Here is a 70955-nt window from a genome sequence, read left to right on the forward strand (position 1 = left end):
TAAGGTTCTTATTGCTTCAGTTGCTTGGATCATCTGGAAAAATAGATGCAACCTGATTTTTAAAAATAGCCCGATCAATTTCAACTCAATTGTGGCCAAGGTGTGATCTATGTGCCTTGATTTCAATAGATCATTTATCAGCGAGTTACCCAAACCTTCTCTTTCTAATAATTCCATCACAATTTTCACTAATGTTTCTTGGTGTTCTAATCCTATCTCTTCAGGGCTAGGATTCATCATCTTAGCTAATATGAAGCATATTCTACTTGCAGGAGCCATGGGTGCTACAACTTCTTCACCCATTATGGCCGAGTTTGCAGCTATTAACCTTGCTTTGCAGTTTTGTATCTCTAATGGCTGGACTCCTAACTACATCTTTTGTGATTGTCTAGGAGTTGCTCAACATTTGAAGAATATCATAAGCTAAAGAAGAATCTGGCCAGCTTTCCTCATTCATGCGTCAAAACTATTTCTCGAAAGGACAATGAAATTGCTGACACTCTTGCCACTTTCGCAGAATTAACACTCAACTTTCTCTTTTCTTCCAAGGATTAGATCGGCCCTCTTGGCTTGAAGACATCTGCTCCAGAAGACATTTTGTTTTTTAGTTTTTTGCTGAGCTCTTTTGCTCTTCATTCAGAATTACATGAGTGTCAAGCCTGTGTATCGAAGTCTTTTTCAACAGAGGCAAAGATTTGATCTTCAACATAAACTGAAAGATAATGATTCGTTATAAAAATAAGAAATCTATACTTCATAGACCTACTCACAATTCGTATAAGGAACAAAAACACAATAAAAAAACCAAAAACCAGAATTTTCTAATGAACTGATAAGCACAAGAGACTAATTGTAATGGTAGATCTAGGTAAGTCATGTTACTATCACATGTCAAATGGAAAAGATCAATACAAAGTTGGGGGAGAACATCCTGTCTATATAACTTTATTTTGCAAAATCCATAATAATTGTATACAATAAGAATACTAAACAGAATGCTTCCATGAACATACCACTAATTATTTGACCATTTGTAGGCAATCCACATGAGAAATGGGCATGCAACCTTATTATTCGCTTTAGCCCAAATTGCAAGATTGAATCCAAATTCTTCTTATAAGTTTTATGCACACAAACTGAATTGTGAAGGATATAGAAATTTTAACAAGTCATAAAGTGCACTCGAAACATAAGAAAACTTAGTCCAACTGTTTTACCTGGCACTTCATCAGCTGACAAGATGGGTTGTAATAAGCTCTCAAAGCTGATCATCTACAAAGATATGTAGCAAAATTTTCAAGATATAAAAGTGAAAGATAAAGAACAAAATCTTAAATTCACTTAGAGCGAGAACTAATTCCTGAAGGTGAAATGCCTAATCAAATTTAAAAGCAAACAAATGCAGATCAGTAAAACCTCCACCAAAAAATATTCTCTATCTATCAATGAAATAAGAAATTATTATACCAAAACCAACTAGGTAAATTTTCATATACAAAATGTCTGATCTAAACAAACCAGGCTTTCCTATTTATCAGAGATCCTCTGATAATTAACCACTCTTTACTTCACAATATTCAACCATTGCTATGAAACAACAAAGAACCAACCAATATTCAACCACACTCTTTACTTGTTTATGAATGTATTGTTGGAATAATACCCAAATTGTTCCCTCTACTTTTCTTTCTCTTCCCTTTTGATCCCTCTACTTAGAAATGCACCCCACTAATCCCTCTACTCTTGAAAATGACCTAGCTTAGTCCCTTTATCCTTAATCTCTTCCCATCTAATCTCTATACTCTTGAAAATACAGCCACTAATTGTCCCATTTTAGAGTAGAAGGAACTAAATAGAACTATTTTTAAGAGTAGAGGGATTAGTGGGGCACATTTCTGAGTAGAGGGACCAAAAAGGGAAGAGAGAGAAAAGTAGAGGGATCAATTCCGGTATTATACTTTTCCTTTTTTGGTTTCATTCTATGTATGCTTGATTGCCATGGATTGCATGAGAACTCTGTGATTCATTTTGTCAATTGTACTTGAATGCGCGAGAACGCCCTTGTATTAAATCCACATAGTTTGAAGGGGGACTCAGTGTACCGGTATACCAAGAGATTGAGTCCTGGTAGCTCCCCGCTAGCTGCCCGCTAGCTGTAGGGATTGTTCTAGCCTATAATGCAGTAGAACTTCCTTAACTAAGGCTCCCTGTTCGCAAAGACATCATAGGGGGTATCCCCTAATGGAGAAACTCGTACTGGATAAGGGTTACTTCACGGAGATTTCCGGGGTAGTCGACTTTTGAGTCTATGCAGACCAACTCTAGCCAACTTAGCACCTAATTGCTTATCTCATCCTTGCTTGTTCTTCTCCCGAGGGGATCCTTATCCGGGGGTCTCACACTTTAATTGTCATTTGTTTTTTCAATATGCTTATGTGGTGTGCCTTAGTCCATGTGTTTATAGTTATTTCTTTTGTTAATTTTCTTATTTTGTTTTAAACCTATCTTTGGTAAACTAGTTAGTGCCGTTTAGGGTGAAGTAATATCGGCGCTTAAGACCCTAGGGAATATGACCCTCTTGTGATTGCGTGAGAAGTTAATTATTTAATGACCTATGCGATTACAGATCTCGTAAATAGGGTTGAGAGAGAAACCAAGAAAGAATTTAAATATTTGGGCTGGGGATGGTGCAAAAACTCTATTAAATTTATAGAATTAATGCATATTTTTAAAAAATTAATTTTTAACATATGAGTAAATAAAAACATTTCATATATATATATATATGTATATATTAATATTTTTTTTACGCATATTAAAAATAATTAATTACACGTGTTATAAGGCGTGGTTCCAACATGCTAACAAAAGAAATCTGTGACCCTGGAGACACTTTTTAAAATTCTTTAATTTAAAAATTCAAATATTAAAGAATATTGAAAATAATTATCTAAGCAAATTTTCTTGTTCCACCTCAGGGTTTTTTTTATTATTATAATTTTGATGATCGAAAATCCCTGAATTATGATGTAACTCATTCATAAATCTTTTCTTCTTACAGTAATAATGATTTTTGTTTTTTTTAACTTTGAGTAAAGGTGCCCAATGCTTATTTTATTGAAAAACAGGAATCTCAAATAGCTCAAAGATCAACAAGTAAAACTATTGAAGATACATACAACTCAAAAAACAAGATGCAAAACTAGAAAAAGAAAGGAAAAATTGCTGAACAAGAAAAAAGGACCAACTAGAATTTAAAACTCGATAGATGAGAAACTTTTCAAGTAATAATGTTGTTCAACATTATCAAGAAAGAGCTCTGATGCTGAGTGGAATGAATGAAAAATAATGAATATAAATAATACTCACACTATTTCTAAATATATGTCTGGATATTGTACATGAATTAAATATAACATTAAATTATCTAAAATTTAATATAAAAATTAATAAAATTACTAAACTACCTCACTCTTGAAATCATGTATTTTTTTTGGATTATAAATATTACTCTTTTTATTTATATAACTTAAGAAATTGAAGATGGATAAAATTGAAAAAAAAAAGAATAAATATTACTTTGATATTGTAACAGGACAATTATTTTAGAATAATTTTTTTTTTAAACTATATATATTTTGAAATGGAAGAGTATCACCCAACTTGGGGAAATAGGAAGATGTGATATAAAATATAGAATGACATTACAAGCAACCTTAAAAAACTTCTCCCATTATAACCACATAATAATTTATTATTATAGAAGAGACCATCATTAAAAGAGTAAGAAACAAAAGCAAAGAAGTTAAACCATCATAGTTGTTGTCCTTTGCTAAGAATTAATCTAATTTTTAGGTTGGCACAGCTAGTTTTAGGGGTTACCATTAGGAAAGAACACATTAACATAACCTTGAAAGTCAAGCATAAACAAATTTTCAGCCAGATCAACATCATACTACAAATAAATGATAAGTTGCTTCTGCAAAATAATCTGACTTGCTAACAGAATACTTAGCTAAACTCACTCACCAGGGAACATGGCATATTCTTACCCTTAAATCTAGATAAGCAATGCTCTATTCTAAATAAATCTAAATAAATCTAGATAATTTAAATAGTACAAAATTTGAGAAGTCAATTCTGATAAACTAAAGAAACAACTTCACCTTTATCACTTCTCCACTAAACACTCACAGTAATTTTCTTACCCTTGTTGGGAATTTCACCACCAGTCTTGAACTGTTTGGTAGTATTACCAATAAGAGCCATATCATGTGACTAAATATGTTTCATAAAACAGAAAGCAAAATCTGAAGGACAAAACAATTGCTAAGATTCATGACATTTCTCCTGGTTATAGATATCATAATAATAACAAACAAACCCCAGAGCTATAGTAACTGCACATATCACATGTAGAAACCAAAACAGTTACTTCCAGGAAATATGGAATATCTACAAGTGGTTAATAGTAAACAAAAAAGAATTGGAGTAAATTTCTCAAAGAAGCTACTAGGCCTGAAGCTTAGAGAGATTTGTGAGTAAATATTTACAATAACAATTGATAATTTCCTAATTAAGATGTAGCCATGTAGGTAAATATAGGTTGAAAGATGTTTAGGCTGCGAGATAACCATAACTCACTAGCAAAATCCTTATTTTCCTGTTAAAATATTTCTTTGCAATTCCATGATTGCAGCTCATAAAATCAATCTGAAACAACCAAAAAAAATAAATCATGTCGAATTGAAAGGAACAAATACTTCAAGAACAGTTTAGGGGTAAGTTTATTAATTGTACAACTGTCCTGCGCTTTAATTTTACTTAAGGTTGATCCTACAAAATTCATTTATAGATTGCTAACTAGCACTAGAAGTCTCCAGGAAAAATTCAGTAACACTTCATATAACAATGACTTAACAACATTAATGTATTATGTATCAAAGCTAGTTTAATGGATTAGTTAACTTATATTCTCAATAACACTTGACACCATAAGGGGTGCATCAGTGCATGAGCATTTCATTCACACAAAAGTCATCATAATACACATGTATACCATCATTTTTGGCTTGTTTGCAACAAATGCAAGATGTGCAAACACACAACTGAACAAACTGAGTTCTTGTGAATTTCTGGTTCAAGCCAAGATAATAATTAAATCTAGAGGTGCAAGTATTGAAGAGTTCATATCTTGATAAATAAGCTCAATTAGTTTACCCATGACATTAGAAACAGAATTGTACAATAACAGAAGATGGACCTTATGATTCCAACAGTTAACTATGATGAGATGATGGTTAATAGTGAGGAATAAATAGATAGTGGACAACTGACAAAGATAACATTCATTTTATAGAAATTATTCACAATTACAGTCATTATCAGGCGTCTAGCTAGAAATTTAAGAGATATTTAAACAAATTTCAAAACACTGGATCTCTATAGTTAGTTGGCCACAATTGATCTTGTATTTCATCTTCACATAAAAATGTGAGAGGATTTTAAAAATAAAAAGACACTAATGTAATAAATACCACTTGTAATACAACTAATGAGAGCTTGTCATTAGTAATTTCATTAATTAATGAATGATTGTTTTATTTTATTTGAAAAGATGTCTTATTAATGAAATAGTGTCTCATTAGTAAAGTGGTGTGTCAATTTAATGAAGTGGTGTGTCTCATTAATGAAATAATATGTCTCATTATTGAAGTGGTATATTGAAAGTGATGTGTTTTTTAAATGACACTCATTATTGAAGTGATGTGTCTCTTTACCAAACACCACTTCATTCCTAGAAAAATAATCTCCTATCATCATTCAAGTCAATTGCATGAAAAACAAACTCTTCACAAGTTCATTTGCTTTGTTCTTTGAGTGTACAAAAGATGGAAGCAAACTTTCACTTTGTAAAAGCCATTGTTATCTTTGCTTGAGTTTGGAGTGCAAACCATACTCAAAGGTCTTTATTGTATTTTAAAAGAAATTCGTCATTCAATTCATTTTGCATCCAAGGTTTGAAATTAGGTGGAGGCGAATTAAGCCTAAAGGAAAGTGTTTTCCACTCCTTAAAGACTTGTGCACTATTTTTTTTCTTCTACTCTCTTCTTCTTTATTCCTTTAAGAACCATCCCCATCAACAAAAAATTGATGAAACATGAGCTACTCAATCACTATTCCATAGATTCTCAACTCTGTCCACAACCAATAAAGGAAATAATGAGCTAACACAGGCAGCATATATAGAGGAAAGTTGTTGTTGAGCCAAGGAAACAGTAAACAAGTTTATTCAAGACTAATAGAGATTAAGCTTCAGTGCAACTAGTGTGAACCTTTGGGCTAGTTTGGTAAGAGAGAAAGTTGTTACTTTGCAGGGAAAGTAACAGATGTGAATCATTTTCATCCGTTTGGTTTATAAACTAAATGCATAAAGTAATGGTCAAAATGTAATTACTTTCTTTGACCAGTAAAAGTGATTCATAAGGGAGGGGGTGTGAAAAAGATTACATCGTGGGATGTAATCTTGTGACATTTGTTAAATGACCAAATTACCCAAATGAAGTTCTCTTTTTCTATAAAAAAGAATTTTCTTTCCATAATAAAAAATTAATGAAATAAAAAAAATTAAATTATGTTAAAGGTTAGTTTTTTAATTAAAAATTGTTTTCCATAACAAGATTTTTAAGATAATAAATTAATTTGATATTAAAATTTTAAAAGAAAGCATTATTTTTTAATTAATCTTTAAATTTATTTTTAGATAACAAATTCAAATATTAATTAAATAATCATTAATATAAATAATTTTTAAAATAATTAAATAGTTGACCGCATACATATGACTTTATTGACATAAAATGGAAAGAAATAAAAAAAATTATGGGCTTTGTCTTACTAAAATAACTAATAAGGGCAAAATTGACAATAACCATAACTTTGCCTAGAAAGCCTCCTTATACCAAACAGATGAATTAACTTTGCATGCGTTTAGATTACAATTTTTTGGAAACATAGAAAACTTGTAATGTAACTTTACAATGAAACATGGAAAGACTTTACGGGGAAAAGATTTTACTGGAAAAATATATCCCTACAAAGCACCAAACGGTGAGTATTCTGTTGTTAGTTGCATTCTTCTGATTTACAAGAATCAGGTAATATTTGACCACTACTTATAGCCTTCTCACTTCATGCTTATAATGAAACACACTAATGAAAGACTAGTGTTCTTTGCCCAGCTGCCGACTTGTGTAAAAAAAATAATTTTTTTTAAATTATAAATTTTAAAAGAAATAAAAAAAATTAACAAAACTCACAATGAGTTATCAAGAAAACTCACATTAAATTTAAAATCATTAAAAAAAATCATCAGCCACGTCAGTTGTGTGGCTGGTTCGTGTGATTGCTTCACTCTATATAGCATTACTCTTTTGTTTATATTTTAGTATGTTTTGTTATATTGTTAAATTTTCTTGTTTCTCAAAACATTTACAATGTATTTTGGTTATGTTTTAGTATGTTTTATTATGTTGTTGTTAAGTTTTCTTATTTCTCAAAGCATTTACTTGATGTATTTTTTAATTTGGTTTGTTATTATATTGTTGTTGTTGTTAGGTTTACTTGTTTCTCAAAACATTTATTGGAACATATATTTTTTTCATATGCTTGCTTATTATGTTGTTGATGTTATGTTTTGTTATGTTTATGTTGGAATAGGAAACCAAAAGTTCAAACAATACTATTGTTCTTGTATGTTAATATAATACTCCCTCTGTTCCTTTTTATCTGTCATAAACCCAAGTTCCTTTTTATCTGTCATTTTTTAACATCAAGAAGCATTTTTTCCCCAAAATTACCCTAACACTATATTCAATTCTTTTTTTGAAATTTAATATGAGAGAGAAATGTGAAGATATAAATTAGGGGTAATTTTGGAAAGATAACTAATTTTTTTTAATAAATTATGTGAAATAACCAATTTTATTGGTATGTGAGATTCGGTTATTCACGAAAGATAAAAAAGAACGGAGGGAGTATATGACATCATCCAGTCTGACTGAAATGGGTCATCCGGTCAGACTGACTGACCCGTGACCCAAATATAAGACTGGTTCGCTCCCTGGTCCGGTTTTAAAAACATTGAGTGCTAGGATTACAAGTAGCGAGTCACAGTGTTCAAATAAGAATAAAAGAACAACGCCAAGGGCCAGCAACCACCTACGTAAAATATTTCTTGCGACGGGGATGAAGGAGGTGATGAGGGAGGTGATGATGTGTCAGCCATCGGCTATGGTGAGGGTGGAGAAGGAGGTGGTGAGGGAGGAGATGATGTGTCCGCCGCGGACGATGGTGAGGGTGGGCGAGCGGCCGTGTCTGATGTTGAAGAAGGTTGCTCATGGGAAGGTCTAGACCTCTCCATTGGCTCAGTGATCTAGCTTAAGATTCAAAAATAGGGATGTGTGATGACTGAAGAGAGAGATATGAAGAGAATGGCCAAGAAAGAAATTTATAGACTTGGGAAGTGGTGGCTCGTGATTAACCGAATCTCACATACCAAAATACAAAAAAAAAAAATTAGTTATTTCACAAAATTTTATAAAAATTAGTTATTTTTTCAAAATTGCTTCTAATTTATATCTTTACAATTTTTTTATATTTAATTTTAATAAGAGAGCTAAATAAAATATTAAAAGTAATTTTGAAAAAAAAATAATAAATATTTTTTGATGTTAGAAAATGACAAATAAAAAAAACATGAATTTGTGACATATAAAAAAGAACAAAAAGAGTAATTTTTTATGTATGAGTAAATAAATAGATTATATATTGATATATTTTTATGTGCTACTTTCTCCGTTCTTTTTTTATCTGTCGTGGTTAATCGAATCTTTATATACCAAGAAACTTAGTTATTTCATAAAATTTTATAAAAAAATAATTATTTTTCAAAATTACTCTTAATTTATGACAGATAAAAAAAACGAAAGAAATAACATAATAAACGTGTAACACTCGAGAGCTTTTTTCTAATACTTTAATTTTTAAAAAATATTGAAAATAATTATCTTGGTTGTGCCCACAACCAAGTAACCAAGAGTTACTGCAGTAGAACTATATATATATATATATATATAAATAAATAAATAAAAACCTTTCCGTTGTAACAGTTTAAATACAGCAATGAATGACATGCTAATGTGCACTCTATTGAAAGCATATACAAATCCATACGAGCTTTTTTGGTTTATGTCGCCTTGAGTTTAATAGTTCAAAGGTCTCACCCTGTCTCTTTTCCCTTCATCTCTCTCTCCCAAGATTCATAACCATTTGGATAGAGAGAATGAGAAAGAGAAAGAGAAAGAAAGAAACATGAGAACCTCTCATGGCATTATAACCATCACCTTCATTCTCTCACCTCTCCTCACCATAATCTTCATCTCTATTTCATCAACCTCTGATGTTCATGTTCCACAGCCAAAATGATGACAATAAACTTGTCAGAAGCTCTTCTTTCATTTCATCGTCGCCTGCATGGAAACTACAACCTCATTATTGGTGCATGTGCAAAGAATCAAATTATGGATCAATTACCGGGAGCATGCTTCTTCATCATGAACAATTAAAACATCAGAAATGCTCTTCTTAAATCTCTCAAGTGATGCACAAGTGATTAACTATCCATAAAACGATAGTTACTAATAAAACCATGTGATTTTTGCCGTTGCGATACTTCACTGCATCAAAGCACATGCACACAATTTCATTATAACAAGTCAATAAGCTTAGTATAGAGCAAATGTTTAAAAATTTGTACTCCAAGAACTCCACTTTCAAATAAGACATCATATTAAATTATAATCAATGGATGTCTCCAATGAATACGATATTGAAGGCAACAGCATCAAATATCTTAATAAATAGGCATTGACATCTGATTCAATATGCCTAGAAATTCACACATTGGTGCATCATTGTAATATAACTTAAAATGTACGTTTTAACATAAGTTATTTTCTGAAAATCTATAACATAAAAGAAATTTATTAAACTCAATACAGTTCAAGCAATCTAAGATGACAACATATATAGAGCTTACTTTCACTTATCTTAGTAGTCAACCCCTCCACTGTTGTGATAATGCTGCCTAATATGCCCACTCACAAGCTCCCAATTCAACCTCAGGAACTTTGACAGAAGCAGTATAAGCCTGGAAATATAGAAAAGGATAACAGATCAGATGGTAAATCTAGATATCCTGAAAAATGATCTATAAAATCTGTAATAAAACAAGTAAGAACGATCCCATTTAAAATCAAAATAAGTTCATGCAAACAATCAGCACATTAAATACCAAGACCTTCTTGTTGAAATTACAGATATCTGTAATACGAGCAACTTGGTACCTATTATAGAAAACCTATAATGGGAATCACATATAGGTATAGAAACATCAGCATTTATTGGTCATATCCATATATATGCTGACAACAACAGGTCAGGTTATTCTAATATAAATTTATTTAGGAAAAAGAAAAACAGAACCAATCATGCCTTTTGCTCACAAAGTTATAATAAAGAGTTTCAGCAACCAATTCCATGTTAATCCATAGGATTTGTCAATTCCGTGGTTGAAGCCTCCTCAACAGTGGCTGGTTCAGTAAGAAACCCAAATGATTCAAGTTGTTCATGAGTCCATTCATAAAAATGGATGGAAAGCAATGGATCCTTGGATGCAGCATAAATGTAAACAGCAGATGAGATTTAAAAAAATCACATGAAAATATTCAAGACTCCAACAATAGATCACATCACTGTCAAAAATTATACCAACAAAATCAACAAGACCATGCCTTGAAACCCACCACCAACACTCGGCTGAGATAAAAGTATTATTAAAATAATCTTTGAATAAAGGAACAACGATTGCCTCATTTTTTTTTGCGTACTGCTTAGGCTAGCCATAATATACTAAACAAGCATACTCAACATTTATGCTGTATGATGTTAATCTGATAAAGTGCTCTATGTATTATGTATCAGAGCTTGTATAATGGATCAGTTAACTTTTTATTCTCAATAACACTTGACACCAAAAGATGTGCACAAGCATTTCATTCACACAAAAGACATCATAATTCGCATGTATACCACAATTTTTGGCTTATTTGCAACAAATGCGAGATGTGCAAACATGCTAATAAACAAACTGAGTTCTTATGAATTTCTGGCTCAAGCCAAAATATTAATTAGATCCAGAGGTGCAAGTATTGAAGAGTTCATATCTTGATGAATAAGCTCAATTAGCTTACCCATGAAATTAGAAACAGAATTGTACAATAACAGAGGATGGCCCTTATGGTCCTAGAAATTAATTATGAAGAGATTATGGTCAATAGTGAGGAAACATATAGTGGACACAGACTGTTTTTATAATTACCAATATTCTGGCTTAATCAGTGTTCAGTAAAAATGGATTTGCTAGATAATACAATGACTCTCAATCAAATTGACATTAAAATCATCTACACAATGCACAATTACCCCTCCTATTGAACTCCATATGGAGAACAAAGCTTAAAAGTTCCATATATCTTGGCAGAACAAAGAAAATTTCTAATATATTTTAACGAAACAATCTTACTTCAAATTTGCACAGCAGATTGAACACGACTATTGATCATAAGAAAGAAACACACAGAAAGCAGACTAGTCAAGAAAATAATATAAAAAATAAATGATAGTATCCAATCAAAATAAATTAATATAATAAACAAAATGTAAACCTAATTTCAACCAATCTAACATTTAATGATTATGAGATTATAATGTTGTAAAATGCTAATATTTGAAATTCTCATAGAAGTAACAATTTACTGGATTATAAGTCAAAACTGATTTCTATCCAGAAACAAATAAATGAACCATGGACATAGAACAAATAATTTACATGCAAAAATTTAAATCCCATCTAGCCAATATGCATAATACATATATAAAAAATACTGTGATTTTGATATATTCATGAACTAAAACAAATTAAATCTTTATAATTTTTTAATTCATGTCATGGAAGCAGATAAACAGGCAGTTAAGATATAAAAATCAGAATATAATACAGATTTTGAATTTCATAATTAACCATGTGGTGTAGTATAATTGCATTTATTTACTTCTTAAACATGTCATGGAAGCAGATAAACGGCAGTTATGATATCTTCACGAAGGCATTGGGTCGTGATCGTTTCCACTTTTTTCTCCGCAAGTTGGGCATTCAGGATCTTCATGCTCCAACTTGAGGGGGAGTATCAAGGAATGAATTCATCATTATATCAATTAATCAATTAGTTGTAATTGATTGTAATAATGTTGTCATTTGTACCATAGTAGGAGATATCATAATTCCAAGCTTGATATTGGGGAGTAAATTAGGGAATTGATTTTTGTCTCTCTTCTATTTATTCCCTCATTGTACTCTAATTGAGATATGAGAAATATTCTTTAATCTCTTTTCATAATAAGGGAATAAAACATGGTGGTGGTGGGAGAATAATACGAAGGACACCATTTATCTTCAAATATCTGCTTAACCCTTTAGAAACTGCTGCTGATTTTGCTGAGACTTTCACTCGCAGAGTCCTTTCCAATCTTCGCTTCCACTACTTGTCCTCCAATGATCATAATCTTGATTATCATGGCGGATGTGATTAGCTTGTTGAGTCTTTTGAGCAAGCTTTGAGTAAAAGTTGTTTTGCTCGTGAACTTGTTAAGAGATATAATTGCATTGGTTTGGATAATGCTGGTGTTCCACCTCTAGTGACAAGGTTCACTGACTTTGAAAAGAGAGTATTGAGAAGATTTTACTTTAAACCAGATGATGATGAGTGGGTAGAGCCTATGAACAATTGGTGTAATTGGTATATCAAGACCATCCATGAAAGGATCTTTCCATCACAAGATTATCAACTGTTTAAAGCCACCGTCAAATACCTCCTTTTCTCCTTCTTGCATGACAGTGCGGCTCCCTTTACAAGTTTGTTGGCTTTGCTTGGCATCAAAACTATTTCTTCTTAGATTTATGACAACTACAATGGTTTTTGTTTATTTTTTATCGTATTGCCTTTTCTCTTCAAACTCTTTTTTATTTGTACTTATACCAAGCATTTTATGATATTTACAGTATATATATTATATAATTACTTTATTTCTATCTGTATATAATCAAGGAACCATGGGTTGGCTCAATGGTAACTACCCATGGTTGTGATCGAAAGTTTTCGAGCTCGAATCTCTCATATTACAATTCATGTTCAGTTCTCCCCTCTAGGGTTGCATAACGAGGGTTATCCCTACGAGACCAGTAAAACCATCACTAGTGCATCTATATACCTGTTTGTTTTTTTTTTTGTTGTCGCTTGTCGATTTTCTATTAACAAATAATTATAAGAGGTTTTTGATGGGTGGAATTGGTGATATGTGGTTTTTTTAAAACGCTGATGTTGCTTTTAAAAAATCCAATACAGAGAATATAATTATTTATTAATTATTACAATGGATAACTTTGAGGCATTTATTTATTATCCATATCGCAGGGCTTGCAACATGAGCTTAAGGATCTCTTCCCTTCTCTAGGAGAACATGTGTCTATTTTGTGTGTTTTTTTTATCTATTATATTCCACTTCTATTGAACTATGTACTTTTGCTATGTTGTTTGTTTTTTTTTTTGAAATAAATGTGGATAAACCACAGATTTATTGAATAGGAAAAGACAGTACAAAGTAGGAAACTCCTCTCACCAGGGGTGAGGAGGAACAGAATACAGCAAAAGGAAGTAAAAAGACGAGAAAAAAAATCTAAGTAGGCGGAAGACACCGTCTGGCATCTCAGGCCTTCCTAGAAAGACATCATGAGCAACTACTCCTGAGCAGCATCAGGGTTGGAGTCCCCTGCGGGGTTTGGGCCTCTGGCGATGAGGAAGTTGAGAGAGCGCTTGATCTTCTGAGAAGCTTCATTGAGAGATTGCTGGTGGCTATCAGTAGCTGTTGAGAACCAAGAGAGAAGCATATTAGCACTTTAAACACAATGTTGTAAGGCGGTAACACATTCAAGTGAAAAATACGCGTATTTTGTTCAATCCAAATGTTCCACAAGATTGCACGGGAGATAAGGTCCCAGAGGATACGGTGCTCAGGGGTGAAGGTTGGTATCCAAGTGTTCCACAGTAGAGTAATTGATTGAGGTGATGAATTTAAATCTAAAGCCTGAGAATAAAATGCCCAAATACGCTTAGAATAATCACAGTTGAGAAAGAGGTGATTCAGGCTTTCAGAGGCATTATGACAAAGGACACATGTATCTGAGGAATATAGAGTATTGCACCTTTTCTTGAAAAGATTTGTGAGAGTAAGAATTTTGTCTTCCCTAGCAAGCCAACATAAAAGGGTAATTTTTCTAGGGCAACGAATTTTCCAAATGAGAGAGTGATGCGAGCTGCGCAAGCCACCATCAATAAGAAATTTGTAAAAAGATTTGACCGTGAAATTGCCATTTTTTTTCTAGAGCCCAAGTAGGAGTGTCGCCCTGATTAGGGGAGCAATCAGGGATAATTTCCAGAAGAGGAGATAACATGTCACGTGAGACTGAAGGAAATAACGTCTCAGGATTATTTAGATGTTGAGAAAATTGTCGAATGGTTATCCCAGGAAAAGTACATTGCGAGAAGAGAGTTGGCCAGATATCTTTAAGAACAAGCCCAGCGTGCCAACAATCAAACCAAAGGAATGTGTTAGAACCACTTCTGATAGTTTTGTTTAGGCAAGAGCGGAAGGGAATTAAAGTGGATGTCACTCCGGCCCAAAAAAAGGATTTATTTCTAGGAGGAGTGTGGTACAACAAACCGTTTGCATTGTTGAAGGAGTAGTTAGATTGAATGATTTTAGCCCACCCACAGTTAGGGTTGCAAGATAATTTCCACCACCACTTCCCAAGTAAAGCTTTATTAAATTCCTGAAGGTTGAGAACTCCCCAGCCTCCCATGTCGCGTGGTCTATTGATCCTATTCTAGGCGATCAGCCGGATTCCTTTAGGGCCCAGATCAGGGCCCTTCCAAAGGAAATCTCTTCGGATTTGATCAATATCTTTGATCACCCAAATAGGGAGCTTAAAGACAGACATCCAGTAAACTGGAATGGTGAAAAGTACAGAGTTCACAAGGGTTAGACGTCCACCCAGAGATAAGTAATTTGCTTTCCAAGAAGTAAGTCTAGAGCGAACCATGCCAGTGAGTTTTGCCCAGTCAATACGCCTTGGTCTTCGACCAGAAAGAGGAATCCCTAAATAAGTAATTGGCAGACAATTTCTGGAGCAGTTTAGGATTCTGGCAGAAGAGTGGTGTGGTTGGAATCCGTAGTTTGTAGAGTGCAAGCAACTTTTTGAGTAATTTATGGATAAGCCTGAAGATCCCTCAAAAAGATAAAGAATTGGCTGATTTATCTGAATGCAGTACTTGTTCTAATGGAAACAAAAGATAAGTAATTGTTCTTACGTTTGTTTTTTCTCAGTTATTTGTGTAACAATTGGCTGATTTATCTGAATGCAGTACTTTTGCCCTTTTGTCTTTGTTGTAATTTTTTTAATAAATTTAATTAATCTACTTTGTTAAAAAAAAATAAATTCTATAGTTAAATCAGTTTATATTAAATCCTTTCTTATTTTTTAATTTTTTTTTTTAAGTTTTTGGTTTAAAAAATATTTAACATTATTTATTTGGTATTACATTAAATATTAAAAATACAAATATATATAGGAGACTAATAGATAATATTATTATATTAAATAAGATCTTCTAATGGAAACAAATGATAATTTGGAGAGGGTTTTAAGAAAGATTTTTAAACTCTTTTTTAAAGAATTTTCTCTATTGCATTATGAACATAAGATTTAATGGAATTGATTTCATCATGGGCATTTAAGTTTGGTTTATATTAAACATTTAATAAGACCTACTAATAGAAACGGATGGCCTTTGAAAATTGAAAATCTTTTGCTAAATTTATATAGAATTATTTGTTTAAAAAAAATAAACAACATTTATTTGGTGTTACATAAAATATGAAAAATAAAAAAAATAGTGTGTTATCAATAAAAAATTATAATTAAATGAATAAAAAAAATTTACAACATTTATTTGGTATTACATTAAATTACAACATGGGCTTTATTTTTTTTAAAAAAAATTACCAATAGTTTCATATTTATTAAATGATATAGATTGGGTTTATGGGAAGATGAATAGACAATTGTAGAAGAAGATGAAAAATCTAAAATAAAAGAAATTAAATGATGGTATTAATATATATATTGCCCATATTCTAATGAAGATGAATAACAATGCCTTTTCTTGGTATATGTTTGTTTTTCACATAAGTGTCTATAATAGACCTGTCCATGGGTCGGGCCGGGCCGGATTTGGGCCGGGCTTGAATCAAAATTACTAAAGTTCAACCTTGCCCAAGCCCGGCCCGGCCCGAAAATTCGGGCCTTAATCCTTATCCAAGCCCGCTCAAATTTAATGACCTCTACCCAAGGCCCACCCAAGCCCGCCCAAATAGTTTTTATTAAATAATATATAAATTATAAAAAAAATTTAACAATATTATTAATATGTGGATATGACCAAATATTATTCTACAAAATATTTAAAAGTTAAAATACCAAATATAAATCTTTATTTAATTAAAACAACTAAAATTCAAATCATTATAATTAATGGCAATCAAATATATAATCAAATATATATATATATATATATATATATATATTGTATAAGTATATACCAACCTAATTAATAAATATATTTATAATATGGGCTGGGCCGGGCCAGGTCGGGCTTTAAACAACAAAACCCAAACCCGGCCCATTTTTTAAACGGGCTTCTTTTTTTGTCCAAGGCCCGGACATCGGGCCTTATATATTTGTCCAAACCCGCCCAAATTTCGGGCGGGCCTTCGGGTTTGGGCGGGTAGCCCGGCCCTTGGACAGGTCTAGTCTATAATGTTACTATTTAGTTTATCATAGTTTTATTATTATTATTTTTTTTAATTTGATTGTTCAATCATTTTTTGTTAGGTTGTGTTCTTTTTATTCCAAATATCACAATTGTTTGATATGTTCTAATTTGGATTAATTCGCATGTTGTGAAAAGCCAAGTTAGTGTTTTGCTAAAAGTTTTTAAATCTATTTTTTCAAATTATCTATACATACTATTAAAGTAGATATATAATCTGTTCCTTGTTCAAGGAACAAATTAAATTTTTTTTATTATATTTAAGTTTTTATTTATATTACTTATGATATTAATAATTGAAAATTTTTAATTGCACTTATTTATTTATACTATGAGTTGTTTAATTATATTATTTTTATAATATACTCCCAGAGTATTTGAAGGAATAAATTTAAATTTTTAATTATATTTAAGTATTTATATATATTATTTATGATATTAATAATAGAAAAAACTTTAATTGTACTTATTTATTTATGCAATAAATATCCATAAAACCTTTAAAATCTGAAGTATACAAAATCCTTGTATGAGTTGTTTAATTATATTATTTTTATAATCTGCTCCTGTTTCAAAGAACAAATTTAAAATTTTTAATTATATTTAAGTTTTTTTTATATTACTTATGATATTAATAATTAAAAAAATTTTAATTGTACTTATTTATTTATGCAAAACTCAGGAAGAATGTCTAGTATCTATTTGAGTTAACATGATAAATTACTATTATAAAATTGCATATATATATATATATATCCTCAAAAGTATTAAATTTGCCAATTGGGGTATTCACATAAATACAATGTATTAAACTTGAACCAAAATGTTTCACATTTACAGCAATGACAAACTTGGAAATACTAATATACACCACCACTTATATGAGAATAATTCAAGAATACACAAACGTATATACATGAGTAATATATATATATATATATATACTAATCTCCAAGTGAAGCTAATGACATTCAAGAACCATAGGAGATGAGGCAATTTGAATCTATAACCTTTGGTTTTAATTTATTATTTTTCCTACTTTTATGTTACATAAAAAATCTTCATCAAATCTGAGCATTTCTTGGTTTCAGTTTTTGTACTTCTTCCTGCAAACAAATATACCTACATCGCACAACGAAGTGAATTTAAATTATCATTATAAATTTATATGTTACTCGCTTAATATCATACTGTTTCAGAAAAGAATAAAATGATGAAAAGTGAGTTAATTTCATTCATTATATGTAGCTACCTCAGTTGCAGAGCTGTAAGCTCTTGAATTAAATCTTTCTCCCTTTCATTTTCCAGCTGCAATAAACATGCATGCAAATGGATTAGTAAAATGTTTGGACATTTGCAAAAAAAAATGTTAATTTCTAGATTGATGTAGAGATTATTTCTAAGTTCATAGATTTCAAAAAAATTAAAAAGAAAAGCAAAAAGCAAATAGGAGTATATCATAATTACATTGTGAAGTAACAAAGTTATGTAATTTGAGATAAACTTATGCAACAAGAGATACATATGTTGTTAACTTACTGATAATTTATCTGTCACAGCACCAGCACCAGGTGATACTAGACATGATCCTTCAGTTGATTGGTTGGCTGCACAAATTGTTAGTTTATTCAGTTTTCGTTTTTGTTTTGTGGTGGGGATGGTGGTTCAGAATTAAAAATATCGAATGAGGTATGAGTAAACTCGAGTAATACCCGAAGAGTCACCGGCACACAATTGCTTCATCAAACCAAGAATATTATCCTGTTAAAAGAACCACAGTAAATAAAGAAAATAGTGATAATCTAACTGGCATTAGTTGATATATTTTCATACCCTTTGCTGAATATTTGCCTGCAAAATAGAATTCAACTGCAGAAAAAGTGAGTAGCTAGGAATATTTGATGTAAGATCAGATGGCGATGATGCACACAGTGTGGGAAGTGGAGAAATCACCTGCATTGCAGGTGACTTCTAAATTAAACATGTATGGAAGAAGCAAACATAATCTTACAAATCTGGTTTTAACTTCTTTCACATGTCAAAATATTAACAATTTAGAAGGGAAATATCAAGAAAACTATGAGTTGAAGCAATGATGTCCAGAAATTACTCAATTTGTTTGCATGAAACACAAAGTGCAATGCAAGCTGATATTACTCATAAGCATAGTGTTAGTCAATGTTTTTCACAGATTATTTCAGCTAGGCTGACAGCATTATGTTTTTGTCTCTGTTTTCACAACTGCGAATAATACTCTCTTCCAGAAGCAACATTAAGAACAGACTGAAGTTTCAAGAAAGGACGAACTATAATATGCTGCTAACCTGCATACTATGACTTTTTGGAAGGCTAAGAGGTGGAAGGGCCTGAAAGGAAAAACACAATCATCAGTTCAAACTCACAATATTTCAGCACTAATTATGTCACAAAGGCCGGTGACATGCCTTGTCCATATCAACACTCTCAGATGTCACTTTGAAACGTCCCTTTTGTTGCACCACTGGAACTTTTGATTTATCTTCAAGGTCTTCCGCACTGGTTACTGCAGCAACATTGCTAATATAAGAACATGGATCATACGACAAAACAGGAGAACGGAAAAGTTATGTAATAAGAAAATATTTGCATAGAATAAAAAGAGAAAAAAAAAGGCTTACCCTTTCCTGGAGGCTTGACTGCTTTGGCTATTGCTTCATGGGGAGAGTCATTCACTCCGAGGGATCCTCCTCCACTGCAGATGCTCTGAACCTGAGTTTGTTGCTTAAAACTGTTGAAGAGAATGAAGTCAAATGCAGCATGTGAAAAAGTTCAAAATAAGTGAAAAAACTAGAGCAAATGAAAAGATAACCTTAACCAGATAACTAAAGGCCGGGGTGAAAAAGGGCCACAGTAGTATTAAACTCAGCCAGCTAAAACTGAAAAATCAAAAATCTTGGAGGAAGTCTAGGGCAAATCTATTAGCATACTATAAGATGAAAATTTGTAGTTGAACTAAATGAAATGAATGCCTCAGCTTCTTACCCACAAAACAGATTACCTTCCTCTAAATATAGGACTAAGGCTTTTAAAACAATGACTAAATGGTTAAATGTACCGCCATTGTAGACATGTACCACTAAATATGACAAATTTGCTCTACTATGAAAGATCATATTACTTTTTTCAAGACAACACTTAAAAAGAAAATAAATCTATGTTCTGAACATCAGTAAGCTATTGATCAATGCCAAAAAGTGAAAAGAAATCTTAAAAAAAATGTATTTTATTGGAAAAGGGACTAAAAATTAGCAAAAGAGTCAAAATCTGATTTTCCATATTCATCATGCAATCAATGAACAAGGTACATCAGATGCAGGTAATTGCAAAACTGTAATCCACGAGAACCAAAACCATGTAAACGAAAATTCTCAGTAGAGGCAAGACAGTCCTGTATGGGCACAATAACAGACTAGATTCAAGCTTGATACATCAGGATCATTTAGGATATTTAACAATTGTCATATATGAGAGGAAGTGGCCAAACCTATCTGCTTTTGATAAGGGAGGAATGCCTGGTGAACAAGAACCCGAAGATGTTCTCCGTTCATGACAAGCATGAGTTGGTGCACATTCAAAAAATTTCTCATTGGCGTCTGGTGATCCAGAGTTGCCATGATTGCTACATGTCTGCAAACTATTTAGAGTTGGATATTGATCACCACCAGAGCTAGATGCCTTGGACTCATTGTCAAACACATCAGAGACAGATCTGGAGAAAGAATCAATTTTTTGTTATGCTAAAGACTATCCATAGTGACTAGAAACAATGAAGAAATGTGATGCAATATTTTGTGAAATCTGCTAAGTAAAAGATAAGCATAAATGACAACATATGCCATGGATCATCACTAATGAATAAAGTCATAGCTAAAAAGCACGAAGGCATGTGCCATAATATTGAACAAAGCATGCCATGTCAGAAATATCTTAAATTTCTATGTTTTAGCAAGATTTCATTATGACAGTCAAAGCAGAGAAGTTGATATGTTTGGCAGTCAGAATAGGGGAGCCATCAAAAACAAAAGGAATAAAGTAATCAAGAGAATCATGAATCAATGCAGGTCAAGTAAGAACTGGCCTCTGATAGCCTCCGGCTTGATCAGGTGATGGAAAAGCCGCAAGCTTATTCGGCATCACCACGTCACTTTCCTGTTAATTGGAAACATCTTCGCATGCAATTCAGAATGCTTTTCTTCAAAAATATATTAAAATAAAAAATCCCAAGACGACAGACGTATTACCATGTCATCACTAATGGAACCACTTCTGGAAAACAATGCATTGTCATCGGGCATATTTTCTTGAACAGAAACAAGCTCAAACATAGAACTTGGACTCCTATCTAGGTATTTACCTGGGAGGCTATCTTCACTGTCAGAAATCTGAAAAAACAAAAAGTTTGAGTTAAGAAGGATGATGACAGATTAAAACGTGAGAATTGAAAATCACTCTTATACCAGTGAAGCTTGTGCCTTTAAATCTTCGATATCAAAGTTCCAGCTGCTGATGCCTCTTTTATATTCATTCTACAGAAAGCATCAAGTGTTAATATTAACTCCAGACCAACCAGTATAAATATGAAACGACCAAATGCTGCTAAATTTTCTGCAAACCACAACTAGTACGAGATAGCCAGTAAGCCTGTAGGTTTTCCAAATCTCCCTTCTAATAACGTAGACACAATTTAAAATTTTCCATTACATAAAAGCAAGCAATGGTAAAGTTGCTCTAAATTTGAGTATTGAGGAAACGCGAGTTTAGGGACAAGGCAATCTACGTTAGTAAACTTATATATCGACCTTTCAACTGTTAGATATATGTATGTACAGTTAGATATATGTATGTACAGATGTATACTTGTGTATGTATGTATATCTAACATCAACAACATCTGCAACCTTGGAATAAACACCATCAGCGTGCCTTAAACATTTCAAACTTGGACCAGGGTTCCAAAACAAACCTGAGATAGTTCTTCCTTCTGCTCATCAGGCATTTTCTTTTGTGCAAGCAATTCCTCCTCCTTGGCCTAACATCAAATATGACAATGAAACATTTGGCCAAACAATGACATGTGAGTAATGGATATAGAGTAAGCTACCCTTAGTGCTTCATAGCGATCACCTAGAGCAGGTAGACCTTCCAAAATTTTTCGGGAGATGTAGTCACTGGATCTGGCTTGCTTGAAAAATGACTGCTTCAATAGCTTTTGGGCAGTAGGCCTTTTTGAAGGATCTTTGACCAAGCACATAGCGATCATGTGCTTGAAGGACTAAAGAAAAAGCAATTTCATAAGAAGAAAAAAACCGAACGAAGATGTTGAGGAGAATTCAGAGAGGCATACCCTCGAGAATCTCTTATTTTTAACTTCCTCAAGGCAAGGTGGAGCATGCTGCAAGGTCATGAGCAACACCTGCAAAGTGAGTAAAGCTAGTTAACTCCCCGCTGAAGCTATAAAGATTAAAGACATGCAAGGTTGTCTTTTCATGTCACATCGAGCAACATCACCCTCCTGAAAACTCCTGATTCAACCATGTTCCCAGTAGTCAACCTCATTGAGTAATATAATCATTTTCATATAGGTCGTGACAAATCCAAAAGAATTCAAGAGGATTCAGAGAAAAGTTTTTAAGAGTTCTGTTGCAAATGACAATAATCTTATCAGATTCCAAACCCCACCTTCATTGGAGGATATTTTGAGAAAGGGGCATGACCATGAGCCAGCTCCAAAGCAGTTATCCCAAAAGACCAAATGTCCGCCCTGCAGAAAATTTAATTTTATACTTGTTTCAGTGAGAGCAAACATGCGTTTAAATTCCCCTTATCTGTAATTAGCTGAATTGAACAAACAAAGAAAATTAGGAGACTAACTTGAAGTCATATCCACGCAGTTGCTCCAGCACCTCTGGCGCCATCCTATAGAGAGAATTAGGCTCTCAACTTCATAACATAATCAATGCATGGGACACAAAGATCTGACTGAACATAAATAAATTATAAGTAGAAATGAAAATTGTTATATACCAGCAAGGTGTTCCAACGAAGGTATTTCTCGTGCGTTGTCGATCCCCTGAGTCATAAAGGGAAGCAGAAACTCCAAAATCTCCAAGCTTTATCCCACCACGTGAATCAACTAATATGTTGCCAGCCTACACAAGAATATGAAATCAAGAGTGATCAGCACTTCATCATGAGAAACAGGAAAATTAAAAGTCAACATGTTGAAACGCAAAATTTAGACGGCCAACAAAAAGATTTATGATGGGAAAATGAATTTATAGAGGCATGTAGCAAAAAAAATTAGTCTTTTGGAAAAAAGAAAATGAAAAAAAACAAAAATTATCTAATGAACTTGAGAACTTATCCATCAAGGAGGCAAACAAACAAATATTCTAACAGAAACCAACAAACTTCGCTAAATATGACTAGGCCACAGATATATCCGAAAAACTACATGATGTCAGCATAAGGAAAAATGAGGGTAAACCATCACATGCATGTGCAAGCGGATGCCTCTAGGTTTTGAATCCATACCTTTATATCTCGATGTATTTCTCCATGTTGATGGAGGTACTCCAGGCCTTTTAATACTTCACGTAGTATGCTTGCGATGATGACTTCCTCAAAACCACTTGAAAATGCAGACTTCATAATGTGAAGGCAAGACCCTCCAGCCATATAGGGCATGACAACCCACAAATCATGGCCATGCACAAAGGAGCAATGTGCCTTAAGAACATTAGGATGGTCAATCAAGATCATAGTTTTTGCTTCACGGGAGATTGTATTCTGTGCAAAACAGAGTAGTTAACAATCTGAAATCTGAGTAACAGGAAAATAAATTGTTTTTTAAGTAAATATTAATACTGATAATCATCAGTATCGAATACATCACAAGCACTAGTTAAATGACATCAAAAAGAAAATAAGCTGAAATTGTAAGAGAGATCAACAAGAATAGAAACCTGTTATATTTTAATCACATAAACTTTCTTCCTAGAAATCATAATCCCTATTTATCTGAAAAGGCAAACAGTATTCCGCATGATGGAAAGTTGGTAAAGCATATGCTTGCTTGTTTGATTAACTGTATAAAATTCTAGATGCACAATTTATATAGTTAGATGTGTACAATCGCCAACACAAAACTTATGTGCTCAGTCTGCCGTCCACACAGTGAATCAGTAAGCCCAAACACAGGTAGTAAATTTCAAATAAAAAGTTGTACATCCAACAGCTTTAGGAGAAAGAAATCTCCTTTCCCTCTTGGCTAATGGACTGCTACATTCAACAGAGGTCGAGCTTCCAACCAATTAATAATAGAACCTCACAATTTTCACATCTCACCCTGAATCAAACAAAAAAAATCCTCCTTCTTCTTTTAACTGTCCCAGAATGACCTATCTGCATGTATAATCCATAAGCAGCAAAAAAAAAATCTAGGATTTTTCTTTCATTTCTTTGGACACATGTAAACATATGCTAAAATTAAGATTCTAACAAGAAAACCCCTCGAAACAAAAAGATCACATAAAAACTCAAATCACAATCTTCACGATCACCACATTAGTAAATCCCTATATATCTCCAACAAACACTCAAAAACAAAATCATCAAATCTCAAAAAACTACAAAAAAACTAAAAAAATCGCAATCTTCACAAACCTCATGATCAGCAAATCCCTACATATCTCCAACAAACACTCACAAACAAAAAATTCACAAAATAACTCGCATCATGATCTCCACCATCACCACAAAAGCTAATCTCTGTAAATCTAACACCCAAAAACAAAAACCCAAACTAAAAAGAAACCAAACCCAAAAAGTATCAATTTTTCAGATAAAAAAGCAGCAGATCAAAAGGGCAAGAGAAGCAACAATGATATCAGATCCAAAAACACACTCACCAAATCACTATTATTCCTCTCAAAATCAAGTATCTTGATGGCCACAACCTCATCAAGCGGAATACAAACCGCCCGATGAACGGTAGCGCTGGCGCCCTTGCCCACCATCTCATGGAGCTGATAATCCTCGGCCCTGATAGGATACTTCCTCCTCTCCATTCCTCCCCAAAGATCCCCCCCTTCCACCGCCCGCCCAAAAATCCTCAATAGGGAAAAACCTAGAAAAACATAGAGAAATGAGAGATAAGGTGTAGGAGATTGAGGAAGAGGAGGAAAGTGGGGAAATCAAAGGAGAGGAGAGGATCACGGGAGACGAGAGGTTGGGAATGGATTGGAGGAAATCCTAGAAGAGATTGGATTGGGATTGGGATTGGGATTCTCGTGAGCCGGGGAAGAGAAGGAGCGGTGCTTTCGCGCTGGTCGTTTGATTCGTAATTGAAAGCGCGCCAGTTGAGGAGCTTAATTCTCAAAGTTAGTTGGGTTCTATATATATATATATATATATATATATATATATATATATCTTATATTTATATGTATATAATAAATAAAATAAAATAAAAAATATATATATATGGGTAAACATCATCTGCGGATGTTGGTTGAACGTCCTCAGGTGAGCACAGTAACTTTAATTGCGCTACAGTGAGTCGAAATTTTGGTTTAGGGATGGGTTGATTAGTTTAGTTTTGATTTAGATTAAAATACTGTGTATCCCACTTCTTATTGTGCTTATAAATAAATAGTGCACAAACAACTGTTGAAATTGTTTCAGTTATTGGGCTGAGATTGATTGCGTGGTTTAAATTAAAATACTGTACATCCCACTCTTTTTACTGTGCTTATAAATAATGCACAGAAATATTGTTGACATAATAGTGCTGAACTGTTCGATTAAAAGAGAGGGCACGTGGGTCGGCGTTGAGCCTTGTTCTTCACACGTACATGTCCCTGATGATTGTCGCTTTTCTAAAACATATATATATATATATAATAAAAAAAATAATAGTAAATCACTTTACTGTTGTTCCCGTGTTATCTTGTAGTTCTCAATAATATTTTTGTGGGTTGTTTTATTTTTTTTTATTATTTATTTTTTTTTGTTTTTCTAGTTGTGTTTTAGTGGACTATTTTGTTATTGTACTTTAACTTTATAAGGTTGTTTTTTAAAACAACTTTATAAGGTTGTTTTTGTACTTTGTTGTTTTATTTAATGAATATGGTTTATTTTTTTTTAAAAAAAAATTGTAATAAATATCGTCCATGCTTTTAATTTTCTAAATGATCCTATAAATTTATCAGATTCTTAAATTATATCTGGTTTTTAAAATTTTTATTTTTAATTTGAATAAAAATAAAATTATATAATTTCCCCTGGTTTTTTGCTTGCCGACCTTGCACTTGTGCCGTTAGGTTCATGCCTAAGCATCACTTAGGCCTGACGTCACTTTATGTTAAGAGGTTTTTCAATATTTTTATTAAAATATTAAAAATATATGATTTTTTTTAAGTAAGGTGATAAACACCAACACCTCCCGGTTATGAAATCGAATTCATGTTTCTCCCAAACGAAAGGACCCGGGATATAATTAGGCCACATGCACTTTGGTAAAAAATGGAAATTGAATAAAATAAATAAATAATTAATTAATAAAGACTAGAATGTAAATAGAAAGTTGGAGGGATTATATCATCCTAATGAAAACATAGAGGAATTATATGATCTTAGCAAATATATATATACATGGAAGGAGTATTCAGTAACTTTCCCTAACAATATTAGTGAGAACATTGAAGATTTTTTCACATATATGTATATCTATTTATCTCTTGCAAAATAATAATTATCATCATAATAATAAATAAAAAGTAAACAACATAAAATATAGTAAATATATTTTTGTCAACTGCTAATTGTCAATTAACACCAGTCCTTTTTGTTTGTTTTAAGGAGGACCATTGAACCCACAGTCCACACTTTAAATGAGGGTACTTACCATACATTCATTATTTTTTTTGTTTAGTTTATATAATCCTCTCAAGTCGATATCATAATAGTAATAGGACAAATATATATATATATATATATAGACGCATATGAAAAGAATTACTACATATAAATCATTTTAAAGCTCAGATTTATATACATAGACTTTGGTCTAATAAATAGTACTAATAATAAGGACTAATATGTATAAGGATTGAAAAATGTTCAGAAATGCCATATGCATCGCAGGTTCACTAAATATATATATATATATATATGAGAAAACATTAACGGGCTTAGAAAATTAGTGCTCATATAATGGTGCAAATATGAGAGAAAGACAGAGAGGAACAGGCAACAAATAATATGAATGTTTGTAGAAAATAAGAGTTCATATATTAGTGGCTATGTTTCCCTCTTTTGAGAGATTTTTTTCGTTTTTATATCATGCGGTTTTCCAGCTAACAAACAAGAGTTATAGCTTACATGGCAAGGGCAAAATCATCCAATCACATAAAATATGATTAATGTTATGCGACAAAAAAAATATATATATATATATATATATAATATAACTTCATTTTCTCTTATTGAAAGGTACTCTTTTTTTTTCGCTTTCTTAATCATTCTCGATATCTAAATCTTTAAGTACAAATTTCTTTAATAGACAATGTTAAACTTCCACATTGGTTTGTTTCCATCCGGCCCTTCAATTATCAGTGACCTAAATTTCAAGTGACACCTCGCAAAAACACAAGAATCTATTGAATCAAGAATACCCACCCTTTGGATGTTGCAAATGTGGATCACTTTGGGTAGAGCCCAAGTACACATGGGTGTTAGAATAACCCGCACACAACCATTACTCACACTCCCAGAAATGTATCCTCACCCATGATTCGAACTCTCATCACTTGTGAAGGATTCTAATGAGGACCCGACTACCAATAGACATATTGATCATTGGTAAACATCTTCTTTATGTTTGCAAGTATTGATGAATGCTCAAACTCTGAGCTCTTATATGACTCTTTTGGTTTTCTTATCACTACAAAGTGCATAAGCTTTAAAAGTATGAGAAAATTCATCAAATGATGGGGGCCATATCACTGATATTGCCGTCACAGTGGCCGGCGTTGTTGTTCAAGGACATGGCCGGAATATTGACATGAGGAAGCTGAAGATGCATTGGAGGTGGTTTAATTAGTAGTTTATTGTTTCAGCATTTGAGAAGACCTTGGAATAAATCACAAATAGCTTTGGTGACTTTGCTCTCGCCACGTAAGCAGCGGTTAACGCATTAACAATTTTTTTCTTTTTTTACTAGTTGGAAAAACAACATGATATAAAAATGAAATTATCTCTATCCTTAATCCGCAAAAGTGGGAAACCAGAGGGTTTTTTTTTTTTAATTTTCCAAGTTATATATATAAAATTAAAATGGTAAATTTACAACTCTACAATTAGCAAGGGTAATTATGCAAAGAGAACTCCAATTTTACTCTCCATCAAACTCCCCATCCAACCACTAATAAAATTCAACAGCAGACATTCATTACCCAAAAATTCAATGCATCAGATTAAAACTGAGGAATATCTGGAAAAATAAAGGAAAAAAAATTATTCCATTGTACACCATCACAAAATATATCATATGATTTTATCTTTTGTACCCTCTGATAATAATGCATTCATTTTCAGAGCTTAAAGGGCTTATGATGAAACATACAACTGAGAATTTATAATTGATGGTATAATCAAGATGTTGATTACAAGAAAGAAAAATAAAAATTATGCCATTGTTAGGGCATATCACAAATTTCTTAGGGAAAGCAAAAGTTCAAGAAGTTTTCTCCCGGAGGTTTTGCTTCATGTTGTTCCAAATATTCTCTGCTGTTCATCTCGGTCAATCTGAGAAAAAACAATGAAAATTTGAAGACAATTAGGGCACAAATTGATGCATGGACTTGAGAACAGTCTAATTGGAGAAAATTTCAATTGAATGACTCTATGGCTTTTAGGTTGTCGAGAAATTAAATTAATTACGGTTTCTTTAATCCTTCAAAGAACATAGACGGTATAGATTTGGATAATTAGGGTTCCGTTGTTCGTTCAAAGTAGCAATGATTTTACTAATTTAGCCATTTCTGAAACCATTAACTGTATCGAAAAGCAAGATTAATTATAAGAATTAAAAGAGGCATTAATTAGGCTCCTTCAAGGAAACTTGAAGTGTTGTGACAGTGGATCAGACATCAACTATCTTTGTTTGGTATTGACAAGTATAATGCTAATGATAGAGAAAGAGTATTTGACTCAGATTAAGGTTTCATTGATCCTGAGTAAAAAAAAACAGTTGTCTGTTGTGCAAATTATAGGTCAAAAAAAAATACTTTCTCCCAATTTTTCTTAGAAAGAGTTTGAGGATAATCAAAAGGATACCTGCACAGTGATCGAGATCGTCGCTTTTCAGTGATCTTGAAGTTCTTGGTGAAATTTTCTGAGCATCAGCACTGTGACAATTCTTTCAAATAGCTCAACCGGTGATTCCTCATCAACCTTGACTGATTTCATACATAACTTGTAAACTAGAAAGTTCAATATCACATGCATCTCACCATTTTTTCTTTTTTCTTTTTTTCTGAAAAAAAAAGCATCACTAGTAACTAACTTTCTTGATCAAGTGGTAACATAGTATGCGAAACTTAACAGCAGTAACTGCAAGAATTTACAAAGGAGTTGCAAAGGTAACATTGAATGTTGATAAAACCAATTTGCGTTTTGAATGGTGTTATACTGTATATCAAGTGTCATTCAAATGAAACTAATTGGACCGCCAAAAAGTAAAAACATCAATAAAGGTATTGAGATACTGAGATGTAAGTGTTCCTTTGATCTCAAGGATGGAATAACAGCTAAGTAAACCATCTTGTATATCTATCAAATAATTAGAAAATATATCCATTTCAACGTCAACCTGAAATCATCCATACTGTTGACATCCAAAAAATAAGTGTTTAATTTAAGCATTCACATGCAATACAAACCAGTGAATTCAAGGCAATTGAAAGCTCAAAACTGAATGAAAATGAATGCCTGGTGAACAAGAACCTGAAGAAAGAATCCAAAAAATTGCTTGTTGAAGTCTGGTGATCCAGAGTTGGATATTGATCACCACCACAACTAGAGGCCTTGGACTCATTGTCAAACCCATCAGAGATAGATCTGGAGAAAAAATCAAATTTTTTGTTATGCTAAAGACTAACTATAGTGACTAGAAAACAATGAAGAAATGTGCTGCAACATTTTGCGAAATCTGCTAAGTAAAAGATAAGCATAAATGACAACATATGCCATGGATCATGACTTAAATGAATAAAGTCAAAGCTAAAAAACACCAACGCATGTGCCATACTATTGAACAAAGCATGCCCTGTCAAAAATATCTTAAATTTCTAGGTTTTTGCAAGATTTCATTTCATTATGACAGTCAAAGCAGAGAAGTTGGTATGTTTGGCAGTCAGAATAGGAGAGTCATCAAAAACAAAAGGAATAAGTGATCAAAGAGAATCACGAATCAATGCAGGTCTAGTAAGAACTGACCTCTGATAGCCTCCGGCTTGATCAGGGGATGGAAGAGCCGCAAGCTTATTCGGCATCACCACATCACTTTCCTGTTAATTGGAAACATCTTCGCATGCATTCAGAATGCTTTTTTTCAAAAATATATTAAAAAAAAATTTAAAAAAAAAAGAAAAAAAAAACGACAGACGTATCACCATGTCATCACTAATAGAACCACTTCTGGATGATAGATTGAAACGCGAGAATTGAAATCACGCTTCTATCTGTGAAGCCTGTGCCTTTAAATCTTCGATATCAAAGTTCCAGCAGCTGATGCCTCTTTTATATCCATTCTACAGAAAGCATCAACTGTTAATATTAACTCCAGACCAACCACTACAAATATGAAACAACCAAATGCTACTCAATTTTCTGCAAACCAAAACTAGTACGAAAAAGCCAGTAAGCCTGCAAGTTTTCCAAATCTCCAGTCTAATAACGTCATCACAATTTTAATTTTTCCATTACATAAAAGCAGGCAATGGTAAATTTGCTCTAGATTTGAGTATCAAGGACACGCGAGTAGAGAGACAAGGCAATCTATGTTAGTAAACTTATATATTGACCTTTTAACAACTTCTGCAACCTTGGAATAAAGCATGCCTTAAACATTTCAAACTTGGACAAGGGTTCCAAAACAAACCTGAGATAGTTCTTCCTTCTGCTCGTCAGGCATTTTCTTTTGTGCAAGCAATTCCTCTTCCTTGGCCTAACATCAAATATGACATTGAAACATTTGGACAAAAAATGACATGTAAGTAATGGATATAGAGTAAGTTACCCTTAGTGCTTCATAGCGACCAACTAGAGTGGGTAGACCTTCCAAAATTTTTCGGGAGATGTAGTCACTGGATCTGGCTTGCTTGAAAAATGAATGCTTCAATAGCTTTTGAGCAGTAGGCCTATTTGAAGGATCTTTGACCAAGCACATAGCGATCATGCGCTTGAAGGACTAAAGCAAAAGCAACTTCATAAGAACAAAAAACGAAAGAAGATGTTGAGGAGAATTCAGAGACACATACCCTCGAGAATTTCTTATTTTTAACATCCTCAAGGCAAGGTGGAGCATGCTGCAACGTCATAAGCAACGCCTGCAAAGTAAATATAGCTAGTTAGCTCCCCGCTGAACCTATAAAGGCGTGCAAGTTGTCTTTTCATGTCACTTTGAACCAATAGGAACTTCCCAGTAGTCAACCTCATTGAGTAATATAATCATTTTCATAGAGGTCGTGAAAAATCCAAAAGATGTCAAAGAGGATTCAGAGAAACGTTTTCAAGAGCTCTGGTGCAAATGACAATAATCTTATCAGATTCCAAGTCTCACCTTCATTGCAGGATATTTTGAGAAAGGGGGATGACCATGAGCCAGCTCCAAAGCAGTTATCCCAAAAGACCAAATGTCCGCCCTGCAGAAAATTTAATTTTATCCTTGTTTCAGTTAGAGCAAACATGAGTTTAAATTCCCCTTGTCTGTAATTAGCTGAATTGAGCAAACAAAGAAAATTAGGAGACTAACTTGAAGTCATATCCACGCGATCGCTCCAGCACCTCTGGTGCCATCCTATAGAAAGAATTAGGCTCTCAACTTCATAACATAATCAATGTATGGGAGGACACACAGATATGGCACAACATAAATAAATTCTAAGTAGAAATGAAAATCGTTATATACCAGCAAGGTGTTCCAACGAAGGTATTTCTCGTGCGTTGTCGATCCCCTGAGTCATAAAGGGAAGCAGAAACTCCAAAATCTCCAAGCTTTATCCCACCACGTGAATCAACTAATATGTTGCCAGCCTATCAAGAATACAAAATCAAGAGTGATCAGCACCTCATGATGAGAAACAAGAAAATTAAAAGTGAACATGTTGAAAGGCAAAATTTAATGACAGCCAACAAAGAGATTTATGATGGGAAAATGAATTCATAGAGGGATGTAGCAAAAATAATTAGTCTTTTGGAAAAATAAACTAAAAATAAATAATAAAAAAATCCGATGAACTCGAGAACTTATCCATCAAGGAGGCAAACAAACAAATATCCTAACAGATACCAACAAACTTCGCAAAGGATGACTAGGCCACAGATATATCCGAAAATATACTGGATGTCAGCATAAGAAAAAATGAAGGTAAACCATCACATGCATATGCAAGCCGATGCCACTAGGTTTTGAATCCGTACCTTGATATCTCGATGCATTTCTCCATGTTGATGGAGGTACTCCAGACCTTTTAATACTTCACGTAGTATGCTTGCGATGATGACTTCCTCAAAACCACTTGAAAATGCTGAGTTCATAATGTGATGGCAAGAACCTCCAGCCATATAGGGCATGACAATCCACAAATCATGGCCATGCACAAAGGAGCAATGTGCCTTAAGAACATTAGGATGGTCAATCAAGATCATAGTTTTTGCTTCATGGGAGATTGTATTCTGTACAAAATAGAGATGTTAACAATCTGAAATCGGAGTAACAGGAAAATAAATTGAGTTAAGTAAATATTAATACTGATGTTTATCAAAATCAAATACATCACGAGCACTAGTTAAATGACATCAAAAAGAAAATAAGCTGAAATTGTAAGAGAGATCAACAAGAAAAGAAACCAGGTATATTTTAATCACATAAACTTTCTTCCTAGAAATCAAAATCCCTATTTATCTGAAAAGGGAGACAGTATTCTGCATGATGGAAATTTGGTAAAGCATATTCTTGCTTGTTTGCAATGGAGAAAAACAAATCACATGGACACATACTATAGACTGTATAAAATTTTAGATGCATAATTTATTATATAGTTAGATGTGTACAATCGCCAACACAAAACTTATGTGCTCAGTCTGTAGTCCACACAGTGGATCATTAAGCCCCAAACACAGGTAGCAAATTTCAAGTAAGAACTTGTGCATCCAACAGGTTAAGCAGAAAAAAATCTCCTTTCCCACTTGGCTTAATAATCAATTAATAATAGAACTTAACAATTTTCACATGTCACCCTGAATCAAACAAAAACTTCATTGATCGGTCTCCTAATAAACCTTAACCGTCCCAGAATGACCTATCTGCATGCATAATCCATAAGCAGAAAAAAAAGAAAATCAAGGATTTTTCTTTGATTTTTTGGATACAGGTAATCATATGCTAAAATTAAGATTCTAACAAGAAAATCCCTTGAAACCAAAAGATCACATAAAAACTCAAATCACAATCTTCACGAACACCACATTAGTAAATCCCTATATATCTCCTACAAACACTCAAAAACAAAATCATCAAATCCCAAACAAAAAATTCACAAAATAACTCGCATCATGATCTCCTCCATCACCACATAAGCTAATCTCTGTAAATCTAACACCCGAAAACAAAAACCACAAACTAAAATGAAATCAAACCCAAAAAGTAACAATTTTTCAGATCAAAAGGGCAAGAGAAGCAAAAAAGTGATCAGATCCGAAAACACACTCACCAAATCACTATATATCTCCTACAAACACTCAAAAATAAAATCATAAAATCCCAAACAAAAAATTCACAAAAGAACTCGCATTATAATCTCCACCATCACCACATAAGCTAATATCTGTAAATCTAACACCCAAAAACAAAAACCCTAACTAAAATTAAATCAAACCCAAAAAGTAACAATTTTTCAGATCAAAAAGTAAGAGATCAAATGACAAGAGAAGAAGGATCAGATCCGAAAACACACTCACCAAATAATCATAAAATCCCAAACAAAAAATTCACAAAAGAACTCGCATTATAATCTCCACCATCACCACATAAGCTAATATCTGTAAATCTAACACCCGAAAACAAAAACCACAAACTAAAATTAAATCAAACCCAAAAAGTAACAATTTTTCAGATCAAAAAGCAGCATATCAAAAGGGCAAGAGAAGAAGAAAAAAAGAAATCAGATCCGAAAACACACTCACCAAATCACTATTATTCCTCTCAAAATCAAGTATCTTGATGGCCACAACCTCATCAAGCGGAATACAAACCGCCCGATGAACGGTAGCGCTGCCGCCCTTGCCCACCATCTCACAAAGCCGATAATCCTCGGCCCTGATAGGATACTTCCTCCTCTCCATTCCTCCCCAAAGATCCCTCCCTTCCACCGCCCGCCCAAAAACTCCTCAATCAAAACAAAGGGAAGGAGAAGAAGCTCTGCTTTCGCGCTAATTTCTTTGGTTCGTAATATATATATATATATATATATATATATATATGTTTAAATAGAGCTTTTTAAAATTTCAAGTTTTATTTGGTTCCAAACAGAAGTAGAGGATAAGTAAAAATAAATTTAATTTGATTTGATTTAAAAAAGAGAGAGAATATATATAAAGATCTTTTTTAATTTAAAAAAACAAAAAAATTGATTTAAAAATTTTTTTAAAAAAAGAAAGTATGTATGTTTAAATAGGCTTTTTTTTTTTTAATTTCGAGTTTTATTTGGTTCCAAACAGAAGTAGAGGATAAGTGAAAATAAAATAAAATAAGTTAAATTAAAAAAAAAAGTGAGAATATATATAAAGATCTTTTTTAATTTAAAAACAAAAAATTGATTTAAAATAGTTTTTTTTTTTAAAAAGAAAGTATGTATGTTTAAATAGGCTTTTTTTTAATTTCTAGTTTTATTTGGTTCCAAACAGAAGTAGAGGATAAGTGAAAATAAAATAAAATAAGTTAAATTAAAAAAAGAGATAATATATATATAAAGATCTTTTTTAATTTAAAAACAAAAAATTGATTTAAAATATTTTTTTAAAAGAAAGTATATATGTTTAAATAGGCTTTTTTGTTTTAATTTCTAGTTTTATTTGGTTCCAAACAGAAGTAGAGGATAAGTGAAAATAAAATAAAATAAATTAAATTAAAAAAAAAGAGAGAATATATAAAAAGATTTTTTAAATTTAAAAACAAAAAATTGATTAAAAATATTTTTAAAAAAAGTTTGAAATTTTTTTTTTAAAAAAAAAGAAAGTTTGAAATTCAAAAATAAAAAATTGGAAATTTTTAAAAAAAAATCTCGCAATTAATGGCGGCGGGGGTAAAAAAAAATGAGAATGAAGAGGAGCAGAGAAGACAGGGTTTAGAGAGCGGGAGGAGAAGAAGTGTGGGGCTTTTTTAAAAAAACATATTTTTTTAATTAATTACTAAAATAGTTATTTTTTATAATTTTTTTAACCAAAATAGGTATATTTTATTTTTTTAATTAAATTTTAATTTTAAAAAAAAATTGTGACTTCCACTATTTTTTTTTTAATATTAAAATTTCATTTTTTTAAAAAAACTTGCAAGTCCCACTAATTTTTAATATTAAATATTTTTTTAAAAAACCGTGGTGGGTCCTATTAGTTTTTTTAAGTAAAAAACAATTTTAAACAAAAGCCTTTATAATTTTATAAAATTTTTTATAACTATTTTTATTCTCATTTCTAATCTCTTATTTTCTACTTTCACTGATTCTAATTGATAAAAATTATGGGTAATGTTCGGTCAAAATTTTAAAAGATGAAAATTATTGTAATTAAAAATTTTTTTATATACATAAAAATTAAAACTATCTCTAAATATTAGAATAGTCAAACATGCAACTGTTAGGGTAAGTGGAAAGCATTATTAGAGGTTGATGGGATGAATTATTGGTGGCAGATGGCACCTACCCCATTAACAAGAGTCATTACATCAAATTGATTATAGTCATATCACAAGAATGAAGTTATTAATCATGTTCAATGTTTTCACCCAAAAATTTTATACATTTATTCTCATTTACATTAAGAAGCAATACATTATCTAATAAAAAAAATACTAATATACTCACTATTATCTCCAACCAATATACAGAATTGCAAACCAAAAAAAAAATAAAAAATCAGAACTTAGTTTAAATCTACTAGCTGCCTTGCCTCCTTGACCTATAAAACATAAGTCTGCTAGCCCATAAGTTTCACACACAACAAGCCCACCAATTCCAATTTCCAAACATAATTGATTTAAATCTGGTGGCTGGATCATAGATCTAATGAAACTTGTACAGAGCACGAAATATTAAATAACATCCAATTCAATGTAACTTGAACATATCACGAGGCATTAAAAATAATACAATCCGATGTAACTTGTACATATGACAAGGCATTAAAAACAATCCAATCTAATAATGATTCCCATGGATTTAAAATTCTCATCTTCGCTAGGGTTTCTTCTTCCTTAATTGCAGCCGACTGACAGTTGAATCTTCTCATCTTGTTAGTGAAGGCCGATGCCTAAACCCGAAAGCATAATTTAAGGAGAGGAGATAAAGAGCCGTCTGAGAGCTTGGCCCTTCAACCTTAGGAAGGGAGGGGTTTCAACCTGCGAGTAAAGGAAAGATGGGTGACCGTCGATGGCAAGGGGGCTGGTTCCGACCAAAATAACTTGATCACCAGTGCCAAGGAGGGAGAGGGAAGAGGGGGCTGAAGCCACTAATAGCCCCCCGCTAGCCCCGCCTTGGTTTCGTCCCTAGGTGGAAGAAACCCTGGTCTTTAACTATGTTACTAGCTCCTTTGTTGTTTAGTTATTTGGTTATTTTGTGACCATGGTATAGGGCTATAAGTATGGAGATAATAAAAAATGCAAAGAGTCTATGCTCAACTAAAAGACCACATATGTGAGAGCTTGGGTTTAGATAAAAGAATGCTATTGATGGAGGCTTTAAAAAACAAGGATTGATTGCCGGCCCCTAAGGTCGCCCTCGCTCAACCATATTATTTTTGTGAGTCCCTTATTTCAAATATGTGTGTGTGTGAGGGATATTTTTTGTAATTTTTGCAAAAAACCTTTCTCTTGGATTTTTTATTTTTATTTTTTTTTTATGAGTACCTCCTTGAAATCTACCATGACGTCTTGACACTCATAGTGGTAGATAGGAGAGTTATTAAAAAAATTTCTTTGAAACTTACCATGAGGTCTTAACATTCATGGGGGTAATAAAAAATTTAATAAAATCTCTTTGAAGCCTACCATGAGATCTTGACACTTATGGGGGTGATAAATTTTTTTTATAAAATCTCTTTGAAACCTACCATGAGGTCTTGACACTCATAGGGTGAAAAAAATTTGTTTAAAAAACTCTTTGAAGCCTACCATGAGGCCTTGACACTCATGGGGATGATAACAATTTTATAAAATCTCTTTGAAGCCTACCATGAGAAATAAAAATTTGTATAAAAAGCTCTTTGAAGCTCACCATGAAGTCTTGACACTCATGGGGGTGAAAAAAATTACTAAAATATCTTTGAAGCCTACCATGAGGTCTTAATACTCATAGGGGTGGAAAAATTTTATGAAAATCTCTTTGAAGCCTACCATGAGATCTTGACACTCATGGGGGTGAAAAATTTATAAAATCTCTTCAATGTCTACCATGAGTTCTTGACACTGATGAGGGGTGGATATATAAAAATTCTTTTTGAAGCCTACCATGAGGTCTTGACACTCATGGGGGTGATAAAAATTTATGATAATTTTATTGAAGCCTACCATGAGGTCTTGACACTCGTGGGGGCGTATATAAAAATTTATGAAAACTCTTTCAAGCCTACCATGAGGTTTTAACACTCATGGGAGTAGATAAAAAATTTATGAAAATCTTGAAACTTACTCTGAGGTATTTCGTGTGATATTTCAGTCTTTCTCTATTGTGTTAACTTAAAACTTGGTTGAGTTTTTCTTATATTTACCTCAATAGGGTTTAGTTTAGTCCGAGAACTTTCTGGCAAAACCTGTGCCACCTCCGGCCTTAAATCCTTTAATTTGTTGGGTTGAAATTCTCATAGTCTGTGTGAAACCACACAACCTATGCAAAACGGCACAATCTATGCTAATTCTAGCCCACAAGCTTTTGTCAAGACTGAAATTGGCACAACTTGTGCCATTCCCAGACACAAGACTTTTTATTCTAGATTGAGTCCAGCACAGCTTGTGCTACGCTTTCCTGCACTATTTCTTCCTTGTTGTTATAAGGGTATTCTTAACAATTTTTATCTCTAAACACTTCGTCCTTCTTCTTCCTTGTTTTCCTTCTCTTCTCCTTAGCTTCTTCTTCCCTTGAATGAGAGATCTTCACTTGGATCCCTCCATCCTCATCCTTGGGAGAAACCCCATTGGTGCTCTCTCCTTCTCCTTTTGGCTTGGCGAGGTAAGGTTATCTTTCTTTCCTTGTTTCACTTCTTGTTCTTCACTCTTAGTGGATTGGGACTAGGATTGTGATTGAGGAGTTTGATTTGATGCTCTATCTTTGTTTGTGAGAGAGTAGGAAGGATCATAGATCCAAACTAGATCATTTCCTACCTTCAACTTCTATATTCATTCCTTGAATCCTAGATCTAGGGTTTTATACTTGTTGAAATTGGTGAGATTTGTGGTTATCATTCTTATTTGTGGATGAAAAGAGCTTAAGTGAAGAGTATGTATTTTATTCCTTTTGTTGAATCCATGAACCTCCATTGTGTTTGGGTTCGGGGATATTGTAGCAATATTGTAGCTTCAATGAACCTTTCTCCTTTCTTGTATTTCCTTGGCTTGGAAGGAAGCCGATCTCCATAGAATTTCTTGGAAATCCTTAAACCCAAGTTTGAGTCAACCCTAGGCCTTTTAAAGGGTTACATGGCATATAACTTTAGGATTTCTTTGTGCATCTCTTCTTCTTGTTTTTCCTTATTGCTCATTCTTCTTGTTGGTTGGGTTTTGTTGTGTGTGTGTGTGCGTGTGTGTGTGTGTGTGTATATGTTTTCGTTAGGGGTAAAAGCTCGGATTGAGGCAAGGTTCCAGCGGAGGAGTAACTTACTCCGGTCTTTTCTGGCCTAAGTTTGTGAGTGCCATCCTTATGCTTTTGGCATTGGTGATTGTGAAAGTGGTTTTCATTCTAAGATCCAGATATTTGTCTTAGACATGGATAGAATGATATGTCACACATGGTTTTATGCCTATATTGTATTAAATTGATATTTTAATTTATTTGAAAGACCATCTATGCTATTGGTTTATATGTGAAATTATAGACATTTAAAGGAAAATGAGGATGATTATATGTATATTATTTGAATCGAATGGCTTTGTCCATGTGATCTTAATTCCTTGGAATCTAGTGTTGATTTTGAGTCGAGAGGAACGAATTCAAATTTGTTGGAGTATATGTTTTGTTGGATATGAGACTTTCTGTTAATTGTTTGAGTGAGCGAAAAAAGAAATATTGCTTATATAACTAGTGTTTAGGCCTAATGATGAGTGAATCTTTAATATGTTGATGTTGGGTGATTTCAATATTTGATAGAACCAAAGATTTAATTATTTGGGTTAAGATCTAGAAGCTTGGATACATTGTAATTATACTCGGGTGACTCGAGCGTGAATAAGAGAAACATTGTGGACGATGGAATCTCCAAGCATAGAAGATGTGTAAATCCATTTCATTCTAGAGATAGAATTGATTCAAGAGCAAATTCAAAGGTATGCTCGATTTAGTTGTAAGGATTGGAAATCTCCTTGGAAGTATACTGAGGGACAACATGTGTCATATATACTAAGTTTTGGGATGAAGTTAGAATGCTAGCTAGAAAATCCTTGTGAATACTCTTGAATTTTTAGGCATAATGCCCTATGAATTTGAGTGACTTTCGGGATCCTTTGTTAATGAATTTGTATTGGGAAAGTAGATATTGGTGTTTTATGAGAAATGACATCATGTTGAGGAAATTGGTTCGACTTAAGTGCATGAAAAATTTGGATAATTATAGACTTGTATAAGGGACTACGTGTTGGTGTATAAGCTGTGTAGGCAAAATGAAAATTTTGAATGCATATTTGGTTAATTTCTTGGTATGCTTAGGTGCATGTGATGATATATATATATATATATACACTTGCATGTTCAGTGTTACTTTAGTATATATAATTTGGTTGATTGGCAATCAACTATTTATGGGTGAGTCGAACTCATAGTTTAATAATCAAGGTTGGCAATGACTTGTGCTTTATTGCAGGTTTATAGTGAATGTCTTTTAAATAAATTGTGAGATGTTGTAAAGGCTATATCAAGTTTGACAGGATTGTAGATAAGGTAGCATTTTCATACCTTCTTGGAAGACTTGAATATTATGCTCGAGCTGTTTTTGGGCTTGCTAGCTCTTCCATTTTAGTGATACTTATTGAATTGTTTAAGAGACAAATTAAATCTAGGATGATTATTATAATAGACTAATTTTTCATTAGGTCAAAAGCCATGTCTATTTGGTGAATTTTACTACATTTCTAAAGTTATGTATGATGTATTCATAATTATATTCAATATTTCTCTTTCGACATTATTGGTGTTTATTGCAGGAATTGGTTTGTGAAACCTTGCTCGCATAATTATGTTTTTGATGCTTTGATTGATTTGGGAAGGGGGTTCCATGCTGTTGAATTATATAGGAAACTCTTGATGTTCTAATGAATGTGTTTATGACTATAATAATATGTTAAAGTTGAAATGAATTATGAGTCTTTGGTTATTCAAACATGCTTCTAGCATTGCTATTTGTGGAAATGACATTTATTATTGATATTTGAATGTTGCCCTAGATATGGACTCTATGATGAGATATGCATGTATTGTATTATTTTGATGGTGACGTCCTGCTATAGTAGGCGATTGCGGTCAGCCTTTTGTGATGGTGTGGAAGACTAGTTGATTTATTAGTCCAATTCAGGTGAGGTGTAGAACCTTGATTGGATGGTCATCGAGAAACCAGAGTCATCACACGGTGGATCGATGGGTCAACATCAAGCGCATGAGTACCTTGACAGCTCTGAACCTAACTGCCGCCATGGCTAGAGTTTAGAGAGGTTTTTAGACCATTACTTGTTTGCTCGAGATGCAAACTTCGTGTTTTTGAAGAAATTATGTTTTCTTGTTAAGTAAATCTTAAGATGTGATCTCGTGTATTATTTGGAAAATAAATTGGTTTGATGACTAGTATTATCTTTTATGATTTCAAAACTCATATTATGTCATTCATGAGTTATGAATGTTGAGGCCCTCAGTTGAGCAAAAGTGTTTCTTATATGCTTTATGTGTTTTCCATGTACTTATGTATGTTGACACATATATGGTAAGATGTTCTAATATATATGTATTATTGCAAAAGCTTGGCTTAGCGATTTTCTCGATTATTTTGCATATTCTTTTAGAATTGTGCTAACCACCTCACTGAGTGACTTTGGTTACGCACCCTCTCCCTCTATTCTGGGCTTTAGCTCCTAGTAGCGTTGCTGAGAGACGTAGTGTTGGACATACCCTTGCTTGTCTTTCTTCACTTTCAATCCTGTGTATGTTTATTCTTGATCATTAACTCATTGTATCAAGATTATGGATCCACTAGTGTGTTTGTTTCCCTATGTGTAGTAATTGTATGGCTTGTATGTTGCCTACTTTTATTGAAAATATTGTTGTATTTGTGTCTAGCATGTTTCTTTGAACTCTATTATCAAGTTTCATTGTTACTTCCTTTGTGCTAGTGTTGTATTCTATAACTTGTATATTTTGCATATGTGATTTTTGGTTTAGGATTATGAAAATCTAGGGTTTTGTTAGCCTTGTGGAGACTCGAGGATTGAGTGGCATAGGTGTCTCTCCTCGGGATGTCATGGCGGTTGTCGTGTGCCGGTCTCATCGGACAGGGCATGACATTTCGACACTCATTGAAGTAAAAATAAAAAGACAAGAGTTGATGAAAACTTTTATAAAAAAAAGAGTTTCTCTTAACTCACTTTGAGGTCTCTTGATACTCATTGGAAAGGAAAAGGAGTTAATAGAATCTTTTTTTTTATAAGAACTTTTTTTATATTTACTTTGAGATCTCTCGACACTCATTGGAGTGGAAAAGAGTTGATGAAAATTTTCTATAAAAAGTTCTCTTGAAACTCATTGTAAAGTCTCATGTTCGACACTCACAGGGGTAATGAAAATTTTGAAGTGATCCCTACAAACCTATTGTGAGGTCCAATATTTGATGCTCATAGGGGTGATGGACATTTGAAGTTTTCTCTTCAAAGCCTACTCTAAGGTCCTATGTTTGACACTCAAAGGGGGAAAAAGGGGTAATGAGAACTTTTGATAAAAATTCTTGAAAATTTCTTTTCAAACCAACTATGAGGTCTCATGTTTAACACTCACAAGGGTGATGAAAATTTTTAAAGCGTTCTCTCCAAAGCCAACTGTGAAGTCCTATATATGCTTGACACTCTTATAGGGGTAATGGAAACCATATGAAGTCTTCTCTTCAAACATACTTTGAGATCCTATGTTTGACACTCATAAGGGTGCTGAAAACTTTTAATTAGGTTTTTCCTCAAACCTACTCCGAGGTCCAATGTTGGACATTCACAGAGGTTAACTAGAAAAGTCTTGATGACTTAGTCAACAAAAATCAAGTTCATAATTATAGCTTGAGATACATTCTATAAAAAAGTCAAAATAGTCAAGCTAATGACCTGATCATGTGGGAAGTCACAACTTGATGATATGATGGTCAAGATTTAAAAGCATAGAAGAGTCAAGACCTAAACATTTCATATAAATGACAAATGTAACTCTGAAATCCCAATACATGAAGAAGTCAAAACCTGAAGTTCCACAAGTCAGAAACTTGAAAGTTTCACAAGCACCAAAGCACTAAAGTCTTCAGCAATAAAAAAATTAAAGAGAATCAAATATGCAACTCATAAATGTAGAGTGACCACAGCTTGGGAGCTATGTGATACGTCAAGATGCAAGCACGCATGGAAAAAATTTGAAGAAGGCCACAGTCATCTAACTGAAAGGGTCTTCCAATATGCATTTAGCAAAAGAGTCAAAAGCGTCAGTTGAGTCGTGCAAATATGAAAAAAAAAAGTTTAAAAAGCATGATGATATATATATATATATAATTTTCTTAGTGATTTTGTATTCTCACTCGTGATTATGTACTCGTATTCATTTTGAAATTAATTAAAAAAAATTAATTTTATGTTTGTCTAGTTATTTTTCATTCACACTTGTTTGTTAATCGGAGATTCTCATGACATTGTCTGAAATAATTAATATTAAGAGTTTGCTCTAATAGAAATCATGGACCCTCAATCATCATAAATTTATAAAAAAAAATAATAATAATAATAATAATAATTTGTGATACATCATTTTTAATCGGATAAAAATAAAATACCCCACAATATAGATATATATCTTATATTTATATGTATATAATAAAAGAAAATTAACAGTAACCACTTCAATTGTTGTCCCCGTCTTTCCTCTTTTGTGTTCATTCTATTGGTGTACTTTTGTGCTTTCTTTTGCTGCTATTATTTATCTTATTGTTTTGTTGAATTTTGCAAGTCTTCACTTCGAGTGGATTATTTTATGGGTTGTTTTTATATTTTGCTTTTTTCTTTTTTTTTTTCATCAATATGGGTTATTTATTTTTGTTAATAGAAAAAAATTCCCTCTAAGGCTTTTAACTTTCTTAATAATTTGCAAATTTATCAAATTCTTAAAATATCTCTGAATTTTCAAACTTTTATGTTTGATTTGAATTAAAATTAAATTACACAACTTGAGTACAATTAAGAATAATAATCATTATAATAAGGTTTTTCTACCAACGCCTATTTGTCAAAATAATTAAAAGCTTTTTTCTGATTTCATTTACATAATTCTCTTGATTTAATATAATAATAGTAATAGGATATATCTATAAATAGATGTACATGAAAACAAATATATTGCATACAAATCTATTTATAGCTGAGATTTATATACATAATCTGGATTTCAGAAAAGCCATATGCACATCGCATGATTGCAAGTTCACTGAAATTATATATAAGAGCGCGTCTTCTATGAATTCTTCAAACACCCATCTTGTAGTAGCTGGATTTCAATCCAGCGGCTGTAAATCATTCATATGTTTAAACAATATCTACATGGTTTTAACACTTTTTATAATACTGTTTAGATACCTACTTGTGTCCGTCTCGTTTTATCTTTATTTTTTTGGTAAAATCCCTAAAATACTCCCTCTATTATAGTCACTTCGGCCTTTTAGCCAGTTCATTAAAAAAATTACTAATTTAATCCCTCTATTTTTTTCAATTGGGCAAATCAAGTCCCCTCCGTCAGCTTCTATGTTAAATCTTGTTGACGTGGCTTAAAATATTAATAAAAAATAACTAAAATATTATAAAAAAATTTTTGAAAAATGATAAAAAAATCACTAAAAGTTATAAAAAATATTTGAAAACATAAAAATTATAAGAAATATTATAAAATTTTAAAAAGATATTAAAAAATAAAAATTATTAAAAAATTGAAGTACTGTCATGTAGCGTGCCATGCCATTTCAGATCTAGGTATGAAACTCCCAAACTCGAAATCCTAAAAACTAACGACCCAGCCTATTTTCTCTAATCCCAATTCTGATCTTTTCTAACCAAGTAGTGGTGGTCAGGGTTAGGAAGAAAAAGGAAATAGTACTTTTTGATTTTTTTTTTTTAAATATTTTTATAATTTTTTTAATATTTTTTTTCTAAAATTTTTTATAATTTTTATTTGTTAAAAAATAAATTATAAAAATTATAAAAAGGTATTAATTATTTCATAAAAGGTATTAAAAATTATTTTAAAATTTATAAAAAATTATTAAAAGAACTACTTAAAATGTATTAATTATTTTTTTGAACACCCCAATCTTGACTAGCAGAACGTTGTCAAAAAAGATCAAGATTAGGGTTAGAGAAGATAGATTGAGAAATTAGTTTAGGATTTTGAGTTGAAGAGTTTCATACTCAGATTGTGGCATGCTATGATAAAAACCCTAGAAGAAGAAGTTAATATGCTACAAGAAGAATTAAAAATGAAAAAGAAACAAAAGATAAAAAAAAAAGGCCAAGTAATTCAAGAACAAGATGATGATAATAACTTAATAATAACTACACATCAAAAGGAAAAACAGAAAAATATCATAATATTAGAAGAAGAAGAAAATCCCCTAAATAATTATCCCTAGAAACCTAAAACTAATGGCTAGAAAAAGAAAACCAAATAAAGAGAATCCTATTGAATTAGAAACAATGATTAAAGAATTAAAAGAGTTTAAAGATAAAATAATACTAAAGTATCCGATATCTCATTCTAGAAGCAAAATTGTAAATTTTCTGTAAAACACTATAGATTTCATTAAAAAAGAAAAATAAGACTTAATGGAGAGATTAATGAAATTAAAGAGAAAAAATTACCAATGTTACAAAAGATTACAAAAAAATGGAAAAGAAGGAATCCAAGATATCTCAAAACAATTAGAAATTCACAACTATTTAAGGAAACAAGAATCAATAGCTTTCCCATCTTTACAACATGAACCCATGATTTGTTCATCTCCTTCTTTAAATTTAAGTATAGAAACTACACAATCCCCAGTGTTATTGTCTCTTTGGGAAATCATGTAATTTAAGTCTTACCCCATAGTTCGTCCATTCACATTAAAGAAAACTGTGACTACAAAGCCAGCAAGTTCATTTGCGTTTTTTTTTTAATTGTGGGAACTATATAACTAAGTTCCTTATAGTATAATAGCAGACAAAGGTTTGTTCATCTAAATAATAAGAGCTGTGGCAACAAAACGAGTAGGTCTATATGTGTCTCTTATTATGGTGAAAACCTGGTTATCTTCAAAAAATCCCCAATATATCCAAGGTAAGTATATCTATTAAAACTAACAAGTTTATTTTTGCAGAAATGGCAGGTAAAAGATTTTATAACCAATAATTTTCTCTTGAACCCCAACTAAACCTTCCAATATTTCCTCCAACCCCTACTTTAAGATTCAAAACGAAGCAAATCTAAACCTGTCACAACATGTCATTCTTGATAATCTTTGGGCCAACATGCATGACCAAAAAAATCTCATCCCACTATTTCACTCCCTAGCCGAATTTTTCCACCAAACAAATGAAAAAGCCCAAAATCCACCACATTTACCATTACCAGAAAAACCCAATGTCAAATTTTCTTTGAAACCCGAAACACTAGATTACATGGTTGTGCAAGAAGAAATGATCAAAACATTAGAACCAGAAATAGTTCAAAAAACTGAAGAAATAAACAAGCAGAAGACATGAAGCAAATTTTGATACAAGAAAGAAAGCAAAGAATGGAGAAATTTGAATTATTTCCTGAACCAATTGAAGAAGTAAAACATATTATTTTCAAGAAAGTGATGACACCACAATATGATCAATTCATCTCTGAGCAAGTAGTGTTAAGACAACTAGCAAAGGAAGAAATCTTTCCTGCAAGATTTGCAATAGCAGGAAATGTGTTCATAAAATTATCACACACAGATGCAGGATGTCAGTATGAAGAAGGATTCACTGTCTTAAAATGTTTACTAGACATGTCCCAGTAGAGAGATCAAGAAATTAACGACATCCAGATGAAAGCCATTAATCTTTTCAAACATGGATACCTATCCCGAATTATGCTGACAAGTCCAGAGCATGCAAATTTCTTGAACGATTACTGGCAGATGATTCATCTACTACACAAATTTTTCAAAGCTCTTGGACTACATATAGATGGGTACGTAAATTTGGAATTGTTAGTGCAACCGCACTATTTATTGGCATGATTTGACACCAAGGCAGATAACGTGGCAACCATGGTGACAAGGCATAATTGATGACATGGAGAGTATGGTGACATGGCAAGGAGACTTGGAGTGCAAGGCAAACATCTTGAAGATCTTGGTGGAGCTATTTTTAGTAAGTCTATAACATGGAGGCAAATATCTTGAAGATCATGGTGAAGCTATCTTAAAGATCTTGGTGGAGTTATTTTTGGCAATGCATTACATTTTGAAAGACAAGATCATATCAATACCATACTTAGAGAGATATGATTGAATACTAAATATGGTGGAGCTTAATTAAAGAAAGATTTATTCATGGTGTGAATGAAGACTAATTGAAGATATGATTTGAAGAATCCTTGATGAAGATTGATTGAAGTCTATTGAAAGCAAGATTTGAGGACCAAACTTGGGTGAATTGAAGATCAAGTTTGGAGAATCTTGAAAACCAAATTTAGGTGGATTGAAGACTAAGTTTGGCAAGTTTCGTGAAGATGCACAAGGACGTGCGCCCCTTGCGAGGGGACTGCGTGATGAGGAACTGAGGAGGTAGGCTAGTTGCTCGCGATCGGGATCGGGAGATTTGGGTCGCATCGACTCGGACTAAGCACGACCGTGGAGGTTGATGGGTCTTGAGGTCGTCCCGCAACGTAACTGAACTCAATCAAGTCGCTAGATCGTGGCCATGTTACAACATATGTTACAACATATGTTACAAAGGGGAGTCTGCAAATGACTAATTTCGAAGGTTTTTAAATTAGTAGCCGCGGAGATTCTAAAAGAGGTATGTGCTATATTTGGGACGTTGAGGCGTCTATATAAGCTACCTTGCTCGTAGATTGTAAATGTGACTCTAGGGTGACTTTTGGAGGAGAGTGTATAAGCACCAGACAATCTAGAGAGGGTAGTGATCTTTATTGTTGAGAGTGTGAGTGACAAGTGTTTGTACTCATGTATTTTTACCTCTTTTAGTGGATTGTTTATCTCCGGGCTTGGCCCCCCAGACATAGGCAAGTGGACGCCGAACTGGGTTACCAATCTTGTGTGTCTCCTTCTTGTTTTGTTTGTGTGAACTTTCTTTGATGGTTTGTGTGAAATCTATGAGTGCTTGAGTATTCCCTAAAACCCACAAGTCACACCGGTGGAACTAACATGAATTAAATTCTATTCCCCTTTGTTATGATGAAGGTTATCCCGATGAAGCAAGGCATCATATCAAGATAACTCTTCTTCGTCATTATAAGCCTGAACAAGAAAGGATAACTCATATCAGACTAGAAGACATGATCATTCCAGGAGATATCAAGAAACAAATAAAGTTATGGCGAGCATGTGCAATCTCTACTGATTAGAAAAGAACTTGCCTTACTATTGTTGAAAACCAGAGATGCCAAATAGTGCTGGAAACAAAAGTCTTGAAGGTATATGTTGACCAGTATATGTTCCCCATGTACTGCACATTCCCAAATCTAATTTCACAAATGGCAGCTACCGAACTTCACATAAAGAAGATCTATGCATGGACAAGAGAATTTCGTTTTGGAGATTATTCTAAGTTAAGCATTCCCGCTGATATCTTAATGCTACCAAGTCCAGACGGATCTCCAAAAGGTTTAGACGACATTGCTGAACAGAATTTAGCCAACATGATGGAAGGATAAGAAGTCAGTTAAAGATTTTACTGAAGCCTCACTCTTCTCCTAAACTAAAGCAATATTTGTTTTTTTTTAGTATGTATAGGAGTCGAAGTTTTTTTAGTGTAAAATAGGTTTGTGACTGTAGATAGTAATTTTACTCTTTTGTAAAACCTTGGGCTTGCCCATGGTTTTGTGAGTAGTTTTGTAAGAGTCTTGTCAAGTGTCTTGTCTGTACACTGTAGTAAAACCTTGGGCTTAAGTGGTTTTAGCCCATGGTTTTGTTGAGTGGTTTTGAGTTTTTTGGAGCCTATATAAAGCCTCTTGGTTTGCAAGGTGGAGGCATGACCAAACTCATAACCAAACACCCCACCCCCATCATATGAAATAAAATAATCCTTTTATCTTTCTAAATATTCTCTCCCTTGTTCTTGGTGCATGCACATATCTCTCTACTCTTTTCTAAGCTAAGCTTCCGACTTCATAACATTTACTTCACTTTGGACTTTAGAGCTTCCATCCCACATCTTGGATGAGCCCCAAGTAAATTGAAAAGCATCCCCAAAGATCCCCGATTTTTTTAAAAATAATTTTTATAATTTTTTATAACTTTAATAATTTTTATAATTTTTTACATAAATTTTAATTTTTTATAATTTTTAATGCCTTATAATTTTTTATAATTTTTTAAAAAATTTATATTATTTTAGTAATTTTATATTAATATTTTAAACCACATCAACAGTATTTAATGGAGAAATTAACGGCTATTTAATAAAAAGACTTGATTTACACAATTGAAAAAATACATGAATAAAATTAGTAAACTTCTTTGGGACGAAATGACTATAATAGAAGGACCATTTGCGGGTTTTCACCCTATTTTTTGCCATCCCCTGGACATTTAATAAAATTCAACAGCAGACATTCATCACCCAAAAGTTCAATGCATCAGATTATAACTGAGGAATATCTGAAAAAAATAAAAGGGAATTTAAAAAATATATATATTTCATTGCACACAATCACAAACTATAACTTTATGATTTATATTTTGCACCCCTGATAATAATGCATTCATTTTCAGAGCTTAAGGGGCTTATGATGATAGATACACCTGAGAATTGATAATTGATGGTATAATCAAGATGTTGATGACAAAAAAGAAAAAAAAAAATAATGCCTTGTTAGGGCATATCACAATTTCTTAGGGCAAGCAAAAGTTCAAGAAGTTTTCTCCTGGTGGTTTGCTTCATGTTGTTCCAAGTATTCTCTGCTGTTCATCTCGGTCAATCTGAGAAAAAACAATGAAAATTTAAGGACAATTAGGGCACAAATTGATGCATGGACTTGAAAACAGTTTGCTGCAAAAAAGATTTCAATTGTATGACTATATGGCTTTTAGGTTGTCGAGAAATTAAATTAATTAGAGTTTCTTTAATCCTTCAAAGGACATAGATGGTATAGATTTGGATAATTAGGGTTCCGTAGTTCGATCAAAGTGGTAATGATTTTACTAATTTAGCCATTTCTGAAACCATTAACTGCAACGAAAAGAAAGATTAATTGTAAGAATTAAAAGAGACATTAATTAGGGATACTTCAAGGAACAGGGAAGGGTTGTGACAGTGGATCAGACATAAACTATCTATATTTGGTACTGACAAGTATAATGCTAATGATAAAGAGTATTTGACTCTGGTTTTCTGGCAATGGCATGACTCTGATTAGGGTTTCAATGATCCTGAGTCAAAAAATAACTGTGTCTATTGTGCAAATTATAGGTAAAAAAAAATACTCTCAATTTTTCTTAGGAAGAGTTTAAAGATAATCCAAAGGATACCTGCTAATGGTGCGGTCTTTTGCAAATCCCAACTCATTGTCCACACAGAGATCGAGATCGTCACTTTTCAGTGATCTTGAAGAGGTTCTTGGTGAAATTTTCTGAGCATCAGCAACTGTGACAATTTTTTCAAATAGCTCAACCGGTGATGCCTCAGCTGTACACATCAACCTTGCCTTATTTTCATACATAACCTGTAAACAAGAAAGTTCAATATCACATGCATCTCACATTTTGAAAAAAAGCATCACTAGTAACTAACTTTTTCGATTAAGTGGTAACATAGTATGCGAAACTTAACAGCAGTAACTGCAAGAATTTGCCAAGGAGTTGCAAAGGTAACATTTAATGTTGAGAAAACCAAGTTGCTTTGTGAATGGTGGTATATAGTATATCAAGTATCATTCAAAGAAACTAATTGGACTGCCTAAAAAGTAAAAACATCAATAAGGGTATTGAGATACTGGGATACAAGTGTTCCTTGATCTCAAGGTGGAATAAAAAGCTAAATACACCATCTTGTATCTATCAAGTAATTAGAGAAGCTATTCATTTCAACGTCAACCTGAAATCATCCATACTGTTGAGATCCAAAGAATAAGTGTTTAATCTAAGTATTCACATGCAATACAAACCAGTGAATTCAAAGGAAGGTAATTCAAAGCCCAAAACTGAATGAAAATGAACTCCGATTAGAAAAAAATTTAATAACCAATGAGGGGAAAATGGCATAGATAGGTATGAGTCATCATCAAAACTCACGTCACTAAGAAAACCCATTGAAATTTAACAATATCCAAAAAATTGGATAAACAATGGCAGGAATATGATATCATTCAAAATTTAAAACAAAAAATAGAGAGATGGTAACCTACATCAACTAGAGTGACAAACCGGTAAGCAGCTGTTCGGTTATGGAGACTGAATTTGGGAACCCCATCCAATGCTAGGGTGTGAAATTTGTCTGCAAGGCAAAAATAAATAAAGATGTGAATCAGTCAAATTATGTTCAACAAATTTAAACAATGACTAAAAATTCGATTCTAGAAGTAATAGGGAATTAAATTTACTGATAAACAACATGCTTTAATGTGCCATAAGTCCGATAACTCACTAAACAATCCAAAATAGTCTGCGGCTCCCAAGGGTCTATCACAAAGATCTTCAAAAGGAAAGTAAGCACATCCATTAGCGCCTAGGGGAACCTAAAGAGCAAACGAAATTGTTTTTGAGAGCCAATGAGATGGAAATGAGAACCTTTAATCACATGCAAATGAACACATAAAATTTCAATTCTAAGAACCAACCTGCAGTGTTCGCCCCATGACAACTTCCACAACTTGAGGCACTGCTTTCTCTTCTCCCACTAATTGATAGAACTTTTGTCGGAGTAGTCCAGAATCATCTTTCTCAATAAAATAGAAACCTTGTTGAGCCTGCCCAGAAAAAGTTATAAACCTTGTCACCAAATGATTAAAAGCATTGAAAGTCATATCCCATTCTAACAAATTCAAAATGAACAAGAAAGAAAATAACTCACCGATGTCATTTTCCGATAGTCAGTTGAAGAACCAATTTCATGAACCACACACCTCTCCTGGATCATTGAATTCATTAGCAAGACTTACTAATTGGAATCACAAGAAATGATGAATAAACATAATTCCCACAGACCATGAGAATACCTTCAATGTGGCAATGAAGGGTAGAAACAGATCCCTCTGCAAGCCACCCTCATATAGATGATCTGGAGCACGATTAGAAGTAGCAACAAGAACCTAAAATCATTCAAATTTCATTGAGAAATGCATTGATGTAGCAACAATAACACAAGAAGACAACAAAAGATGAACAGGAGCACATACAACGCCTTTACTGAACAGATGTGAAAAAAGACGATTTAATATTAAAGCATCAGCAACATCAGTCACCTGTGAAATTGGTAATTTATAAAACACATTAACCAACCAAAGGAAAATGTCAAGAACCATGTTTGACAGAAAGTTGATCGAAAAAAAGAACCTACCCTGCAAAGTATAACGTACCATAAACTCATCAAGACATAATAAAATGGACTCATCTGATATCTCTCCCGCTACAACCTCGAGTGGATCTGCAACCCCCTTGTGCTTCTACAACCATAGATTACAAAAAATATCATGCCAAGTCAATCATTAAGGAAGCAGCTTATAGTGCATTAATCTAGTTTAAATGAACATCCCTGAATTTTTGAGTCATTAACAGAAGCTGCAGGGTACATTTTCATCAGCTTTAAGTCATACAGTCAACTCAAAATCATGCCAGCTTATAGTGCATTAATCTAGTTTAAATGAACATCCCTGAATTTTTGAGTCATTAACAGAAGCTGCAGGGTACATTTTCATCAGCTTTAAGTCATACAGTCAACTCAAAAATCATGCCAGCTTATAGGGCATTAATCTAGTTTAAATGAACATCCCTGAATTTTTGAGTCATTAACAGAAGCTGCAGGGTACATTTTCATCAGCTTTAAGTCATACAGTCAACTCAAAATCATGCCAGCTTATAGTGCATTAATCTAGTTTAAATGAACATCCCTGAATTTTTGAGTCATTAACAGAAGCTGCAGGGTACATTTTCATCAGCTTTAAGTCATACAGTCAACTCAAAATCATGCTATTAACTGACAGATTGAAGCCAAATAAACAGAAAATCTTGGGTTAACTTCACCTGCAGGCGGCTATGGACATTTAGCATGAAATCATGGAAGTGTATTCTCTTTATCCTCCAATTAGATGGTCTGCAAAAAGGAATACATCCGAAAGTCAGCCAATCAGTGAAACATATAAATATTCAAAACATGGTGAAACTTATACATGGTCAAATGCAATAGATGTTGTGGGATTATGATCAAGATTCCATAACAGAAATACTGCTGTCAATCATAATAGTTGAAAGCATGATAAATAAATCCCATGGATTCACTCTGTACCACAACTTCAGATTGACATTATTAAGAAGAATTTTGTGGAGACATCAATTGTGCAAAGCCCTTCAAATGTTTCATATCAATATAAATCGCCACGAATTAGGGAGTAAATATTTCAGATGCAATAGTTGAAGTTCTCATTGAAGAAAACAACAGTGAATTGACATAGAAAGACTCCAAAAACAGAACTTCAAATATGGAAAGAATCATCTAACCAAGAACTTACAATTGATCATAAAACAGATCCATGAGCATTGTCTTTCCAGTGCCAACTCCACCATATAAGTAAAGCCCTTTGACAGGAGAATATGAAGACTGAGGAACGAAACGAGACCATAGCCACCTACTTCTGTAATGATAATATGATATAGCTCAATCTTGAGAATAAAAGAATGTGCAATTCCTATTTTAAACTGAGCAACCCAGCCATATATTTCAAAACCACCACAATAAAGATTAATGGTAAGGATCAATTACCTTCCACTTTTCTCAGATGCTTTATACCTATCCAACTGACAACTCTGTTCATTCTCAACAAGCTCTTCAAATAGCCTCTGTAGCAAATGCAAGGTATCAATCTGCACAGTAACAATCCAAATTCAACTCGTGAGACCCACCAATATCAAAGAATCTAATAAAAACTTAAGCAATTCCTATCTACCGTCGATTTACAAACCTGAAAACTATCACCATCAGTAAGCTCTCCTAATGCAATTCTCCGCTCATACTCCATCAAAGGACCAACTTTTCTAACATCATCCACTAAAGCAGATTCTAGAATCGATAACAGAAACCAGCATATACAAATGAATCGTCTTAAAAAGAAATAACATGAACAGTACGGATCATTCTAATCAAACCACATGTAAAAACACAAACTTTTAAGAAATTCTCAGGCAAACAGTGTGGCTGGAAGAAAACCTGAAGAAGAAGAACCACTGACTGCAAAAGTGGAAATGGACAGCTTCCTTGAAAACATGTGTAGGCTTTGGTATCCACAGAAGTCTGGATTCTGTGAAAATAAACCAGTAGGATTGCTAAAAATCCAAACTTTACGATTACCCTGAAATCCATAAACTCCTCCGCTCCGAAGTCGGGAGGCGCCGCGAGCAAGACGAAGAACTCGAGCTACACTTCTCATTATCTACATGCAAAAACAAGAATTACAACCTAAAAATCCATGATCAATCTCCGATACCTTAAAAAATCACAAATTTATAGAAAAAAAATCATCGATTCTTGGGGAAAACAACGAGATAAAATACAACAAGATCATCAAACCAAATAATAAAAAAAGTCGAGCTAAAATTCTCATAATCTACATGCAAAAAACAAGAACTACAACCTAAAAACCCATGATGGACCTCTCGATTCCTTCAAAAATCACAACTTTATATAAAGAAATCATCTATTCTTAGGGAAAAAAAAAGGAGATACAACACAACAAAAACATCAAACCAAATCAAAAATAAATTAACTAAAATCAAAAATCACAAATCCAAGGAAATTACGCACCCGAAATCGTCCAGACGATCAAAATTGGGAGCCGAGACGCAATTCAGCGGTAAATCTCTTATCAGACCCGGTGGACTCGGAGGTCCACCAAGTCCCCACGGTGAAACCCTAGAATCCAGGAACAACGAAGCAGGACGATGGAGATCGCCACGTTTTCTTCGAAGCGGCTTCGAATTCAGTGCTCCTTTTGCTTCGCCCTTTTCGGAGAAATATTTCACTTCACTACGAAATTATGGGAACACGAAACGCGTTTCCCCTCGTCCCCCGCGTTTCCCCGCGTTTCCCGAGCGGGAAACGTTCTTATCCGTATGCGTTGTTAGTGTTTAACAATTTATTATGAGTCATGTCAGTGGATGACACGTTGGTCATGTAATTAAGACAAATTTTTAATGATTTAAATATATTTTTTTTTTTTAGAGAAATTTTTTATATTTTATTTTCAACAAAAAAAAAAGTATAAACTATTTTTTATTCGTCAAAGATTCCGACGTGAATGAGGCCAGGTTTGCACGCACCGCCTTCCTTTCGTGTGGAGAGTTATTTTTTATTTTTAAAATTAATTAGAATTTGACTTTTTAAAAAAAAACAAATTATAATTCTAAAAATTAAATATATCAATTTATTTTATTTTATTTTTTAATAATTCTATTGAATGTTTATTACATGATATTTTCTCAGTTTTTTTATTTATCAATTTTACTTAATTCATATAAATTAAAAAAATTGATTAAAGTTTGTTAATAATCTAAATTTTATAAAAAATATATTAACTTTTCAATATTATACTCATTTAAAATATATTTTAAAAAAATATATAGTTAAAATTTATAAAAAATTGTAAACATATATTAAATATAAAAGATAAATTTGAAAAAATAATATTTAATATTGCATAAAATTTTTAAATGAAAAAGTAAAAAGTAATAAAGAAAAGTTCTAAAAAAATTGTTTGGAACTTTTGTTATTTAACTATAATAAAATTTCTTAATATTGAGAACAACGAATCCGTTGTAGTCTAGTTGGTTAGGATACTCGGCTCTCACCCGAGAGACCCGGGTTCGAGTCCCGGCAACGGAAATTTTTTACCTTTTTTAACATAAATTTCAATAGTTTATTTTTTTCTTATAAAATTTGCAGCATAATTTCACCATTATACATTAAAAAATAAAATTAATATATCAATTTGCTCTTTTTTTTTTCCTGTTCCTTAAACAAAGATGATAACAAACCATTCTCACAAGTTTCTAATCAAATCACAAACTATCATCTAAATATTTCATTCCAAATGCTTCTCTATTGAAAGAGGAATTATCTCACCACCACCAGAAGTCTGAATGCCATATGTTGCTTCTTCATTCATGCTCAAGTTTTCAATCATTCTTCCTGATCTGATTTCAGAAATAAATTAGTTTCAGAAACAGTAAAACTAAATCAAAAAAATCAATCCAAAGATCAACAAATTCAATTTGATTTCATCTTCAGTTTTTCTCTGATCATTTCTCATTGTAAACATTAGTGAAAGATACTACCTTTTAAGTAAGCTTGAACTCTGATTTCCTAAGGAAATTGGCCCGGAAAATTCACTGATATGTTCTTCAATCTGCGCCGATATTAATATAAATCAGTCTGGTCACCATTCAATTTTTTTTTTTGTTTAAAAGAGAGCTTGAAAGAATGCAATCTTACAGTTTCATTGTCAATATGTTCAACTTCAGTAGGCTCTGAATTTTCAGTGTTCTTCTCCTTTTGAAGAGCATTCATGCATTTACACATAAAGAATAGGAGGATTCCGCCGAGGAGTAGCATCATAATGATCTCGACAACAATTGCTGATCCAAGTACTGCAATTTTTCATGTGGCAACACTTAATCAAAGTCTGTAAAATAAAATTTGTCGAATTACTTAACAAACTTACAAAGTGCTGCTGTTGAACTGATTGGTTTTCTTCTGACAAGATTCACTGTGACCTTAGTAGACAGTGGCAATGACATTTTTTCGGTACAGTCTGGATAACAACCGTAATTCCCCATGTCATTAACCGAAATAGTCAGTAAAGCATCATCATCTTTCTCTCCCTGAATGAAGAAGAGTATAAGTAGTTTGGACGCTTCGAAATGTTCATATACCTCAATGTTCCTTAATGCTAATTCTTCAAACTTCTCTTGGCTTAGTATTTGAAGTGAGAATATAATTCAGAGTCTAAGATCTAAACAGCATAATATTATCTTTCCAGTAGACAAAAGAACTTACTTGATACAACACCTTCTGCATGGCATTGTCACAATCTTCAATTGTACCTCGAAATCTAAATCCTTTTCCATTCAGAACAAAATGGTTTGAGATAGCAACGAAAGTCTGAAGGGGTTCCCAGTGGTGCTTGTTTTTAAGCTTCAGTTCTGCAGTGTGGAGAAGATTTACTGGAAGACTTGTTGATAACATTCCATCATTTACTTCCATGGAGAACGCAACAACAAACTGAGACTTATCTGGAAAACAAATTTCAAATCATGATTAAGAGGTGTAACTTAGGCGGAAGATGCATTATCGAACTGATCTGTTCCATGTTTAAATGATCTGAATTTTAGGAAGGCTACATGTTATAGAATCTTTCAGCTTACTAATTTACCTGAAAAACTATTAAGATCTTTGTCTGCAATGGAGAAGTTAAATGCATCTCTGTCCTTGTTAAAGATCTGAAATCTGGCAGTTGTTTCTTTCTCCTCCAAGATTATAAACTGTGGAGCAAATATAGTTGGAGGATCATTGATAGGCTCCACAAATACTGGAACATGAGCATCTTGTATTCCATTTTTATTCATAGCATATAAATCGATAATATCGTTTCCATAGAAGTTCTCATTTCTGCATAAAAAGAATAAAAGCAATCAGTTGCGGCATTTAACAAAAGAGACACAAAAAAAGTGTCTCTTTTGAGAAGCCAAACATCAACCACCTATTGATCACATGTTCTATATGAATAAAAAGTGTTCTAATTTACAACACAAATTCAAAGTCATAGAGTATTTTGTGTTTATTTCCAACTGACAGTTCCAGATTTAGTACCCGAGATATTGAATCCACTGCAGAGCAAAGTTGATTGATTCAACATGGCCGGTTAAAATCAAATCTGTACCAGGCATACCACCTCTACTCACTGAAAGTTTATTTCTCCCAGGTTGCCAAAGTTGTAATGGAATTGGAGCAAGAAATACAGAACCAGATTGTGCACTCACAGTAATAGATATGTTTTCTTTGATGTCTGAATATCTAACTTCAAACCCAGAGAAACCACTGCAAAAACAATTTGATAAGAATAATTTGAAAACTCAAATCTAAAGCATAACACAATACATGTTTGATAAAAAACTTACCCAAATTGGGGGCTTATAACATCTTCAGTTACATGCAAGTGAACTGGTAAAGATACAAACTGAGGTGGTTTGCACAGGATGGATATAGTAGCAATACCAGTAGCAACATTCTGATTCACATCAGAAATTGTGTAAGAAAAGGAATCATTACCATAAAATCCTTTGTACGGAGTGTATCGGAAAAGATGTCCATATGGTAGCAGTGACCCATGAAATGGCTGTGCCAAAGTGGAAACAACAGCAAGTTCAAATCTGTTTAGTGTTCATAACCAATTGATAATACAATTAAAATAGTCAGCTTATGGAGTGAAGATGATAGAGAACTTGTAGTTATGAAGTATGGTGTATCAATTGAACATGAGTGTATGCGTGTATATATGTATGAATGCATGAATGTATGCATGTATGCATGCATGCATCTCAAACCAAAGCAACTGAAGAAACCTGATAAATTGTGCAAACAGAGACAAGGAAATCCAAACAAAGTAATAGGAAGACAGACGATCATGCTACATTGCTAATAGCATGAAATAACTGCTATGCAGTATGGTGGCTAGAGTAGGAATCTTACTATCAATGATTCAATTATAACAGCTTCGCCGGTGGCAACATAGTCATTTGACAGAACATCAAACAGAATTGATTCATCTTCCCATACAGATATGCTATCATTGTGAGCTTCAGGAAAATATTCTCCTGCCATAAAAGTTTTTAAGATTCAATAGCATGAAATTAAAAGAAAACAAATCATGTTGAAAAATTGGAATATTTGGTTTACTATTCCATGGAGATAACAGTGGATGGGAATTTTTAATATGTTTATAGGTCAAGAGCATTGCCATTGAGTTGAAATAAATAACATGTTGGCATACATTTTTTAATTTGCATTCTGCAAAGAAGCAATTTCATTGATGTGATGCGTGTTACAAACTATGAAATTTTGTAACTTACTTTCGTATATGTTGATCTGAACCGGTGAAGGAGACAAAATTTTGTCGTCAAATAGAACAGAGAGATTGAATACACCAAGATCCTTTGCCAAGTAGTAACCGGTATATGTTCCATCTCCGTTATCAGAGAATGCCCAAGTTAGAAAACCAGAAAAATTAGCATCACCAAATTTAAAGCTCAGTCTTTCCCTATAAGACGCAGCTGGATTTGAGAAAGAATCCATGAGTTGAACCACAACTTCATTTCTCACTAGTCTCTTTACTCTGGATGAAATTTTCACCACAGTTGATGATGATGCATCAACAAGGCCTGTCAAGAGAAAGGTCCGTTGGTGAAGAACGGAATTATTTCTATACACAGCATAGAAACATCAGAAAGCATAAGCTCAGCAAACCAATACCTGATGAAACATTCACCAAGTAGGAACGGCCATCGTTAAGTGGGATGTTTCCACAGAAAACTTGAATTTCATATTCTCCTGACTTGTCAGCAGTGTAAGAAATACTGAAAGCACTAGCAGGACCTTTTGATCTCCAAGGAGACTAATGTTCAAATTAACAAACATTAGTGTCATATTCAATTTTTTTTAACTGATTTTCGGAACATTAAGAAATTTCTTACAGAGTCTTTGTCATCAACTGACAATCTATGACCAGTTCCAGCAGCCTCTTTGATAGAGGGAGCAGGTCTAGCGACAGGGACATGCTCTGAACATCATAATATTTCATCAAACCAGACCCAAAAAAGAAAGAGAGAAATGAATGACTTAATTAAGGAGAATTACCATTATGATTCCTCAAAGGAAATATAATCGAACGAACATACAAAGAATCATTTTTCCTTGAAATCTGAACATGAAGCTGTTTCGCATCAATTGGGGAAGGATTGTGGTAACTGTCTTCTATATAAACATAGAAGAATGACATTCTACCAGCAACAGAAGCAGCTAAACCTGACCCATTGACAACGCTATTCTGTCCATCACAATAACCTGCAAAGTAACAAAACTTGCATGGAAATGCTGATGAAAGACAGGAGAAGTAACATTGTTAATTTCTATAGATTTCATACCTACAAAGACAGTATAGTGATAAGGCACATTGGCAATGCTTTTGTTCAAGTTCAGACTGAAAATGGTGAGCATAAATCCTCCGGGTTCAGAAACAATAAATGAAAGCAATTGAACTCCTTGGCCAACCTCTTGGAAAGACAGGTCTCCTACGGGGACTGACAAATTTGTGGCCTTCTCAACTACACGAGCATCAAATGGAAAAGAACCTGGAACAAGATTCCCGAATCTATCTTGCTGGTATATAAACATTTCTAGCTTCGAGAAAATCTGCAAAGAATTTGTCCCATACTTCCATTTGCCCATACTATTCGTGATATTGAATGTTCCTGCAACAAGCCAAGCAAATTTTCATTTAAGAATTATCAACAGCAACTTAAATGTTGGCATGGTTGCATGCATTTCAGCATGGTCCAGACTGTAGCAAACGCAAAATTAGAGATACAATTGGTCACAGATACAAAAAGTATTGTATTCAATCAATGTAAGCTCTCATCTCCAGTAAAATGATAATGATAATAATAATCACAAAAATCATTAACATGCCATATTTATGGGGAAACTTAAAGTGTGACCTGGTTTTACCACGAATGGCAAAGGAGAGCCCCTTAGTGTTTGATTACCACCATAAACAAACAAAAGGAGCTTTCCTGCATTGGTTGGAGTGAATCCAACAGCAAGATATCCTAAGTCATTCCAACCATTGTATCGGACATCTTGCAGATGTAAAACAGACCCATTTTCATAACATGCTGATACTGTAAAGTAGTCTTTGCTGGGTGGATCAGTTCTCGAGGATATATTGTTCCCAAATGCATCCCTTGGAAGTATCAGCACATGAGCTTTTGTCCCAGCAACAAACTCATTGATGAAGTTGAACCACGAAGCCACGCAAGTAGATGGGTAGAGATTTCCTTCATATATCAAGTGCTTATTAGAGCCATGTAAAAGTGCAAGCAAGCAGCAGTTTTATTAATAGTAAAATCTTTTTAAAAAAAATCAAAGTTTGAATTTTCAAGAAAATGCTGCCATGTTAGCAGTATAAGATTAAAAAGAACATAAAATCATCGAAAAAAGATGTCTGTAAGTGGAGATCACAAATGAGTTATTTAATTGTTGTCTCTGTAAATATAATAAGTAGCCACAAACACTATTCCAAGTTTCCAACTACAAAAATTCACATTGACACATATGACCAGCAAACTTTGATATTTTTAGATCAAGTAGTGAAGAATATATTCTATATTATAACTAATCTCTTGCAGCATGAATAGGTCTTTATGCTATCATTCAAATCAAGATTTATGATGCTGCTTTTAGACAGTCCAACTGTCCACAAACAAAGACCTATGCTTCACATTTCCATTTCTTGAAAGACAGAAGAAAAATCCAATTCAATGATCACACATTTCATAGATTAATCTGATGCTCTATAAACAAGCAAAAGAAAAGATCAGTTTGGTTTACCAGGGAAAACACGAAAATGAAGAGATGAATCAGTGACACCAGAATTTTCTTCAGCAACAACCACATTAAATTCTCCAACTTGAATTGGAGTCAAAGAAATGTTCCAGTTAGTAGGATCACCATCAGTGTCTGCCGTGACACCAGATATATATGAACTGTTTCCTTTCTTCCCATTCACAGAGAGGGAAAACTTGAATGCATATCTACCAGGAACAAAGCTTCCATTTTGTAAGGAATGATCTAATGGCCTAATCTTGATAATTGCAATCTCACCTGCTTGATACTCCCTCTTATCATTTAGCCAGCTAACAATATAACTAGGTAAAGGCAATTTATCTCCCAGGCCTGAATATGAAGCAAATATAAAATTACTGCAGAATCAATACAAAAATCAAATTTGATATAATTCATCATACAATCACTATTCATAGTAATTAAAAGCACTGAGAGAAAGAAATAATCTTTTTACTGAAATGACATGCATAAGAAAACAAACCTAAACCTAAATAGATATAAACAAAGAAATTTGCCAGAACAACACATCAAAACTTCCTAATTTGTATATATATAACAGAAATACATAAAATTAGGTCTAATTACAGTACTCAATTTCACTTTATAGAGACAAGGTTGAGAGACAAAAGTAAAATACTTCAATCCCAATATATCAAAACCATGATTTAATACAAACTCAATTAAAAAACACAAAAAGAATCATACTCAAAAACATGTCTTTTCTAATCAAACAACAAAATGAAGGAAAATAACACCAAATTTACCACACTATGGGCATAAACATAAAAATTGCAACATTCCAACACTGAAATCAGATGGAAAACAGCATGCAATGAAAGGGCACAAGCGCCAATTGTCTGGGAACAAAATGTACCTCTTTTGGGGAGTGAAATCCATGAAGAAAACCCTAGAATCAGTGATAAAGCCACAGCAAGGAACTTCATTCCTTCAAAACTTGGTTTTTGGGAGCAGTATCAAGTGAGAGGGAGGGAAAACAGGGGAAGTGAAATAGTGGAGTGTATGATATACCTCTGGAAGTAGATAAGATTAAAGTGTACCCAAGTTTATAACCTTTGGATCTTCATCTAATGGATGAAAATTTGTAGCATTATTTTTTATATTTACATATTTTAATATAATTCACTCTCTGAGCTTTTACGAAAATAAAATTCTTCATTAAATCAAAAAATTCTCAAAAAAAAAAAGAATTCTTTCTTTTTTTTTAAGCATGTTATTAATTTAAAGCACCATTATTTTATCAATTAAAATTAGTTAAAATAAATTAAAATAGGTATATAAATTAAAAATAGAAAACAGGAAAATAAACAAACCTCCATAATTAAAGTTACTTTTAATTAAAGCAAAATAATACAAAGAAATTTAGATGATGCAATAAGGGAAGTAGGGAACCAATTGTTTTTCACCATTATCCCATCTTTTTCATCTAAATTATATTTATATATTTATATATTTATATATTTAATTATGCTATAATTATTATTATTATTAATTTATTTCAATTTTTGATTCCATGCTTTTTGTAGGCCCTTTTCTCTTTAATTATAGATAGATAATTATAAAAATACTAAAAAATTTGCATTAAATATGCCTTGCAAAATGTTAAAAAAAACATCATATCATTATTATGAAAACTTCCGACAAATTGTTAACCTACATATTTAAGAGAAACATAATACAAACATAAAGAATATTATTCACTTCTAACATATGATATTTTATGAAAGAAACTTGATGTAGCATTAATTTATTTTTTAATAAATTAAATAAATTATAATTTTATTAAAAACAATGAGAGAACAGTTATGTAAAATTATAACAGAAAAAAAAACAACGGAGGTAAAAGAAGCAACAATAAGATAAAAAAAAAACCAAAATTAATGAAAATGAGAGGAAGCCGCACAATTCTTCAGGAGTAAACAAAAGATTGAAATGAAACCAAAGTTCAAACGGAAAAAATACAAAAACCACCCAACCAACAATTTTTTATGGTTGATCATTCATCTTAGATTTTTGAAAAAGGTTAATAAAATCTTAGATTTTCTCTTTATGTAATTTTAATAAAACCCATAATTTATAATTTTTTATAAAGAAAATAAAATTAAAACTAAAGCTACTTTGCTAAAGAAGAGAATACCTGTAACACAAGAAAGAGCAATAAAGAAATAAAAAACAGTCTTTCCCTCCAAACAACCACAATACAAATACCTCCTCATTCTTATTCCTTCCCCTGTTCCTCCACCACAACAAATATGGCCACCTCATTGAGCAGCAACTTGCTAATCATCATCAACCTCCTCACCTTCCTCCTCTCCATCCCCATCCTCTCCACCGGCATCGACCTCTCCTTACACGGCGCCACAAACTGTGACAAGTTTCTCCAAACTCCGCTTATCCTTATCGGAATTCTCCTCTTAGCCTCCTCCCTTGTTGGTTTTGTCGGTGTCTCTTCACGTAATGCCTTTCTCCTTTGGGTCTACCTATTCACCACCTTCATGCTCATCCTCGCTGCGCTTGTTTTCTCCGTCTTTGCCTTTGTTGTCACTAATAAAGGCGCTGGTGAGGCCGTCTCCGGCGCAAGGTTTTACGAGTATAAGCTTGGTGACTACTCTAATTGGCTACAAAAGAGAGTGAGCAATCCAAAGAATTGGATGAAGATCAAGAGTTGTCTTCAAGACACAAAAGTTTGCAAGAGCTTACAACAAGCCAACCCTACCAAGGATGAGTTTTACAATAAGAATTTAACTCCAATTCAGGTATTTATTAACCGTTACTCTTGTTTTACGTGCAAATCAAACATATTATCTGAGCTCGATTCAATAAAATTTTATGTTGCAATGTTGTTTAGTCCGGATGTTGTAAGCCTCCCATTGAATGTGGATTCACATACCAAAATGCGACGGTTTGGGATAAACCGAGCGGTTTCTCTGCATCAAATCCAGACTGCAATACATGGCAGAACAACGGATCGGTTCTATGCTATGACTGTCAATCATGCAAAGCCGGTGTCGTCGACTATCTCAAGACTCACTGGAAAAAGGTTGCCACCATTAACATCATCTTCATAGCTCTCCTTATCATCGTCTACACTATCGGTTGCCATGCTTTCAGACGTGTTCGAACAGAAAGGTTTTTTGACAGATATATGATATAGAATGTACTTTTCATTTCATTTATGCTTTGCTTTCATGCTGTAAACATGCAACAAATACCTATAAAATATCATGCAAATTGACAATCATATATATATATATATATATATGTAAAAATAGCATGCAATACATAGCAAAACTGGTGTATGCGCATTAAACTTCGACTTGATTCTCAACATCATCAAGTTCTCCAACAAGCAAAGGTTTACTAAGATCGTTTTCGATGATTTCTTGTTGTGATTCGATTGATATTGGTATTACTGCCGAATCATCCTTCAGCTCTGGCTCACTCTTCTTATTATATTCATTGGCTTTCCCCCATAGAACTATATACAATCCTAAAATAACTGCAATGCCACCTACCAAGCTGAAAAATTAACAAATTAAGATTAAATTATTGACCATGAGTTTAATTAATTAACTCAGAAACAAAGAACAGTAATTAAGAAGAATAATATGTCATTTGTGTATATATATACCTTCCTAAATGAATTGTCTCATTGAGCCACAAGAAACCCAAGATTGTAGTCATGATTGTTGAGAGTGGATTAAACAATGCTGAGAAGAGAGGTCCTCTGATTGCTATACTCCAAGATTGAAGATAAAATGTAACACCAGAGCCAAAAATTCCCTTATCACATGAATTAACAATCCGATTAGCACGAAGAACCAAATAATGTTTTTGGTGATAAATCTTGTTCTTGTTTGATTAGAACTTACTGCAAATAAGCAACATCCAAGTTCAAAGAGTGATTTGATTTTCCATGCATTTATGTTCGGTTCAATCAAGACGGTGAGTATAGCGGATTGGAAGGTCGATAAGAAGCACATCCAAGCGGAGAGCGAAAGCGGATCAAGATAGTTCTTGCATATCGGAACCTATTTTATAAAAATAAAATTTCGTGATTGAATTGAAAATCTAACATGATGTCAGAACAGATACAATGAAATATTAATCATAGTACCTGAAGAATTAGCCAAAAAGACCAGCAACAAGTACTTCCCATAAGAAAAAGACAACCGATCATCCAACTTTCTTTCACTGATTGAAGAAGTGAAGAAAGTGTCAATAATTGTCGCAGTTGTTCATTAAGAAGTGTCGGTCCTTTGTACATGGCCATGCACATGGCTCCTCCGACGCATGCTAAAGTTCCTAAAATTTTAGCCATGCTTCTCAAGCTATTCAATTTTACTTTCTCCATTCTGCACAAATAACAAAGAAAAATATATATATCTATTATTATTTATTTTTTTTTGAAAAATATGGACAAATTAACTATGAATTAAATCTTCGATCTATAAACTTTAAGGGAAATTAAATACCAACTCTCTTATTATGGGAGTTAGAACTCCCCTCCTATCAGCTTAAACTTTTACGCTAAATAAAAAATATATATGGAGAATCATTGTATGGCTGACCTAACATAGACAAGATGGCAACACAAATTATGGTCCCAAATATGAGTGGGGCTGAAAATAATATAGATATAGAAAGAAAGAATATAGATCTAGAAAAGCAAATGGTTGTACATAGGATTCAAGAGGTGGTGGATGAAACAGCAATACCACATGTTAGAGATCATTCATGTTCGTGAAGTAACAGTGTTCTTACAAAACATAACAATTCTAACATGGAAAAAACAATGAACCTTTCCCTTTTCTTTTCTTGGCAATAAGAATGACTTTAGAAGAAACTTCATGAAAGAAATAATACTGTAACTTAATCATGGAATGCTTGTTGCTTTTGAAAAATAGAATAAAGAAATTGAGGATGAGCATCTAAAGAATAAGAATATAAATAATTAAGAGCTAGTGAGATTAGTACCCAAAGAAAAGTGCCATGATAAATGTCACAGCTGGAATGAGGTTTGTCATTGCAGTGGCCATTGATGAAGATGATAAATCCATTCCTTTGTAATACAAGTACTGGTTCAGTGTTGCACTGATACAAAATAAACAAATTAAGCTTTACAAAGATTTCTTCAAAGATAGAGAGAGAGAAAGAGATAGCATAAATAATTACCCAACAAGAGAAGCAACAAACACCAAAGAAAATCCTTTGATTCCCAGAGCCAAATGATCAACTCTTCCCCTAAAAAGCTCATCAAATTCATGAGCATGAGATATATATATATATATATATAGAATTATGGACAAGATGTGGATACATACCTTCTAGAAAGAATAGAAATAGGAACAAGGACAAGAGTAGCAATGGCTTGTCTATAAACAACAAAGACCATGGTGTTCATTCCTTCAGTGAAAGCTTGCTTAGCTGAGAGAGCCATGCCAGCATAGATACACTGCACCACCACCATGGCTAAGACAGGCTTGCATCTTTCAAACCAGTTAGAGATAGCCATGATCTCTCTAACCAAGTTAAGCTTCTCAAGAAGAAGAAGAAGATGATGATGACCAAAGGTGAGAGAAGAGGAACAACTTTAATGGCTTTATATAAGAGGAGGAAAAGGAGAAGGATATATAGGAGTTCTAACTTAGCATGCATGTTATATTGATCCTTTGTTTAGCCTTCAACTTAAAGTAATTAAGGTTGCCACCTTTCACAAGAGATGTGGGTTCTCTCTAATCACTTTATTAGTTGGAATTTATTTTGATTTTTGCTATGCTGTCTTTAAAGTGTTCAAAGTCTTGTTGTGGGTCATTAAGTGCAAATATTTTATTTATGTATGGCTGTAGTTTATTCATGCTTGTTTTTTTCTATGTCATGAGGAAGATTCTAGTTGAGAATATAAATGATATGAGAGGCTGTGACACATGTGACATGTCCAACTAACAAATATTGGTAAAAAGGGTTGAATTATTGTCATTCTTTTGATTGAGTTATTAATTCTAATGTGCAGTTTTCTTTTTTGGTTTTTTTACTTATAATATTGAGTCTGGAAAATTGATTAAAAAAAAAACCCTTGACAGAGGACATATACATCCTTTTCAAATTTTACTATCACAAAAAAAAATCTCTTTCAATTTTCCCAATAACCAAGAATTATTTATGTTTTAAAAACATTTCTTTTTTAATTCACTTGTAGTGTTGTGCCTTTGTTATTTACGGGAGAGATAAATAATAGTATTCGGACAGGAGACATAAACATTGAAATAATTCTCCAACTTTTTTTAAAAAAAAATTTTCAAAGACCAAATTATAAGTTTGAAAAAATAAAAATACTCTCAATTTATATGAACATATCGAAATAATATAATTAATAAAATTATTAATAATGTATATACATGATGCGTGGTTCACAAATCAATTTTCACATTAAAACAATTAGTGATATACCTAATGAAATTATTAATATGTATATAAATAATAGAGTTAAAATGACTAAAAATTAAACGCTATATGAATTGAATTACTAAAAGCATACTTGGTGGACAAGATACATAAGATTAAATATGATAAGTTATCATATATCTCTTGTTTAATGGGTAAATTAACAAAAATATGATAAAGTTTACTATAGGGTTAGAAACACGAAGGATGTAATAAAAAAATAAATGTATTTTTTTTACCTTCATACCTGCGTATCTCACACCCTCCTCGCTGCCTTCCTCATTTACTCTCTAGTGCATAACTTAGGCAGGATAATCCTTAACTCATGTGCTATTTATGTTAAATTATCCTTGAGTTTAGCCTCTTCATCATGTAAGGAAGTTAGAAGATTTAAGTATATATAAACGAATTTAGATTTGATTGTTTGTTTTTCTAGATAAAATCGTATCTCTGAATTTATATCTCATTTAATTTCATTTTCTCTTTTGATTTTATGTTTTTATTTTTTATGGATTTTTGGATTGATTTAGCAAAGAATTTTTCAGCAATTTATTTAATATAATATTAATAGATTCTTTTTTGGTAAATTGCATTTGATGATATTAGGAAACTTTCATGATATTGGGAATTTTTCATGGTAAAATTGTGCCCTTTGTCTTATTAAATGATTTTGGTTTTTTTTTACATAGAAATTTCAACCACACAAGAATTTATAAAAAAAAAAATTTAGTAATCGAAGTGGTTTATCCACCTTTTAAAAAAAGATTTTATAGAAATTAATTTTGTAATTACAATGATTTAGAAATTAATTTTTAAATGTTTATATATATTTAATAATTTACATATTTTTAATCACACAAATACAATATTTTGTTAATTTTAGAAAAATTACGCAGATTATTTGGATTTTTTGCACATAATTTATTCAACACAATTAATATATATTTAAACTTGCGCCTAAAGATGGAAAAAAGAGAAAGAAAAAAATTGATCGAGGGGTAAAATAGTAAATTTATAAAAATAAATTTTTGAGATGTATTTTAGAAAGAAATGGTCTATGTCAGATACTATCAAATGTACATGTCATTTACTTTTTTTAAAAAAAAAATTTGCACTACATGACAATGTTGATAATTTTATAATTATATTTATATAAATATTTATTTATTCATTTCATGTAAATAAAGTTTCACATCTAATAAGAATATATAAAAAAATATTTTTTATTAATTAATAAATTAGTTTTTTCATGTATTTGTCCTAAAAAATTGATTGATTCACTGTTGGTGAACCACAAGGCAAGGTTGTCTATGCTAGCAAGATGTTTTCATTAATTATTTATGATTAGATCAACATTCATTAATTAACCTAATTATAGTGACTTCTCTTCGTAATTGAGTAGAAGCTTCTGATAATATTTTTGTTATATATATATATATATATAAATAAAGTTTTGCTTGCTAAATGGGAAAAGTGTCCACAAAAGAGACTGATCACATGACATAATTATTATGTGTATCAAGAGAATGAAAAATAAAAACAATAATGGCATTTACAACATATTAGTACAGGGTCCCGTGCCCGGATGATGACTAGAGTCAAATCCTAGCTATGTCATGGTAAGCGCAAGCTGGTTTGAATTGATTTATGGAGAGCCGATAAATATATTTTTATAAGTTAAGTACTTCTAAATTTAAAAAAAAACATATTTGTATTGATTTTTTTGCATACTTAAATAGCTGATCATGTGGTACTTATAGGAAAATCACTTTTCAGAAGTTGTTTTAAATTATGAAATTACTAAGTTAATCTTATGCAATAAAGAATTTCTCCTAATTTTTTCACAGCCCTATTGTTGTTGTTGTCATTATTAATAGTAATTGCTATGTTTCAACGCATAATAGTTGAGATATTTCAATAACTCAATGAAGATCATTTTAGTAATTTGACATTTGAAAAAGTCCTTAAATACAAATTCAAACAACTTCACAAATATAAAACTAATTCTGCGTTAATTTATCCAAATATAAAATATAAATAAGAGTTTAACTTATTCTGACAAGCACTTTATTTGAAAAGTTATTCTATCAACCGGAAATTTTTTTTTTTTTTAAGTCAATCCAAACAAGTTTTTAAAAAGATTGCGTATTCCTTGGCACGTGGTTTATCCACATCTGTATAAATATATATATATATATATATATATTTTTGCGTAAAAAAAAGTAATTATGATTCAATCATTTTTTTATTAAAAAAAATAGAAAACTACATAAAAAATTATGTATGTATTTTAAAAACAATATATATTTTTTTATAAGTACATA

At 32.6% G+C, this 70955-nt stretch overlaps 6 protein-coding genes and 1 non-coding gene across 10 annotated transcripts; 2 read left to right on the plus strand and 5 right to left on the minus strand.

Annotated features, from left to right (window-relative positions):
* Positions 1-17884: 17884 nt before the first annotated feature.
* LOC120253847 (serine/threonine-protein kinase BLUS1-like) lies at positions 17885-25193 on the minus strand. 3 transcript variants are annotated; one of them, XM_039262064.1, is made up of 20 exons: positions 25016-25193; positions 23640-23894; positions 23130-23254; positions 22977-23021; positions 22785-22866; positions 22450-22518; positions 22207-22377; positions 22069-22134; positions 21563-21631; positions 21347-21487; positions 21184-21254; positions 20590-20814; positions 19724-19833; positions 19511-19608; positions 19391-19432; positions 18900-18917; positions 18779-18827; positions 18606-18673; positions 18319-18374; positions 17885-18188 (listed from the first exon to the last, which is right to left on the minus strand). In XM_039262064.1, the coding sequence occupies exons 1-20, from the start codon at positions 25172-25174 to the stop codon at positions 18131-18133; spliced, it is 1977 nt and encodes a 658-aa protein (XP_039117998.1). In that variant the 5' UTR covers positions 25175-25193; the 3' UTR covers positions 17885-18130. The 3 variants fall into 3 exon arrangements, with proteins under 3 accessions (XP_039117998.1, XP_039117991.1, XP_039118007.1); XM_039262057.1 differs by having other exon boundaries at positions 18900-19019; XM_039262073.1 differs by lacking the exon at positions 18900-18917.
* Positions 25194-30113: 4920 nt separating this feature from the next.
* On the minus strand, positions 30114-34791 carry LOC120253861 (serine/threonine-protein kinase fray2). Of its 2 annotated transcripts, none has more exons than XM_039262082.1 (11): positions 34575-34791; positions 32811-33065; positions 32299-32423; positions 32143-32187; positions 31951-32032; positions 31649-31717; positions 31408-31578; positions 31270-31335; positions 30782-30919; positions 30606-30693; positions 30114-30227 (listed from the first exon to the last, which is right to left on the minus strand). In XM_039262082.1, exons 1-9 carry the CDS (start codon positions 34731-34733, stop codon positions 30839-30841), a joined length of 1053 nt encoding a protein of 350 aa, XP_039118016.1. In that variant the 5' UTR covers positions 34734-34791; the 3' UTR covers positions 30114-30227; positions 30606-30693; positions 30782-30838. The 2 variants fall into 2 exon arrangements, with proteins under 2 accessions (XP_039118016.1, XP_039118012.1); XM_039262078.1 differs by having other exon boundaries at positions 30606-30676; positions 34575-34790.
* A 15278-nt stretch (positions 34792-50069) lies between these two features.
* Positions 50070-55487, minus strand: LOC120256196 (AFG1-like ATPase). The gene is made up of 15 exons (XM_039263938.1): positions 55297-55487; positions 54703-54925; positions 54458-54555; positions 54259-54359; positions 54008-54130; positions 53523-53592; positions 52859-52945; positions 52679-52744; positions 52499-52591; positions 52354-52410; positions 52121-52249; positions 51928-52018; positions 51689-51777; positions 50814-51007; positions 50070-50264 (listed from the first exon to the last, which is right to left on the minus strand). Exons 2-15 carry the CDS (start codon positions 54920-54922, stop codon positions 50195-50197), a joined length of 1488 nt encoding a protein of 495 aa, XP_039119872.1. The 5' UTR covers positions 54923-54925; positions 55297-55487; the 3' UTR covers positions 50070-50194.
* Positions 55488-56300: 813 nt separating this feature from the next.
* On the plus strand, positions 56301-56373 carry TRNAE-CUC. The gene has a single exon. It is a non-coding gene; the product is annotated as a tRNA-Glu (tRNA).
* Positions 56374-56487: 114 nt separating this feature from the next.
* Positions 56488-63129, minus strand: LOC120284077 (protein GAMETE EXPRESSED 2). The gene is made up of 17 exons (XM_039290894.1): positions 63044-63129; positions 62155-62499; positions 61263-61601; positions 60690-61016; positions 60403-60609; positions 60240-60325; positions 60019-60160; positions 59619-59927; positions 59239-59363; positions 58668-58885; positions 58360-58587; positions 57923-58158; positions 57547-57782; positions 57212-57371; positions 56983-57137; positions 56826-56896; positions 56488-56684 (listed from the first exon to the last, which is right to left on the minus strand). The coding sequence occupies exons 1-17, from the start codon at positions 63111-63113 to the stop codon at positions 56573-56575; spliced, it is 3366 nt and encodes a 1121-aa protein (XP_039146828.1). The 5' UTR covers positions 63114-63129; the 3' UTR covers positions 56488-56572.
* Positions 63130-64278: 1149 nt separating this feature from the next.
* Positions 64279-65458, plus strand: LOC120256137 (tetraspanin-8-like). Its single transcript, XM_039263905.1, has 2 exons — positions 64279-64943; positions 65036-65458. The coding sequence occupies exons 1-2, from the start codon at positions 64440-64442 to the stop codon at positions 65339-65341; spliced, it is 810 nt and encodes a 269-aa protein (XP_039119839.1). The 5' UTR covers positions 64279-64439; the 3' UTR covers positions 65342-65458.
* Positions 65459-65470: 12 nt separating this feature from the next.
* On the minus strand, positions 65471-67823 carry LOC120256128 (WAT1-related protein At4g30420-like). The gene is made up of 7 exons (XM_039263901.1): positions 67512-67823; positions 67363-67431; positions 67165-67281; positions 66305-66542; positions 66060-66218; positions 65819-65970; positions 65471-65706 (listed from the first exon to the last, which is right to left on the minus strand). Exons 1-7 carry the CDS (start codon positions 67700-67702, stop codon positions 65493-65495), a joined length of 1140 nt encoding a protein of 379 aa, XP_039119835.1. The 5' UTR covers positions 67703-67823; the 3' UTR covers positions 65471-65492.
* Between the last annotated feature and the right edge of the window lie 3132 nt (positions 67824-70955).

Source organism: Dioscorea cayenensis, chromosome 3 (genome assembly GCF_009730915.1).
Source record: "Dioscorea cayenensis subsp. rotundata cultivar TDr96_F1 chromosome 3, TDr96_F1_v2_PseudoChromosome.rev07_lg8_w22 25.fasta, whole genome shotgun sequence".
Lineage (NCBI taxonomy): Eukaryota > Viridiplantae > Streptophyta > Magnoliopsida > Dioscoreales > Dioscoreaceae > Dioscorea > Dioscorea cayenensis.

Excerpts from the sequence above, each read along its gene's own strand:
- LOC120256128 (XM_039263901.1), bottom strand. The coding sequence starts at position 67,702 with ATGGCTATCTCTAACTGGTTTGAAAGATGCAAGCCTGTCTTAGCCATG. Across the intron at positions 67,432-67,511 it reads ATTTCTATTCTTTCTAGAAG|GGGAAGAGTTGATCATTTGG; the intron begins GTATGTATCCAC and ends TGAGCTTTTTAG. Across the intron at positions 66,219-66,304 it reads CTTTTTGGCTAATTCTTCAG|GTTCCGATATGCAAGAACTA; the intron begins GTACTATGATTA and ends TTTATAAAATAG.
- LOC120256137 (XM_039263905.1), top strand. The coding sequence starts at position 64,440 with ATGGCCACCTCATTGAGCAGCAACTTGCTAATCATCATCAACCTCCTC. Across the intron at positions 64,944-65,035 it reads AGAATTTAACTCCAATTCAG|TCCGGATGTTGTAAGCCTCC; the intron begins GTATTTATTAAC and ends AATGTTGTTTAG.
- LOC120253861 (XM_039262082.1), bottom strand. The coding sequence starts at position 34,733 with ATGGAGAGGAGGAAGTATCCTATCAGGGCCGAGGATTATCGGCTTTGT. Across the intron at positions 31,718-31,950 it reads CAAAATATCCTGCAATGAAG|GCGTTGCTTATGACGTTGCA; the intron begins GTGAGACTTGGA and ends TTTACTTTGCAG. Across the intron at positions 30,920-31,269 it reads AGAAGGAAGAACTATCTCAG|AATGGATATAAAAGAGGCAT; the intron begins GTTTGTTTTGGA and ends TGCTTTCTGTAG.
- LOC120256196 (XM_039263938.1), bottom strand. The coding sequence starts at position 54,922 with ATGAGAAGTGTAGCTCGAGTTCTTCGTCTTGCTCGCGGCGCCTCCCGA. Across the intron at positions 52,745-52,858 it reads TATGTCTTGATGAGTTTATG|GTGACTGATGTTGCTGATGC; the intron begins GTACGTTATACT and ends CCAATTTCACAG. Across the intron at positions 51,008-51,688 it reads GGTTTGTCACTCTAGTTGAT|GTTATGTATGAAAATAAGGC; the intron begins GTAGGTTACCAT and ends TCTTGTTTACAG.
- LOC120284077 (XM_039290894.1), bottom strand. The coding sequence starts at position 63,113 with ATGAAGTTCCTTGCTGTGGCTTTATCACTGATTCTAGGGTTTTCTTCA. Across the intron at positions 61,602-62,154 it reads TCATTTTCGTGTTTTCCCTG|GAAATCTCTACCCATCTACT; the intron begins GTAAACCAAACT and ends TGATATATGAAG. Across the intron at positions 57,783-57,922 it reads AGATCTTAATAGTTTTTCAG|ATAAGTCTCAGTTTGTTGTT; the intron begins GTAAATTAGTAA and ends TTTGTTTTCCAG.
- LOC120253847 (XM_039262057.1), bottom strand. The coding sequence starts at position 25,174 with ATGGAGAGGAGGAAGTATCCTATCAGGGCCGAGGATTATCAGCTCCAT. Across the intron at positions 22,519-22,784 it reads CAAAATATCCTCCAATGAAG|GTGTTGCTCATGACCTTGCA; the intron begins GTGGGGTTTGGA and ends CTCACTTTGCAG. Across the intron at positions 19,433-19,510 it reads AGAGTGTTGATATGGACAAG|GCCCTTCCACCTCTTAGCCT; the intron begins GCATGTCACCGG and ends TTTTCCTTTCAG.